Genomic DNA, 62,257 nt, shown 5'->3' with positions numbered 1-62,257 from the left:
AGATCTCGTATTATTAAATTGAAAAGAAATAATTAACACAAATAAATACAAAATTTGACATTGTAAAGAAAAGATTCGAAGAGTTTTCGAAAGTCGAGGTTCGATTTTGTAGGTGTTTTAGGGCAGGTCTCGACCAGGCCCAAAATTTCAACTTAAAAAATATCGAGGCTCCGTCCATATGTGGTAAAAGATTTGGACCAAGCCTCACCATTGGAGGGCTAGCTTGTGCGGGATTGTCAAGTCATTAGGTTCATGATGAGATCTTTTTTATCGATGCCAATTCATGTACAATAATTATATCAACATAGAAATTTCGTAACGAATATATTTGGGACACTTGTTAAACATTCAATTAAAGAAAGCATGCCATTTTAGATACTGTATTTCTCATGTTTATATAGAATCAATGTATTAAAAATAAAAACATATATTTAAAAGGTAGTTGCTCATTAACAAGAACCATACAAAAATTAATAAATAAAGATTGCACATTATCGCATTTTCTCTTACTATTATATTTTACTTGCCTACTTGATGTAATTGCACGCACATCTCGTGTTTAGGGGCTATGTAATCATTTGAAGCTCATTCATGTGTTTGTTTGTTTCTTTCTTCTATGATAATTTAAGCATTTGAAGAGACAAAGCCTTATCTCGTAACAAAGAAAAAAAATTTGAATATATTAATTATCCTATGAAAAAAGAATATTCAATCCATTATGCACGTTGCGTGTATAAAAAACTTAGAGATTCCTTGCAAGCATGCAAGTCCAAGTCTCGTCAATTATACACCAAGAAAAGAAAATCCCAAAAGCATATATGATGCCTCTACAGTAATGAAAATAAAATAAAGTAAAAAACCTCCCAGGAGAACTAATAATTTACTAATATTGTTATTAATATTAACAATACCTTCATTTACAGTAGTTACATTAAAGTAGGATTTTGTTCACAACATTCAAATAAAGAAAGTGTGCAATTTTCAAAGCATTGTATTTCTCGTGTTATTTAAATCGGTGTATTCAAAATGAAAACAAATATTTAGAAGGTTGCCACTCATTAAAAATACCTATAAAAAATAATAAATAAAAAGTACATATCATCGCATTTTCTCTTATTATCGTATTTTTTGTTTTCTCTACTTGATGTAATTACACGCACATCTCATATTATTAGAGGGGCTGTAATTACTGGAAGCTCATTCAATTTTTTTTCTTTTTTAATTATATAAATTGTCCTATAAAAAATACAATCCATGATCCACATTGGTGTACAAAAAACATAGAGATTACTTGCAAGCATGCAAGTCCGAGTTCCGTCAATTACATTCCAAGAAAAGAAAATCCCAAAAGCACATTATGCCTATACAGTAATTAAAATTATATAAAAAAAAATCCCATCACAACTATTTATTTATTCATTCATTATTATTGTTGTTGTTATTTATACTATTAAATTGACATTGACTACCAACCAAGATAATCATTGCGATCAAACTGATCCGAATGGGGGTTTGACCTGAAAAGACCCCATCAAATTTAGACAAGATCCGGTCAAATCTACATTGCTAAATATGGTCGGATCTCTCTACCCGCATTGAATGAGCATCCGCCATCTTTTCCATCGATCCATGGAGTTTTTAGTTAACCTAGGTTGGCACGAATATTATTCCATTCCTCCTCGGAACTTGGTCCGATTTATACTGAATTAAATTACATATCTGGTACATTGTATCATAAGATATTATTCTATGATTTACCCTTTTTTTAACTAGTGATTTTAGTCCAGATGTTTCATTCAAAAACTGGCTTTGCACGTCGATGTGGGTTTTGCGAAGATCAATGGTGATCGATTGTAATTAATTGATTCTTCCTTATCAGAATAAAAATAATTAATTGATTAATGCATCGAAGGGCCAATCTTACGTGTTTGCGTTGGGAAAACGCAGTTTGACGGTGATCGATTGCGAATATTGAAACTGTGAATTAAGAAAAAAAAGGGATTTTTTTTTGGGACATGTAATTTGTAACTCTCACCCTACACATTATTTGGTCACGAAAGTTTGTGTGTTCGAATAAATATGGTGCCTTTTGATCGGAGCAATCTTAAACATCATGCCCGTTTTCGTGTGGATGGATTTTTGCTAATGCATGTTCAAATTTCTAGTGTTATGAAAAATGATTCGGTTAAAAGCTCTTTTAACCGATTATTTCTTATATTTATATCACTAATTTACTTTGTGATAGTCAATCAAAGTCAAAATGAATCATAATTTTTTTCGAGAAATTACCAAAGAATTATATTGCGCTAATTAAGTTATAAACTTTTTGAATATTTGTCAATATAATATTTTGATCAATTTTCATTTGAAATCGATGATATGGACATTGGATATCTTGCATAGCACAATCGATGTTGATATGGATAATTTTTGAATTTGTTTATTTTTATTTTTCATTTTATTGTTAAGGGTTGGCAAGGGGCTACTAGCCATTGGGGAGGGCTTACAAGTCCTCGCTAGCTTTTGGGAAGGGTTGTGGCTCTCCTTGGCCATTGGGCAAAGCTTGGGGCCTTCACTGGCCACATGCAACAGCAATGAGCCCTCTTCGAACCTAGGGTGGGGGTTCATGGCCCTTGCCTAGCTTTGAGCGTGGGTTGTGAGCCCTCTTGCACAGTCGACAAGGCTTGCATCTTGTTACCCTTGACACAAAAATAAATAAATATATATTCATAAATTTTTTTAAAATTTTATGTCACCAACGAGCATGCCACATAGGATGATCGGTGTCCACGTTATTAATTTTCAGTTAAAATTGACTATATAGAATATATTGATAAATTATCAAAAGGTTTATGATTAAATTAGCCAAATTAAAATATTTAAAACAAAATTGATGAAAGTACAATTGTTTAAAGAATCTTTTTAATAGCTATCAGATTTTTTTCTTGAAATGCATGAAACTTGAGAACAGGATAGTTAAAGTCGTGCCTTATATTTTTGTCAGATTTTTTAAGTGGAATAGTTTTACGGAGATTTTTTTTATTATTTAAGACAAAAAAGGCATTTTGCTGTTTATGTCAAGCGCAAAGGGTCATTCTATCTAAAGATCCGTCGGTAAAAGTTGAATCAAATTGACATGGATGTACCTACAAAATAATAATCTAGGTATTATCGTTCTATAAATCCAACATACATGCCAACTCCAATCTCCATTTCATTGCTATCAATAGAAACATTCATCATTTCTTTCTAACATATATATAAATCACGGAAATTACTGATACGAACGTCGACCATCCTACGAGATTCAAACAGCTTTGGCATTGATGTAAACAATTTTAAATTTTTTAAATTTTTTTCTTCTAATTTCGATGAGGGTAGTGGCCCTCGCCCAAAGCCCTCGTCAGATCTAGACGAGGGTCGTGACCCTTGCCTATGATCAACGAGGTCACTGGCCCTCGTTTGTGGTCATGAGGGTCGGCCGGCTCTTCCCCATAACTGGCGTGGATCAACTAGCCTCATCACCAAAAAAAAAAAAAAATAAAAAAAATAAAAAATTATAAAATAAATTGAAAAATCTCAAAGTTTATAAATATTGTTTATGTTAGCACTAGTTGTATCATGTAAACGACCAATGTCCACATTGGTAATTTCCGACTAAAATTGGCAAAAGAATCACATTAGCAAATCGTCAAAAAGTTTAAGGACTCAATCGAAATAATTGAAATGTTTATACTGAATTGACATTAGTCAAAAGCTAATTTTTTTTTTTTAAACACAACTCACATGTATATCTTTACATGTGGTGTGTGGGTGTTGCTTGTTCTTTGTACTCCAAGCGTGCGGACGAAAAATGGAGTGAAAAAGGAAGATCGCAAATCCACCGTGTTCTTGAACCCGCCCTGTCTGTGAGAATCTCGCCAAACACATGTTTTCGCTCATGGTGCTGCGGTTGCCCTAGGTCCCCTTGTCCCCCATCCATGATCGTGCGTGGCCGATCGGACGATATAGTTCTTACATCGACGTCGCTGGGGGGACTACAGTGAGAAATCGATCCATAATTCAAGAGAGAGTACGCAGAAAAAAATGGTGGGGGCGAGAGGGAGAGAGCGAGAGCATGCAGCTTTTTGCCAAACGCATTTTCCATCTCTTTCTTCCTTTTTCTCCCTTTTCCTTCGTTCTTCTTCGGTTCCACTCGATTCAAGTCAGGGAGATGGATGGGACTTGTTAGGCAAAAGTGACCAAACGGCTTTCCTACGCCACGAAAGGGCCCCCCCTCCGAGAGGCCTGTGTCACCCACATTGGATTGCTCCAGGTCTTTATGAGCTGTCGAATTTGTGCTTTGGATATGTTTTTGTTTAATCTGCTTTTTTTTTTTTTTTTTTTAAGGATTTTCTTTTTGGTTAACCCTACTTTCCACCTTTCCTCCATGCCTAAAGAAATAATTGTTATGAGTAGTCAAAGCTTGTGGGTTTCCTCCGTGGAACAAAGAAAGGGAAAGAGGAGGGGAGTTAGAGGGTTACTTTGAATCGTCTCTTTTTAGGCTTTTTGTAAGTGGGAAAGAGAGTCAGCGACTATGATTAATAATATATCTTCAAAATACTTATTAGGTCTTCATAATGCTTGGCTGGAAGCTGTAGGATGATTCATTATGCGTGGTAACAAAATTCTATTATTGTTGGAGAGCTGATTGATTAAGGGATAATTATGCAAATGGTTTTTGAATTTTGACTTAATGTGTAATATCATTCTTGTGGTCACTAAACTTTAGAATAATGTGCACCGTCGTCCTTGAATTTTTTATTTGTTTAGTGTGATCTTTAGATTTTTGATAAATGTTCAATTCGGTTCCTAGACTATATGAAAACATTCATTGTTATCTTTCCACTTATTCAATTGAGAGACAACTTTAAACATTTTCATTTGGTGTATGGATTAAATTGAATACGTACCAAAAGTTCATGAACTATATTAAATAAATAAAAAGTTCAGGAATCACATTATACATTAAATTGAAGTTTAGGGATCACACTGAACAAATAAAAGTTTAGAGAGACTTGCACATTAGATTAAAATTCGGGAACCATTTGTGTCTTTTTTCCATTGAATAAATAATGCCGAATTAATGTTGATTGATATGATTGAAAATATCTATGCTAATGAAGATCTTTAAAACATTATGTACAATAGGAAGACTATGATTTATTGATTGGAAGTTCATTAAAATCAGGAAAAAAGCTCGTTTCATGTGTACATATTAAAAAATTGATCAAGTTTAATATAAATCAGTTCGTGTTTCAGTTTTCACAATTATCTTTACCTCCAATGCGTTTCTAATTTCCATTTAGAGGTTAATTTATCTTCTGTTAGATTTTAAACGGATTTAATTTGGCCGCGATGGATTGACCTGACCCACTTACTTGATTTATCATGACAAAGAGAAAAGGTGATTGCTTAGTTTTCATACAATGAGAGGAATTGTGCAGATGTAACATCTCGACATGATTCCACCCACGTAATGTTTGCATCAATCCAAGGTTTAATGAAGGGTCTTCATCTAACGTGCATTCTTTTCGGCTGTAAAAGAAGCAGAAGCTGATCATGATGGACAACCCATGTATACAAATAAAGTGACAAAAGAAGGAATTCACTTACCTTGCTCAAAATGGGAGGGGGAGAGGGGGGAGAGGCCTTTGGTGCATGAAAAAAGTGGAATGCCTCAAAACGTATTACTACTGACGCAAAGCACTTGAAAAATGATGCAAAACTGAAGATTGAAATTGGTGAGAGCTAGACCGTGACATCTGGTCCTTGGAAGGGCCTAGGAAGGACTCCGCGACTCGCTAGGCACGTGCAGCTCAGATCCCGGATAGCCCAGCAGTGCGCGCTCGACGTGTGCCAGTAAAGGTTGAGCACTAGCTTCATTATGATCAAGTTGATCACTAACTGTAAATATGAACTAGGCTTTCACTTGGCGGATTAACCGTATGTCTCTCTAAGTCATCTTGTAATAAAAACAGGTCGCACGCTTTGTAAAATGGGAGACATTCACCACTGTATGCTTGTTATTCACTACTATTCTAACTGTCCCGTTTTATATTGTGAAGGTTCGAGAAGTTCTGTTATCGCGATTCGTGAAACCTCTCGCTATGACATTTAATTACAGCCATTGATGATTCTGTAAGCTCTATATCAATGAAAACAATCAATAATTCTGCATATTTTTGGCTACCAAATACAGTTGTTGGCTATAGAGGCCACCTCCAAGGTAAGTCCAAAATCGGAATGATAGAGTGGGAATACGATGTCGGTCAAACTGAGTTTATGCAGATTCAAGTGGCGAATACCGAATCGTTTCAACCGAGGATCTTGATAAGTACAAACAGAACCATGTCTGCTAAAAAAACGTGTTCATTTTGGATGATTGGACTGTGAATAGAGGGAAACCCAGTACCCATATGCTGATATGGAGGCGGGTTGTGCCATGATAGCTCTTTCGACCATTTTTGACTTTAAACATCTTTAATGCAGGTTAGAGGCCCCTCCGTCAGGGCAATGTGTACTCTTGTTTGAGGGGATAATTGTTTAAAAAGTCCTAAACTTATTGCACTTTTTCCAATTCAATCATAAACCTTCCAATTTTGTCAATTTAGTTCTAAACCTTTTCATTTCTTGCAAATTTAGTTTATTCAGCCAATTTTGACCAAAATATCCTAACATGGCACTTTTACAATAATATTTAATAATATTTTCAATTTTTTTATGTTTATTTATTTATTTTTTATTTTTTGGGGTTCGGATTTAACCGACAAGGGTTGTCGGCCACAGGCGAGGGTTGGGCGACCCTCGCAAGCTTTGGGTGGGGATTGTGACACCCTCGCTAGATATGGCCAGGTGAGGGCTTGGCGGTCCTCGTCGGCCCTTGCCATTTCTAGGGGAGGGGCATGACACCCTCATCCAAGGTTGGCGAAGGTTGGCCGGCCCTCGCCTATGGTTGCTAGATGCGAAATCCCAAAAAAAAAGAAAAATCCCAAAAAAAAGAAAAGAAAAAATCATAAAAAATAAAATATTATTTAAAAGTATCACGTCGGATCGGCTGTCCACATTAGCTATTTTAGGCTAAAATTGGTCGGATGGAATCAATTGATAAGAAATGAAAATGTTTATAATTGAATTAGTAAAAAGTGAAAATGTTAGCAAAATTAAAATGTTTAGAATTGAATTAGTAAAAGTACAATAAGTCTAGGATTATTTGGACAATTTCTCCCTTGTTTTAGTCATATGATGCATTTGGTTCGACTTTGGAAATGAGTTTTGGGTTCAATCAAAATACTGAAATCTAAAGCCCTAGCTGTCTTATCATCTATATCTAAGGCACCTAATTTCTTTGGACCATTCACCATAGCTTTAAGGTCTGAGGCAGTCTACAATGAGGAAAAACGATTTTCGACGGTTTGAGAGCAATATGGAGATGCCGCCGGTCAGTTTTATTATTCTAGAACGATTGAAATCTTGGTATCATATGTAGTTTTAAGACAATAAATTATCTAGGCGCGCGGGGGAAGGTGACTTGTCTATTACAAGCTTACAGAACTACCTGGGGGTTTTCGATAACGTGCGGGCAAAGGTTACCGCCTTCACGGCGTCCTTTTCGATACTGCATTTTCGATCGAGTCATTTCAATTCATTTATCAATTAGTATGGTGGCGATTTTTACATATCAAAAGACGAAATTAGGCAAAAGATTCGTATCATGTGATGCCCCGGGAATGACTCCGGATGCTCGTGTGTTTCGACAACATGAATGCACGCATGCGTGATGATGGCATGACCTATGTGATGTGTAATGTAGTGTACCATAAGTGCAGAACCTTATGCACGGGATGCAATCAAATCTTCAATCTTTTGATTGATTCAATTAAATGCCAAACCTTTACCAGAAAGTGTAATCATAAACATTTTAAGTGGTGTGATTAAGTCCTAAACTTTTAGCGAAAATGCAATCAAATCCAAAATCAATATTGTGACGCATGCGCAATTTTCAAGTGCCAAAAAGGTAATTTTAGGTATTGTTCATCAAAAGCACCGATTGAACCTTTTTGTAAAAGATTTAAGACTTAATCGAACCGGTTAAGAGGTTTAATATTTTATTGCGTTCCATATATAAAATTTAAAATATCCGATTCAATTTCCGTAACGCGTTGAGCATAAGGAGGGTCACGCCTTCTAAGGAATTTTTAGGATTGACTCCGTAAAAGTCTGCTGATTACGAGGACTTGTCATGGGATAAATTACGTTATGTCTTGCTAATGATATGTCGTGTGATGAAGTATGTGGTGACGTGTCATATGATAATTTATTGTGTGACGATATGTCGTGTCTCGCGACAAGATAATATATGATGAGGACACATTATGTATGCAGCATGTCATGTGATGGCCCAACGTGCTAGGTGACAACGGAGCTGTGTGGACCTTGATGGGGCAATGCGAATTTGTGTTCAAATGACTATATCCTTTGATTCTAACCATGTCTCCAGGTTTTGAACCGACCGAGCCATTTTCTTATTCGGGCCTGCAAATTTTCTAGGAGGACCTGGCGATCCTTTTCAGCAGTTTTCCCATAAATATAGGGCCTGTAGAGTTGAAAATAGTTTTTATGAAATTAAGTATGGTTTCGAAGGTGCTTTTATTAAGAAACTTGAGCGTGCACCGGGCCCCCGGGTCTCATATCAATCGATTGGCGTTTACTTTTGACTCGAGCCCCGTCAACTTCAGGTTAGGTCCGGCCTTCGGTATGATTCTTTCGGCATAAACCCTAAGGCAGGCCTTTTACAAGGGTGGCTCATGCAAGAATTCATTCGTAGGACTATTTTATTTGTGATTTTGTACTTTTATTTAAGCTGGATGATGGTTTGTATAGATATGAAAATTCTATTTTTGATTCCAGCAATGATATCGACGTGTATTTTTAAGTATTTACATGAGTATGATAACGACCTTAACATTAATTCGAAAGAGGGCTTGAGATTTATTGGATCGTGGGGATGTTCCCGTTGTGCTTAAGGAGAGTTTCGCCTTCGAAGGTCCTCAAGGATTTCACTTTCAGGAGAGAGAGAGAGAGAGAGAGAGAGAGAGAGAGAGAGAGAGTATTGGGCTGATTGGGCCGGACAAGACAAACTTACGGATTTTGGAAATTAACTTGTCCAAGCCCAATTATTGTGTGGGCCCCCTAACGTTGGACCAGCCTGAAAGTGAAGTGGGCTTATTTCTCCATATCAACTCCATAACGTAATCCCGTTGCCTTGCAAACCCAACATAGTTTCAACCGAAAAATATAAAAATAAATAAACGATAAATAAAGACAAATTCTCTCTCAAATTATATTGAAAAATGACAAAATTCTATTGGCCTACATCACTTAAATGAAATCGTGGAATCGTTCAACAGACGGTTGGGTTGAATCGGTTTTAATTCAATTTGGGTTCACATTTAGATAGGAGACATTTTAAGTCATGAAATTGAGGATTGGGTCATCTCGGCCTTGTTTCGTTTCTAGTTACCTTGGTTTTTTTCAAGCGGAAGTTGGGATTCTTACAGGTTCCTGCTAATTTCAGTTTCTCTCAAATTTTCCTTAGTTACTAATTGCATATTGTGGTAATTGCTATCAACATATATAATACAAATACTTAATTTCAAATAATTATCATATATCAAATGTTTATATTATGAACTAACTGTTTGTGAGAATTGCAAGTAATGTTCATTCTTTTTGTTTCAAAGCAATGAACACCAACACACTCATTTGCTCACTAAAGCTTTCAGAATATTTCATATTCTTACAAAAATAAGAAGGGAAAATTCTAAACAAATACCCGAATTGTCTTCATTTTCTTAAAAAAGGGTTCAAAATAGATATTATTTTAAATAAGAACCTAAAGTAGTCATGTCAATTTCAAAGAAAAATTTGTGCTTGCTAGTTGGCAAATCTTCTAGTCAATAAAGGGCATCTCTGACCAAAGATAATTTTTTTTATTTCTTTTTTTGCCCTGTTCATCATCTTCTTTGCCTTGAAGATCGGATAAGGACTAACCATCATGTTATATAGACAAAAGAATGGATCAACTACTCAAAGTTGAATTCTTCACAAAGTCTAGGCAAAATGCAACAAAGAGAAATTTTCATTAACAAATTCAATATGCATCTTCTTGCTCCTCACTACATTTCTTGAACATAAAAATTATAATTTCTATTTGTGCACTTTTTTTTTTTTGCTTTTATTTTCTTCCTCGCTACATTTCTTTATCACCAAGTCTTCTCTTTTCCTTCATTTTAAAAAAAAAAATTATGGCTAGTGAGGGCCACCAAAGTTGTTGGCCACTGGGTGAGGGCCATAAAGCCCTCACTTGGCCTTACTTTGGGTGAGGTTGGCTTGGCCCAAATCAACCACTAGAGATTGTGGAGGAATCAATAAAGAAAGAGAGCAAACATGAATTGAGATTTTTAGATGGAGAAAGCATGACAACCTAAGAATTTGGGGCAAATTTTTTGTTCACATTAATGAGAGGGGGGAAAACATAGATATTCTAAGTAAGCTCATATTTGTAGATCGAAACTATTCATTCTTTAGAATCGTTATAAAGCTAAATCAACGGACTCACTACCCCTTTGGGACTTATGGTTTGGACCATTCTTAGAAATAAGAAGGATGCCAACTAATATCTCTTGATTTATGAATATAACGACTTAAAAAGACTATCTATTACATTCTCTTTAGCTCTGATACCATAAAATGATTATGATCGAAGTATTATATGAGAAAACAAGAAAGTATGGGAGATTGACAAATCTAATATTATGAAAAAACCTAAGGTTAAACTTAATCTAAACATCTACGTTGGTTTGATTTATTTATTATATGGAAAAACTCTAAAGACTTTATTATTATTTTTTTTTGGTAAGGAAAAAAAAGAAACTCTAAAGGCTTTATGTTTTTAATATAATCAAAGAAATCTGCGAGTTCTCCAAAGCTTTGTATGATACGGTATAATAACTCAAAAGTTAAAGTTATTATAGATATGAAATAAACTAAGTAAAGGAACGATGTATAAATGAAGATTAAGCTAAATAAAATCTCGAGCATTAATGCTTAAAATATATATATATATATATATATATATATATATATATATATCTATATATACCTCCTCTCCCTGTCCGCAAACCAAAAACTACCTTCAAACTCTCTCTCTTTCTCGCTCGCTCAGACCTTCTCCAAGCTCGAAGACAGTAGTAACAATGCAATCCCCATTTCTCCACCTCTGCAACGCCTCCTCCTTCTCCTCCTCCTCCGCTCGCGCCGTCCTCAATCCTCCGCCGCCGCCGCCGCCGCCACTAGGGTTTCGCCACTCTCACAGCCGCGGCCTCCTCCTCCCCCTCCTCCCTCCGCTTCCTCTCCCTCTCGGTCCCCCGCGGCCCCCCGGTCCCGTCCGCCTCGCCGCCCGGAGCGGCCACCGCGGGGGCCGAGGCGGAGGCGGCGGCGGCGGCGGGAGCAAGCAGCGGGTGAGCGTCAGGGGCAAGAAGGACAACGTGTGGAGCGTCGACAACGACGTCGCCCGGGCCGCCGCGGAGAAGGAGAGGGCGAGGCCGAGGGCGAGGCGGAGGAAGGGGAGGAGAGTGGTGAGAGGGAAGCGAGGGAGGGACGGGAAGGTCATGGCGTCCGGCGCCATGCTGATGGAGGTCGAGACGGTTCTTCAGACTCAGGTTTGGTTCGTTCCGTTTACCGTCTCGTGTCGGTTGCGTTTTTTCGTGTGGGATTCGAACTTGGATGGTTGGGAAAATTCTGTTGCTTCGTTCATTTTCTCCATTAATCTCTGTCGTCGTCGCTCTGTAATTCGACGTAAGTGATGAAGGTTATCGGACGATTCATATGTGGTCCGGAGGAAGGTGCTTTCGATTTCGACGTGTTTCGTTAGGCTTTGAATTATCGTTCTTAGGGAGTTCTGTGGAAATGACCTCAATCTAGTATTTAGAGAGTGAGCAGCTGCTCTGGTGAAAGGTTGAAAGCATAATTCAAAACGGTCCCTTAAAAGCAAGAGTAATTTGATTATAGCACGGATTGACTCTAATGTCATGTCATAGGGGAAGTTTATGCTTTACTGGCTTCGTGCTGCGCAGAAGTGTTCCAGTGTTGTATAGTAGCGTCGGAGTATTTCAAGTTTTGGTGCTTGCAGGTTTGTATTCTTGCTGAAAGTTTCTGGCTTCTTTGAATCTGTTTCACTAGAACAGTGACAAATAGTGTTTACCAAGAAGCTACGGCATGGTCCATTTACATTCTTAGCTCCTGTCCACCCTTTAAAAGTTGATGTTAACTCCAGTTACTAGTCTTGAGTATTGGCATAAGTTTGGGGTGATATTCTTGAGCAAATTATAATTTCTGGCAATGCTTTCTCCTCCATCAAAGTAACAATTCCCCACTTTCGTGGAGTTTAAATGGGGTTGTGCACCATTGACGGACTTCCCAAATCAATTCGAAAAGTTTCTGTGATCAAAGGAATCCAGAGTTAATTGTGACTTGCACTTGAGATAATTGATCATTTACTAATGCAGTTGCTGGAAGGATAATGATTTAATTCGAGCATACATCAGGAATGCTTCATGAGGATTGCTGTACAATCTGTAGGTTGCAGTCATGAAATAACGATTGCTATTTGCTTTGAGTTGCTTTTGTAAATGGGTTGGCATCCGCTTGGCGCCTCATCGTGAACTTCTCCTTGAAGTTTAATATAAAAAGCAAAGGATAGCAATTGGCTGGCTTTTGCAATGGATATGTATAGTGTCAACTATGCATGTTGTATGTTTAGTCATAGCTTGTAATGAAATTGGTGCAGTTTTTCCAGGATATACTTGTTGATGGACTGATTTCAAGTTATATTTGGCTCTCTATCTGTCTGTAATGAATTATATTCTATAGATCTCCAGCACATTTGAGATGTTGGAACAATTGGATATTAAGACTTGATTTCGTCTTTCTCTAGAAGGGGAAAGGGCTTTATATTGGCTCATCTCAATAAGAGAAGAAATGATTTCGAAAGTAGTGAAGAAGAAATGGCATTGGTTCCTATTGTTCACAATTTTGTTGCTGAAACTTCCAATTATATCCTGCATAATCGCCAAGTTTATATTTGAAGGAAGATGAAAATCTATTGCAAGTATTAATCTGTAAAGGCTTGGTAAATATATGTGGGGCCAAAACGATTAGAGATGGGTTGGGCACTTTTAGTACTGACTCAAGTCTAAAATCGTTGAAAGAATTGATTTTTCATCTAGATGAGTGTAAAATGATATATTATCTAAACACAATAAGAAAAGATGCCATGCATAGACGGCATGATATGAATTGATCATTTCTTTTTGATATTCTTGAGCTTAATGAACTCATGGAATTTTTTTTTTCTTTCAGGAACCGTAATAAGACCAGTATGGAATACATTTGCTAGTAGCGTGAGCGGGATATGGAAGGGAGTGGGAGCCGTATTTTCACCTATCACTGCAGAAATGGAACCCATAGACATCAGTAGTAAAAATCAGAACCTCTATGACTGCTACACACTTTCCTGTGTTCAGGCAATTCCAGCCTCACCTGGAGGATTAACATCTCAAATTCAGAGAAAAATAAACTGGGTAACTCTGAATCCCTATGGTGAAATATCATTGAACAATGGGGGCAATGTCAAAAGCAAAGAAGGGACTAAAGATGGAGATTCAAGTAAGGACCAAATTGATGAAAGTGCAGCAGATCGTAAGCTGCCAAAGTTTGATTCTTTCAACTTTGGAGCCAGTGATCTGATGGAAGAAGATGTCATGGGCTTTGAACCTGGTCTTGTTTTCTTTGAGGTATGGACTGCTTCATTCTCTCTTTTTGTCAGATCATGAGAAATTAATTGCATATAAGTAGAAGAGTGTCTGGCTAATACGTGAATAACTAAGCTGTCCAAGTTAACGTCCAATGATTCATTGATTGATGGAAGCTGGAAAGCCATAGTATGGGCATATGGGATATTCAGACATATATAATTGTTAAAAAAAATATCTACATAATCGTGGATAATATCCTGGATTAAACTAGTATGATTAGATCATTAAAGTATTTGCATTTTATCTATGGTAAAGAGGTACTTACGACTAGTTCTACTAGGTTGCATTTGGAAAGTAGCGGAAAACATCTTTGAATATATCATACGTGATAAGGACATCGAATTTTTACTCATCTGAATGGTTCTTTGAAGGATGGATCTTATTCCAGGGGCCCAGTTGATATTCCTGTCAGTGAAGTTGATGGTTCTAATTATTACTTAAGCCCCACTTTCAAGTTTGAGCAGGTAAACAGTCCAGATTTCAATAAAGTGGAACATTTTACGCATGAGTGTGGGTTTTCTGTTACATGCAACTTGTTAACTATATATTGGTTGTTTGCAAATTCTTATTCTGATTTCGAATTAAGTAGGATGCAGCATCATGCTTGTTTTTATCAGGATATGGAGACTGGAGGATGTCCTCCAATATCAGTCTGTCTTTAGGGCAACAAAACAATGTGTCTGTACTCCTTTTGTAACCAGAAGGTCAGAAAGGATTCCTGAACAAGAAGAAGGCTGCAAACATTAAGTTACTATTTGGTCTTCATATCATGACAATTGATCAGTAATTAATGTGTACTCTTGCATGAATAGAAGACATTGCAGTTTCTTTTCCCCTTAATCTGACTATTCCCTCCCGATTGTAAGATTATCTGCCCCTCATGCTGCAGTTATCTAAGAGACTTAATGCATCATATATGTAAAGATCCCAGCTAGGAAATTTTATAAGCACTTGCCTGAATATTATGTTTGGTTATCCTTTACTAACATAATCCCTCTTCCCAGCCACAACTAAAGAGGTTAATCACCCCCTATAACTTCATTGACCATGTCCCTAATCCATAGACGTGGGCATCAGTGTTTATTTTCAATGGCTAGAGAGCATAAGTTGGGATCTTTGTTTAGCTTTCATCCGCTAAGATGGACCTTGGTGGAGAATAAATTTATGATAGGTGTAGAAAAATCTATTCCCCAGTGTCATTATGAAAACAAAGAATTTGCAGCTATTTAAATTGCCTTCATGAACTGAGTTGATCACAGTCTCATTGTAATACATTGTTTCTTTCTTGCTGTTATTGCATTTCTCATTTTCATTTTTTGAGATGAGATCAAATAATTTTTTGGTACAAATACCTAGGCAGCTCTTGTGTGAGATTTGAGTTTTGTCAGAGTAAATGGAGCCAGCTCTTATTTTCAGATAAAATGGGAGATATGTAGTCATTGGTTGGTTATCCTACAATTGGAGCACATTGTTATACATGGATCAAAGAGATAAAATCAGGGAAGAAAAGGCAATTGCTTTTGTTGGTCAAAGAGTATGCATTGTCTTGATGATACTGTTCAGACTTGGCTTGTTTTGAGACTCAATGTGATAGAACAGAGAGTACTTAATGCTCACTGCTGGATTCATGATCTCTGATCATTGTCACTAATTTCCATTTTCATGTAATTGTGGTGTTGTCATGTTACCTTTAGTAGCTCCGAATGTTTTTACTCAGCCGCCCTAATAGTCCTAGTAAGTGCTGCTCTGACAGAATTCTCTTTACTTTATTAGAAAAAACACGAGGCCAAAGGAAAATGTTCTGGTAATTTCTTCACAAGGGTGCATCATCCGCAAAATGCTACTGCCAAAATCTCACATCTAAAGGGACTACTATGAACTTGTTTTATTTCTAGGAATGCATGGAGATAACAGTGGTTGTGGATAATTTGCGACTTATGATGACAATGTTATCCTTTCTGGGGTAATATTGTACATAATTGGTGCTTGAAGAATGCTTCTATCTAATTGTCATAGGCAGATAATAGTTAAGCTTCTTCTTCAGAACTCAGGAAAATGAAGAGGATTTCTTTTGGTTATTGCTTAATATCGGTGTCTTGTTTTCTTTGCTGAGTAAAATTGCGAAGTAGTCGTGTGAATTTTCTTTTCTACACCATTAATCTGTCCTTTCCATGTCTCAGTGTCTGGTTAAAGGTTGTCACAAAAGACTCCGGATAGTCCACACGATAGAATTCAACAATGGGGGTGCAGACATTCAGATAATGAGAGTTGCCGTTTATGAAGAAGAGTGGGTCAGTCCAGCGAATATTCGTGATGATAGGTAATGTAATTCATGTTGCATTAATATTGGATATGTTTTGATCCTTAGACCTGTTGTGTTTCCATCTTGTTGAGAATCCTGGTCCAAATTATATGATCTGATCCCATTATTCATAGCTGAAGAAACAATCCGGATCTTAAGTAGAACCTTAAGGTGGTACGATCATTAGAGACTCGTTTTAATTCTAGAGATAGGTGCAATTTTGCTGACTTCACTTCAAATTAAATTTATATTCAGACTTGAAACTTCTAGATTATGACATTTTGGTTTTCTACTCATGTTACTTTAATTCAAGTAATAGAGATGATATAGGTCTTTGTAGCAATATTTTGATTTTTTACTTGGCATAGGTACTTTAATTTTGTGCATAAGTTTCTGATTTTCCAGGTTCTTATAGTCTGATCCTTCAAGCACCTTGCCACTCGCAAGTAGGTTCCTGACTAGACCAAAATGAAAGTGGAGTTACAGTGATTCACTCTGCATATGGAAAAAATTTAGATGTCTAAACTACTAGAATTGAACTGGAGATCCCTACTAGAGATGTTCGACTCTCAACTTGTCTCAGGCAGCCTGCTCGGTAGTCAAAATGGAAAGTTAACTTTGTTTGTCTGGTAGGCACACAATTTGATTTTCATGTAGTGGATGGAGTCCTGAATAAGTACCCTTCTTACTATGTGAACTATTTTGTTGATAAAGAAATTTGGTGGAAGGGGTAGAACAATTATACTTGAGATTAAGATCTTTTTTTTTTTTTTTTTTTTTTTTTTTTTTTTTTGGCAATAGGTTTTATCCTTTTATTGTATTTATAAGCCAACAGTGACAATGGCAATATGGGGCATTAAAGAAGAGTAAAGTCTTGACTTGTAAAGATGGGATGAAGGTTTTTGTTGTCACTCTTTTGAAGTAATCATACGTTGTTACTTCTTCTACCATTTGAGAGGACAAGGAGTATTGTGCAGATTCTTTTCATCTACAGGCCTATAGTGTTAGGCAGCAAAAAATTATCTGGATGAATTTTGAGATGACAAGTGTGAATCATTTCTGCAATGACTTTGCTACTTCATGTCCTACATTTTGCAGTAAGTGGCGCTGCTTAATGTATAGTTTGTTTATGGTGTTATTCCCCAACATAGTGCTGCCTTTATTACAGTTCCCGAAAGTAAAAGAAATGAATGAAAGGTTATGCAGGATGCCTAACGGACTAGATGCCCTTATACCCAAAGCATGATGCTGGTCCTGGACAAATGAAGGTTTTAATCTTTTCATAATTTGGGAGTATTATCAGACATGTGACAGACTAAAATGTCGCTCCTTAAAGATTATGCCAGTGGTTGGTCTGTTAGCATTTATGAAAACAGTTCCCTGGATTGGCTACTTCTTGGTTGGATTATATGCTTATGAACCAATTATGCTGAAGAGGAGTCTTCAAGAGCCTACATGTGTTGTTTCTCGTTGTGTTTTCCTTCCAAACCCATGCTTGGCCAGCTGAGATGAGTTGAGGGTCTTTGGTTTTTCTCAAGTTTATCAAAATTATGCTTGTGATTTCAATATTTCCTGTGGAATCAACCTAAGTTTTTGCCTGTTGTCATGGGACAGCGATACGGCCTTTGATGTGAAGCCATTTTCACTGCGGAAAAGAACCCAGCCATCGGATCTCACTGGTTCCTGGAAGGTATTTGAAGTTAGTGCCACACCGATATATGGTGAGGAGACGGTCGCAGAAGAAGGCAATGGGATCCCATATGTCTACCTTTGCACCGAGACCTTAAAGAACAGGACCTTGCCTGAGAACTTAGTATACTTTGGGGAGGAAGAGATGCTTGACATGCAAGACGCGGCCATTCATTGGTTACCTGGTGGCGTTACTAGTTATGTTGACATTAGTAAGGACGGGATTCTTTGCCTCGGTGTAGGCTGGTACTCTGATGAAGGCATTAATCTCGTCATGGAGAGAGACTATGGTTTGGATGGGAAGCTGAAGGAAGTACGGTGGAAATCCGAGTTAAAGAGAAGGTGGTCTAATCCAAACGTAAATATGGACTGAGGATTTTTCTTTCGCCTTGCTGCTTTCTACATGAAGTCCCATCCCTTTTAAAAAGATTAACGTAGGTGTACAGAGTGCTTTCGGCATATTGAAGTTGGCGGTGGTCATCATGTTCTTCAGAGTTCACACCCAATAGGCAGCCGAAAATGTAAGTTGTAGGAAACAAAATAAGCTTTGGGCACTTAATCTCAGCGTGACAAAATCTCTTTTTCTCTGAATATAATGTCGAGTGAGTTTCAGGTGCCTGGAAGCACATGTTTCCTTCTACTCCATTGCATCTTTTCTTGCCTTCCGGCTCTGGAAACGCTGCAGCATTCATTTCGCAACTGTTGCACCCGAGTCTTCGCGTTATACAATTGCTCGACACCCACAATCACTAGTCTTTACACATGATAAACCGAGAGAAACGGTGAGTATTCAACGTCATATCATCGTCACTTGACAAATTACTATGTGACGATCTTACAACATTCAATGCAAGCTTGTTAGTTTGTTCTTCTGTTGCTTTATCATTGGGCTTGCAGCTCCCTTCCATTCAGTTGTGTTTCCCTTCCATTAAACTCATTCTAACCTCTCCTTTTTACTACCTCGTACCAACCAACAAGCGGTCCTCAATAACTTTTCGAAGGATATCTACTTTTCAAATACGACATTGACTGTGCATAGTGAAATAGATTCCGGGAAATAAGAGATTTTGGCAGCGTTGAAGGTAATTACATGCCCCCTGAGCTAAAAGGAAAAATAATTGGCTCAATTAAAATGAATAGACATTAGGAAAACTTTTCAAAAGAAATGGAGAATTAAATAAAATTAAGATAGATATTGCTCATGGAGCGTGCCGTGCCAGCCAGTCACTGGAGATGCTGTGGAGCACTATTACACATTTATTTTTACGTTCCAATAAGATACATCCATCGCATTTATTCTAGATCTAGACATGAGAAATAACCAATTTTATACGCTTAATTCTAAGATCTAAGAAATTAATCTCTCTTTTCTGTGAGCAGATCAACAATTTGCTTTTGATTAACTTATGAACTTTAATTAAAAGAAGAAAAAAAAAATCTAATTATGCGATACTCATGTTCTTGCTTCTTTTCTTTAATATTTGGCCCAGATGTTGTTAGTACAATTGCAAAAGAGAGTTGGAATATGATTTCCACTGTTTGATAGAGTGTGTAAATCAACCGAAAACCAAATCGAACCGAATTCGGTTTTCATTAAAAATTGAAATTTTTCGGTTTTTATTGGTTAACCGAACCGAACCGAACCAACAAATAAAAGTGGAGAAATCGAAGTTTAATAGAAAAAAACGAAAACCGAAAACCAAAGGTTAAAAATCAAAAACCGAACCAAATCGAAATTTCGGTTCGGTTCGAATATTTTTTTAACGGTTCGGTTTGGTTCGGTTTTCAAAAAAACGGAACCGAACCGCTTACACCCCTAGTTTGGAATAGAAAATTTACTAGTGATTTTTCTTTAGGGAGTAAATGATCTTTTCTCGGCACTTTGTCGCATTGCTTGATATCGATGCTTCGTTCAATAGTTGTGCGTTAGATTGATGTGTCTCCAATTCACGGGAATAACTATTTCAGCAAAGATCACCAAGAATTTAAGCCGGATTTTTTTGGGGAATTTTCACAAGAAGTTGGCGGGCTTGTTGGGACAAGCATCACGAATCTAGTTTGTTCTCCCAGCTCCAACCATTTGCGTTGGACAAACAGCAGAGAGCAAATAAATAATAAAAACTCCGTATATCTTGTCCTCACCAATAAATGGATAAGAGCAGAAGAAATCATGGAGCCCAACGAAATGGGATGATGAGAGACACCTGAAGAAACACAGAGACAGAGAGAATGGAAGGACGAAACATTTTTGTGTATTTAGAAAAAAATGATTTACGATTTTAGTTTGGAGAATCCATTTTTCATGTAACCAAACTAGAGTTTTATGCGGAGCGAAGTAACATTTTACTAGATTTAACTTATTTTCCCCTAAACAAACAAAGGAACAATATGATAGACAGCATTTTCCTATAAATTATTTTCCTTGAAACAAAGGCAATGTAAATGTGAAGTGACCATTTATCTTCCTCCATCGGACCTTAATTTTCATATATTATTGTTGTTATTGAATTCGTACTCGCTGTACATTAATGTCAATTACCAAAAGGCTAACATAACCAATACTATCCTATACTCACGCAACATATATAATTGAAAAGGGATAAATATTTACAAATTTCTTTTAGTCAATAAAATAATCTTGACATTCCAATAAATCCCGTAGCATCGTGCCAGCACTTTCTAGTACTAATATCATAGATTCCACAGCTAGAACTAGGAGCAGCTGTCACGAATCTTCAAAGACAGATTAAGAAACTATCTGCAGCTTTCGCAAGAGCAATCTTCTCCGATGAACACATAAGATTAGCTATGCAAATTTGATCAAGTACGAAAGTGATTTGCCCCAACACTGTGTGCCAAAGAAACAAAAATTAGCTCAAATAACCCTATACTGATCACTCGAAAACACATCCTTATGAAAACTGAATTGACACAACACGGTGCGCAGGCGCGCAAGCGAGAGAGAGAGAGAGAGAGAGAGAGAGAGAGGTGTCTGGCATTTCGAGTTAAAAGCATCTTTTAGTTACAAACCCAAAACTCAACAAGGAGATTCCACCAGTCAATACTCAAAGTGCACAATACCACAATATGCATGCTGCTCAATCAATGACAGACCACGAGGCTACCGCCAAAAGGATCAAACAATTGGGATTCAGATGCTTGGAAGACGTCCTCCTTAGATTGGCTTGATCTTGAAGTGGAGGGAGATGAGAGAGAACACAAAGCATTTCAAGTCCTGCACCACAAGTATTTATATTATTATCTTGAACTCCTAAATTTGAGTTAACCAAAAGCGTTTGGCAAGGAGTTGACCTAGCAGAAAACTCCTACTGCCTTACCATAGTTGATGGGATAATAGAACGTATGAATTTAAATGGAAACAGCAACATATAAATATATATAGATTCAAGAAGTGAAGACCCTGGCTTCAGCTTTCTATTCTCTAGCTCAAATACTTGCTCCTAGAAAGATGGATATTATTAAAGTAGCTTTAAAATGCCAAAGCCGTTTGTGTTTTAAGCAGCATTAAATAATTGGTGAAGAGGCCTTCATGCAGCAAGTTCTTCGTTCTCAGACTTTTTATCCAGGATAACTCCACTCAATACAAACCATTCCACATTCCATGTTAATAATACATGCTGGTGACAAGCCTGTTTCCTCCAGCATTTGAATATATTATCTGACTCCTCACTTGGCTACTACATGAAATTAAAACAGGAAACTTTAATGGATATTATTTTTCATATCAATGATTACAACCCACGAGGCACATTTAAATAAAGGTAATTTCTGTGTGAGAATATAAGCTGAAAGAGGACAGCTTCACACCAAATCAAAAGATTCCAGCCTTAAAAACATCGAATGAAACCAAATAACAAGTATCTGCGTACGACAGTATGTTAAACAGGCCTCTGATAAAATAAATAGCATTCTAACACGAAACAGTATCATGTACATATGTTAACTGTACATGGCCAAGAACTCCTATGGACACAAAAATAAAAATAAGGAGGGCAAGGAAAACATGTATATTCTGCCATAAAACTAGAATAGCAAATCAACATATTCATTGCAAAGGCAAGGGAACTACATATACACCAAAGGAGAAACATATGAAAGCATTACATATCAACCGCACACAGTAGTAAGGAGTGCCAAAAAAATGAAAGCAGAAGAAGAGAAACCTGAACAAGATAGTAGAATATCCGAAGCCCGTCAGGGTCCTTGCTTGTCTGCACGTCAACAAGGGAACCAATCTTTGAGGTAGTGAAGGAAATGTGCTCATTCCCCATTACAATCTCAAGTTCTTGCCGTCCCACACGGTCAGGTTCTGGCCAGTTACTATCATCTTCCTTCATAATCTGAAAGACAGTCAATTTTACCCAATTATACACCAAGAAGAAATGTGATATAAATACACTAAAGACAGAAGCAATGAGATACCACTAAACATTAGAAGAAAAAAAAAAAAATCCAGGAAACTGATCCATTCTGAAAGGACGAAATCTATAATACTATAAATGAATCCCAAAACTTAACCTCAAGGAATACCAATGGACTAAGAACTTTAGCTCACTAGTAAGATGAAAAATCAGCGCAAATTAATTTGAAGCATGTGAAGCCCTTAAATGATTGGTATCGCCAATGAAGTATTACCATGGTGCAAAGATGATCTGTGACAGAAAAAAAACTGGCATATGCATGGACAAGTACAATAAGCATACATAATAAATTCATAAAGTGGCAAAAGTCCATGGAGAACATATGCTTCAACACAAAAGCATGGAGAATTGGTCTCACAAATGAAAATTTTACCATGGCGCAAAGATCACCTCATAAAAACCAACAAGAAAAATCATTGTCTATGTCTTGTAGATGCTATTACCAGCTTTCTGCACTATTTTCTTCACCATTCTCTACTACCAGTATCACATGGGGAACCAAGAACATTGGCAGAATTGTCCCAACTTATTTGACCTTCTAAGCATTTCTCTCCATTTGTATTTGGACCATGGAACACAGAACTTCACAGAAAAAAAGAAGAAGGGCGACAAAGCCATATATTTCTTTCATTGAACAATTGTTTTCCTAATACATTCATATGCTTGTAAGTGACAAGTACTTTAGGATAAAGGCGATAGCTTTCTTCTTGAAAGACATATTTTCTTCTCAGAAAAAAGTCGGGCCAACACTCTTCAATGTTTTTTTAACTGCTGTGTGTGTGTGTGTGTGTAAGACACACAGTGAGCATCATGCTTTACAAAAGGCAAATGCTTCAGTCATTAATTGACATTTAGTAACACCAAGCATATGATTCTGATTGCCAAATCTCCAAATTTTAGGATACAGAGTATTCAATGGATGTCATCAGTTCCACTAGAGCTAGTATTTGGAGAAAAAAGGTACTGCAGTAATAAGAAACGAAATTTGAGAAATGGCATGACCCAGCAATGAATACTACCCTGAATCTAATGGAAATTTATGGCTGCTGACCCAATCAAACCTAAATCATCACTGGTCAGCATCCAGCAGCCAGGCCACAGAATTACCACTGACCAGAACCTTGGTTGAAAAAATAATTTAAATCCTCAAGATAATCCCAGAAAACAACATATCGTTTCTGGTTTATCATCCCAAAGGCTCTTCTTATCTCGTGTTCTATGTACCCAGAATTGGGGGGAAAAATCAATTCTACACTACAAAAACTCAAACACCAAGATACTTCCCCAACAATGTCCTATAACATGAGGAACCAACCATCCAAGATATCACATAATGTGCAAATGACAGTTCCTACAAAGAACAGGCCGAAGCTGTTCTCTCCCATAAATGTTCACCCAAAGAACTATTACAACCAGTTTCCAATAAGCAACACTAAAAAGGAACAAAAAGACAGGACCTCTAGCATTGGCGAGCTAACAAGTAACCAGAAAGAAGAAAGGAGAAATCCCATAAAACAGCATATCCAAATCATGCATAAAAATTCAATTTTTCCCCATTAAATCCAAAGCCCCACACCATAGGAGAACCCTAGCCGCCAACAAAATGGACGGCACAGAACCAACAAAGCGAACGAAACGGAACCAAAGCAACCTCCGCTTCAATCGCACAGCGCATCCGAGCAAGAATTCACGCGAGGACGAAGCAAATTCAACGGAGCCGCACCCAAAAAGAAACCCTAGAAAACCCAAACCAAAGAGCGAGAGGAAAGGGAAGAGAAACCTCGCTCTCGGAGATGATGCGGCGGCACTCGCGGAGGACGGCGGGGGTGAGCCAGACCTCCTTGCGGATCATGATGTCGTTCTTGTAGTTGGAGTTGTTGGCGTACCGCAGCTTCCCGTCGGGCCTGAACTCGAACTCCAGGAACTCGTGCCCGAACTTCCCCTTGTGGCCCACGTAGTACCGCACGTAGAACTCGGCGTTGTCCTCCTCGTACTGCGCCATTGTCCCTCTCTCCCTCTTCCTCTCCGGCAAACCCAGCTGCAGGTCTCTCTCCGTCCGGCAGGTGTTCGTGAAAATGTTGGGGGGAAAGAGAGAGAGAAGAGGAAGAAGAAGGAGAGCTAGGTTTCTATGGCGACCGCAGAGGCGGTGAGGAGCGCGTAACGGGCGTAACGGGCCCGGGTCGGTCTGGACCGGGCCGGGTCAAGTGGAAACCGACACAGTTGCCGGGCCGGGGCAAAAAAAAAAAAAAAAAAAAAAAATCTTTTACTAGACTTTCTTCCATAATAGCCGTTCAAAATCCGACATTGCAGATAAGCAAACAGATGAGGTGACGGTAGACACGTGTTGCCACGTCTACCAAGAGCATAAGCATGTCGGATTAGCTAGGAGTGATCATTTTCAATAGAGGTGAGCATAGATCTCGAGCAAAATCGGGAACTAGACCGAATTGACCTAAAAATTATTCTATTTCTCGGTTCTTCAACTCCTTGGTCTGGTTCTCCATTCTGAAAATTTTATAGCCAGTACAATATGGTTCGAATCCTAGCTCTTGAGTAGGAATCAAACCGAATTGGATCAGGAGAATTTGAAACATTATTTTTATGTTCTTCCATTAGACTTGCCTTGGTGCAAGTGGAAGATATGTACCCGTTAGAATACACCTGCAACATATATATGTATATATGGAGGAGAAATTTGGTATACTATGTACTTTGGAATCCTCAAATTAACTATTCACTACTATTTTACATGTGTTTCTAATGTACTCTTGAATTAACTCCTTTCATTACTCTACATGACAACGTAATATATAGTTTTTGTGAATGAAACTCTATCTATTTGAAGGTGTTTTTTGTTGTTGCTTTAATTTTTATTTTACTTGACTAAAAATGAAGCAAAAAAAAAAAAAAAAAAAAAAAAGGGACCAAAGAAAATGAAATAGAAGAAGAAGATGGAATTGGATGATTCCTAAGTAAACCCGGAATCGTAGATTTAGTTTCGGGGTGGATTTTAGGGTATACAGGGTAGATACTAGGTTCTAAAAGCTGGGAATCGATTCCGATAAAATAGATTCTAGATTTTAGATCCATTCACCTGTAGTTTTCAGGATGGGTCATTTCTAAATTTGGAACTCGAAATCTACCTTATTAGAACCAATTTTTAGTTTCTAAAACTTGGAACCTTCCCTATTTGTTTGGTATTGTTCCAAGGTCTACCAAGGAATTGTTTTTTTTTTTTTTTGCTTTATTTTCTAAAAAAATGAAAAAAGACGAATAGCATTTACAACAAAATAGTATGAGCTACAAAATGGCTCAAAGTAAAATATCATTACAAAACAAACAAAAATATAAAGCAATAGGGAAGTTAAGCTCATTTAAGAAAGCTAAATTATCTTCTTCCAATTTCATATCAAGTTTTAACCTATTCCCAAGTGGGTAGGTGAATGGATAGGTTTAGCATCTAGAATTTGGAATCTACCAACATATTACTAATTCCAAAAATTTGGAATTGGGAATAAATTTCCATGGACAATCGGTTTGATTCTCGAATAGAACTAGATTGATTGCACAACTCTAAGATTAGCAATGGCCACAACATTGTTAAGTCAAATTTCTAACGTTCAAGAGAGCGGAAGTCTAACGAAAGTGTTTCTAAGTCATTATTTCAAATTAGAAGTATTGATGAGATTGAAAAAAAAAGTTTGACATACTGATATCTCACTAAAAATAAGTTTTAGAATTTTTTGTGGGATAATCCTATAGCTCATGCTGTTGCCAAATTTCAAGGGTTTGCAGAATGTTACATGAGCTTTAAAGTTGCCATATCTCTATGTTTATGTCACTAGATTAGGCACATATATTTTAATCTTATAGCGATGAAAAGCCTTCATTGAGTTAAAACTCCAATAAAACTTGAGGATTTGATGCTACATCATTGATTGGATCAGATCTTTATGAATAATCATATCTTTTTCATAATGCAAACTCTTATTTAGGGGAAAATTGTCAAAAAAGTCATAAACCTATTATACTTTTGTCAATTCAATCCTAAACTTTTTAAATTTGCCAATTGAGTCTTAAAGATATCATGTTTTGCTGATTGAATCAATCCAGTCAATTTTGGCTGGTTGGCTCTCTAATGTAACATAGTCGGTGTTGACATGAACACAATTTAATAATATTTTAATTTTTAATTTTTTGATTTTTGATTTTTCTTTTCCTTTTCCTTCATGGGTTTAAAAAAATGAACCTATATCAACTAAAATTTGTCTAATTCTAAATCCAAAAATTGATAAAAATTATCTAATCAATCCTAAGCCCATTGTATGGATATCAATTCAGTCACAAACTTTCCAATTTTGTCAATTTGATTCTAAACCTTTGCGTGAAATTCTAATATAATCCTCCCAACAATTTTTGTTGGAAATCTTAAGATGACTAGGCCATAACTAGACCAACATGATAGTGGTTTTCAACGAAAATTAACCGGAAAGCCTACATTTAAATTTTGTACAAAGGCTTAGGACTAAATTGACAAAATCGAATTTTTAGAATTGAATTGGTATTTACACAATGGATTCATGACTGATTTGGTAGTTTTTCCCTAAAAATTCTAATGAAAACAAATCCTTATTTTTTACGACCTTTTGCATTGATTGAAAATATGTTATACTCGTTACATTTTGAGTGCCCCTTTTTAAATGGGTTACATGAGTTTTATATTAGCTTTTTTGGGCTAATTTCCAAGTGGAAAAATGATCCAAAATGTCCTAAATATATTGCACTTTTATCAATTCACTCATAATTTTTTTACTTTGGCTAATTGAGTCCTAAAACTTTTTACGCTTTGCCAATCGAGTTCATTCAATCAATTTTAGTTGGAAATTGTTAACATAGATGCCGGCTCTTTTACGTGGTATGACCGATACTAATGTGAATAATTTTTAATAATACTTGAATTTTTTTCGAATTTTTTATTCTTTTTTTTCCTCCCTTCTTCCTCTACCCGGAAACCACGTGGACTGGTTAGTTTGATCAAGTTCTTGGGAGTGTTGGTCTAGTTCTAGGCTCCTAAAAGTGGAATCCATGTCCGAGCAATCCGGTTTCTAGCTCCAAGGGGGAACTGGACCAGATCGATGGTTGGGTTCGGTCCTCAATTTTGATTTTGGGAATCGGATTGGACTAGGAATCTATCACCTCTAGTGCTTTTGTTGAGCTAAGTGCTTTTGTTGATTAGCTCAATCAATCACATCTATATCGTTGAACTAGGGTTAGCACTTAGTAGGTCTTTTCATTTCAACAACTCTCTTCCCTTCGCAAACCTCGCCTTAAAATCATCAAGTTAACATCTCTTTTACTATTTGGCCTAGATAAATCTCGAGCCAAATACCTTTCATCGAAGAAGATGTTTGTTTGGATCTATTGTTTGCATTGGGTCCCGTGTCATTTCGGAAAGAAGGTTACGGATTTTAATGCAACTACAATAAAGTAAAGGATAAACTTAAAGCAGTTGAAAGTAAATGCGAGAAGGGGATAAGTAAAAATAACCGAAACTGAGTATGTCGAGGTCAGTTGTAAAAATGTGTGATCTTCTACGATGATGTCTTGTTGGCCTTTTATAGTCTAGTATTGTGAATAATTGCCTTCTAGTGGTTATCACTTCAATTCCAAATATCTTGGAATCTTTGGGAGCGCACCTATGACTGCATTGTCCTACTTGCGAAGCCATCGGCATTACATGCTTGAGTAATTGTCTTTATTCTTACATTCCTATTCTCAGTGGTAATCAGTATCGATTCATCGGGACCTGTGATAGCAGCCTCTTCTGGACCCTTTTTTCAGCTCGCTTTATAAGTCTCGGGCTTATTGGGCCTTATTTTTCACCTTGGCCCACTAACTCATTTTCGGTATTGTTCTACCAATTTTGGATGCCGCAATGAAATATCTTTTACAAAGTGTTATATTTTGATTTTATTAAAAGAGACTTAGGTTTTGTGTTAGTATGAGACAGAGAGGATCAAATACGTATGGGAATATATATATATATATATATATATATATATATATATTATATAATTTCAAATCTAAAGGAGTCGCTTAACATGCTTAACATGAGCTCAAAACTAATGATAATCAATGTCGAAATCAATTCAACGGGTCGATCTAAACTCGCTTTAACAAAATAAAGAAAGCCCATTAAATTTAAAGTGGTTTATACAATATCGAAGATGATTTGACAACACTAGGTATTAAGAAAAGCGCTTGGAAAGCACTACTTTCAAATAAATTCAATGACACAATGTCGGAACTTAATCAACAACGCTAGATAGCTATAATGACACCTAGTAGACACTACTCCTAGGTGGATATGAGGACACAACATCGGAATTTAATTGACGATGCTAGAAAATGAGGATAACACCTAGTAGACATTGCTTCTAGATGAATATAAGGACACAACGTCGAAATCCAATCAACGATGCTGGATAGTATCAACAATACTTAGTAAACATTGCTTCTAGATGAGTATGAGGACATAATGTTGGAATCTAATCGGCAACACTGGACAATAGTAACAACACCTAGTAAACACTGCTCTTATATGAACATGAGGACACAATGTCGAATTTAATCGATGATGTTGGATGGCCGGTTAGCACTCAGCATTGCTCGGGATATAAACACTCACCGAAATTGAATCTACGATGGGAATCTTAAGTTACAGTTAAACTAGACTAAATAAAGATGAAAAGTAAGATAAAGTAGTTTTTGTGTTTTGTTCGAGGAGGGCTTTTCTGTTGGATTGCCTGTAGTATTTATAGGACAATTTGATAACCGTTGGTGGTCAGTTGCTTACTCCTCAAGAGTCACTCCACATTCTATAAGCGCATTATCCACATGCAGTTACTTTCTAACATTTTCGATGGTGTTCTCATGATTTGTCTTGCAAGTAATAACTATTCCTCTTGAGTTTGACACCCTTTTAAGTATTAACTGCCGAAATTTGCTGTAAATGTTATGTCTTCAACATCATCTCTTGACTTGGACACGTGACAATCAACTGCTTAATCATTAAATTATATATCTCTACTTGTAGGTTCATCGAAATCTAGCCCAAAGGTTCTTGAAATCCTTGGCCAATCTTCATTTTCATGAGCACCATGGGCTGGGCTGATATAAATCACAGCCCACATGTGACAGTGAGGATAATTTTAAAGGTTTCTATCCCTTGTGACCAGCACGTGATTGTAATTTTAAAGGTTTCTATCCCTTGTGACCAGCACGTGATTGTTGGGATATTTTTGGGTGTCAAAGGTGTTAACACTTACGCCCATAGGATTGCATTTTGATTCGATAATCAATCAAATAAAAGTAGCAAATCGAGTAGAGATTCTATAGGAATGGAAGAATACCATCGGAGGAGGAAGAGGAGGCAACAGCAGATTTCACCTCCAGAAGCGCGACTCTGATGAAGAATTCTAGCAATGCGAGACTGAGGGGGGATAAAAGAAAGAGAGCCCGTATGAAGAGGAGTGATATCGAATTGTAAGATTCTCGGCGCATAAAATTCCTGACAGTATCAAGGAAGAAAAAAGAAGGAAATCGCGAGGAATCGATAGATGGAGGCATTGAAAATTGAATTGAGGGCAACGAGGAATGTCGACCTTTTGGAGGGGCACGTGAGAGTGGTGAGGAGATTTATGGAGGGTCTCGCCTCAGTGCAATAATAGAATGAGAGTCAATTGTACAATAGTTTTCAAGCTACTTGAAATTGTTGTACAGTCCTTCGGTTCAAAATCAAATCGCACAAAAGTCCTTGAAGTTCAAACGTTCCTCAAACCTTTTCTCAGCCCTCCATGGCCATTCATAATAGGGATGAGAGATGGTCGGGTTCAATTCAGGAATTGACCTTTTCGGTTCGTTTCAAGGCCGGCTCTAGGGAGTATTAGGTAAGTTCATGGTTTTAGGAAAAACCAGGTTCGATTCCCAAGTCAAAGTTGAATCCACCCACTTTACCCAAGAACTGGCCAGACGTTGGTTCCAAAGTGTATGTTTTTAAAACCGGTCGAGATTGTTTTTTAAGAAAATTTTAGCTTTATTGACAATTATAAACTCAATAAACAGGAAAAAGAGAGAGAGAAAGAGAGAGAGAGAGAGAGAGAGAGAGAGAAAAAAAAAACAATGCAATCACTCATCTAGTTTACGCCAAGGGAATTGGGCACGTGGCAATCCCTGCCCCGTGGTGCCCTTGACCGGACGAAGCAAATTTTCCACATGAAAGAAGGCGGGGGGCGTCCGTCCGTGCCGTGTAGAAAGTACCCCGCCCCGTCTCATTTATATTTGGTAATAAAGTGTTTGTTAATATATATTAGTTACAAGTAATTTATCAAATAGGGATTAATTTATCATATAAATTTTTATAATATTTTACCCACTAACATATATATATATGTATGCCAAGAAAGGTTAATACAAATTAGTAGGGTCGCATTTAGGAGATTGTGATATTTCTAATAATTAGTTATAGAATATGAATAAGATTAAGTCAGCGCAATTCGTAAGGTCATGAAAATTCTAAAATAGTTATATATGTTGAATACATGGCCAATTTATTCAAATAAACATCGCTCAAGAATCAGAAATACCTCAATAGATAATCGAATCGAATCCGAGGGACCGTGCTTATTCCACATGCCATACGTTACATACAACAACAGACAAAAGAGAACTGAATTTTACAGCAAATTGCACTGGCTCTTCCCTAGCACACTAGTGCAATCACGGTCGCTACCACAGATGAGAGTCCAAGCATCACATTGCCAACGCCAAAAACACTAGTGGCTCCGTTGCCATTGGGTGGCGGTGGAGAGGTCGTTCCAGTAGTGGTGGAGGGCGGCGATGGTGAGGAGCCAGGGCTGGTGCTCGACGAGCCGACAGTGATTGCCAGCTTCATGCCGCTGCTGCAATGGCCACTGGTGGGGCAGATGAAGTACATCGGGCCGGCTGTGCTGAGGGGGATGGTGGTGCTCCCGCTGGTGTAGGATTTGATGGCGTTGCCGGTGTTGCAGTTATCATAGTCATCTTTGCTTACTTGGTCAACCGAGTGGAGCGTGGTATACGTAAACACTAGATCCACGTATCGGAAACAAAAGAAAAATACAATAAAAAAGGTTAACGAGCTTAGATTAGGGTAAAAAGGGAACATTATTGCTGATTATAATTGTGCTAGCATTGAAAGTAGATCACCAAGAACCGTCACATGGTCAATGATTTGTTGTACCTACGTCTAGGTAGACAACAAGATCTCTCATAAAAAATAATATGGAGTCAATTCAGACAGTCCACGCAGACACTATAAGAAAGGTGCAGCCCACGTTCAATAATTGCCTGAACATGAATATTTTAGCTCCAAGTGATTGGCTTGATGTTTCAATGAATTTTGGTAGATGTCACATCCACCAAATTAGCTATCTTGTCAATGTCATGAATAGGGCCAAAAGAAGAACATCAACCATGCCGACTAATGTTTTCCGGGCTCATTATACGGCTTAACGTAATCAATTTGAAAGGTTGAGCCACTACTGATTTCAATATTGATTGAAGGTGAGTGGAATGGATGTAGATATCTGTTGTGATGTGATAAAATAAATTATTGAAGCCGTCTATGTCAATGGAAAAAAGCAAATATACTTTCCCCATTAATGTCAAACTCTTGACAATTTTGTACTTTCAATAATCTAATCTCATCAATAAATTTTCAGGCACACACATTAATTTTAGAGAACTCTCCAGGGTTATGTAGTATAAACTTCTAACTAAATCCCCGTCACGAATGGTAGAGAATTGTCGTAAATTAAAGTCTGTATTGCTCAATGGATCATTCCTCGAATGAAGTGTCTCTTCTCAAGGCAAGTTTCGAAAATCACATCTAGAATTCATTTGTTGAGTAATACTATATATGAATGTCGCGTGATATAAATGAGTTTAAACGGAGAAATCAAAGACTTACAAACATCGGCCAAACGTCAAAACTAAAATGCCTAGAGAAAACAAAAAAAGATAAAGGAAGTGATCAATGCGATGTCAATTAAAAAGACATCTATGTGTATAGAGTGAGAGGAGTCGGGTTAGCATACCAAGAGAGTCACCAACATTGAAGGTCTGGGAAGCGGCCCAAGTCGCATAGTTGGTACCTTGGGTCCACCCAGAGGAATCCCCCACGGTGAGGGTCGCTCCGTGCACCTTCGCCGGAATCGCCAGCAGCAGAACGAGCAGCACGGGCACAAGAGAAGCCATTGTCATGTTGTCTCTTGACAAAGAGGGATGAGAGATGAGAGAGGTCAGAGGGGGAGAGGGAGGGAGAAAGGGAGATAGAGAGAGGCAGAATGTCTCAAAGGCAAGCTGTACATTATGCAATTTATAAGGTATCATGACCTGGTATAGAACAAACACATCAACTCATCCATTTTCTTATCCTTTCTCTACTTAACTTCGTCAAAGAAGAAAAAGAAACCCCAATTGCTTTTTTTTTTTTTTCTTAAATATATTATTTCTAACTTCAAAAGTGGACAGCAATTATTTAGAAAGAAGCTCCAAATTTTCTTCTGTCTTGTCTACCTAACTCTAGGAGACTCTCTCTCTCTCTCTCTCTCTCTCAAAAGCGTCTGACTTTAGAGATGGATTGGTTCACGTTCATCAGGTAATTGCTCCACCAGACGAGCGTCAACCAGCTTGGCAAGGACAACGGCCGATGCTCTGGGTTTTATTTATTGAAGCCTAAGCAGCCCCACGTCGATCGCCAGCTAAAAAGTAAGACAATCCAGCATGTGTTCATCATCGTTCACCTACTGCTTCATCAAGACAATCCAACATGGGTTCATCATCGTTCACCTACTGCTTCATCTCTCCATGTATTCGTATGCAGTCGGGAAAGAGGTGCTGGACGAACCGAGATCATTAAGAGAGAAAGCCGTGCGTATTTGCTAGAGTGATCTACAAAATTACACGCTCCGCTTCAGAATTTAATAAATACCCAATAAATTTGTGCCCATGTTCCGTCTGCGGGATCTTTGAACCACACAAGCTGATATCTTAAATTGATCTAACTGCGAATTGATCCATTTGATGAATGAATGTGATATGTTGGCATTGCTGTGCGAGACTTCTAGATCATCCACGTATTTTGAGTCAGGATGAACATATTGATTCAACTAATATTGTAAGACCTTGGACGTGTAGAAGAAGGTAAATGTACAAAAAAAATCCAAAATCTGTCGCATTGGTATCAATTTAGTCTTAAAATTTTTCAAAACTTGCCAATTGAATCTATTCGACTAATTTAGGCTCGAAATTACTAAGGTGGACATCAGCTGTGCGATATGACATGATTAGTGTTGACGTTGACTTTTTTATTATAATTTTTTGATAATTTTTTCTCTTTTTCTTCCATGGCCTATGCCGGTGAGGGTTGGCCTCACCACCATAAGCAAGGCTCGCCCTCACCCAGGCAAGGGCGAGCATCGACAAGGTGGACATCAGTCGTCCTAAACTTTTTGGTCTTAAGCTTTTTCAAAACTTCCCAATTGAGTCTATTCAACTAATTTAGGCTCAAAATTGCTAAGGTGGACACCGACCGTCCTATATGACATGACTGTTGAGAAAACTCCTACTAAGTTTTGAAGTTGACAAAACTTTATGATTCTTATTCTTGTTTTGAAGAGCAAAATGCATTTCAAGTTGCTTTTGAGGTTATATCAAAGACTTTTGCCAAAGTCTTTCATTCCTAGAAGTATTTCCTACTCTAACAAAATCCAAACTGAAATCATGTCCAAAACAGGGGAGAAATTAGATTCAGACTTATTGATCTTAAGACAAAGATTTATAATGAATTTATTAGGAACTTATTCTACAACGTCTAGTTCTCTGGCAAAAGATCTCACTTTCCTTTATAAATTCATTGATGGAATCAATTATAAATTGATGAAATCAAACTTGAAAACAAGTTCCTTTTTGGGAATCATCAACTTATGGAAACTTAGATTCTGATTATATGGGTGACCAGAATCAAAGGATTTTCCATCTCTACCTTCAAATGGCTACAAGATCTTTTAAATCGATTCTGTCTAATGGATTGATTGAAAGAAATTCCTCCGAAAAATGTCAATGGCCAGTGTAGTGTGGACAAGTATTTAAAGAGGTCATTCAGTCCATTTGAAGAATGGGACGTGAAAATTAGAATTCCAAAGTCCGATGCTTTTCTTGACTACTTGTTCTTCTTCGGTGCACCTTATATTTTGTGTTCAAGAGAGAAAATCACAAAAATAGTGACTTAGTGAGTTAGATGGATCTTCCACTAAGTGTTTGCACTCATAAATTATATTTTTCTGTTGATACTATAGTGAATTTCAGCTAAAAGCTATCAGCGTGGGAGAGTGGATATAAGCTTAAACTAAAGCCGAACCACTATAAATTTTGTGTTCCATCTTTTCTTCCCTTAACTTCCTTATTTAAGTTAGTTGCACTATTACGGGTCATTGTAAAAGTCTGAATATCTACAAAAATTTGGAGTTTCACGAAACTGATTCCGTTTTCTATCCAGACTTTACTTGCTACTTACTTAGTTCTAAATTTGGTTGTTAAAATTTCTTTTAAACACCTATTCACCTCCCTTTAGATGTTCGTACTAGCTTTATCAATTGATATTAGAGCCTTGTGCTCATCAATTGAAGTGTTTTTATTTATGAACTAAAGATCTTTTATGGCTAGTATCTTCTTAGCACCAGGACTCGTGGAAAAACAGAGCAACACTAGACCGCCTTATTTTGATGGAAAATAATACAATGTATGGAAAAACAAAATGAAGTCATTCCTAAAATCCAAAGATCCTCTAGAATTGGATGTTATGGAAAAAGGAATTAAGCCGAAGGAAGTTTCTGCATCTGACAATGGAAAAGAAGTCTTAGACAAAGATATTGAGAAAATCAATAAAGCAGAAATCACCAAGAGAGAGACTCTTGATGTAAATACCATTTATTCCTTATATTGTGCTTTATCCCCTGCTGAATATACTATAATTTATTCATGTGAAACAGCTAAAGAAATCTGGGATAGACTTCATATCACCTATGAAGGAATAGATCATGTAAATGAGACAAAAATAAATATTTTACTTGGTCAATATGAATCATTCAAGATGAAGCCTAGAGAATCTATTGAAGATATGTTCAGTTGATTTCAAAAATTATAAATGGTTTGGCATATTAAGGTTAGCCAATTTCCCCAATAAAGATCAACAAACTTCTGCGAGGATTTTCAAAGGACTAGAATCATGTGAAAACTTCAATCCATGAGACACAGAGGATTATGCCCCTCTCTATTGATGAACTGATAGGCACTCTTCAATCTTACAAAGTGGAACAAATCAATGACGAAGATGATCCAAAAGGTAAGAAGTCAATTGCACTTAAGTCTAACATTGATTATGATAATATAGATGCAGGCGATGACATGAACAACGAGGAGCTTGCTCTTTGATAAAGAAATTCAGGAAACTTAATAGGAAAAGAAGAAGACTCAACTGGAAAAAGCAAAACAAACAAAATTTCCAGAAAAGATCAATGGAAGACGATGAATCTAGCAATGATGTGATATGTTTTGAGTGCAAAAAGAAAGGACACATCAAGCTTAACTATCCCTTACTAAAAAAAGAAAAAAGTAAGTATGAAAAGTACAAGAAAGCTCTAAATGTAGAAACTAGAGTGACACAAAGTGTGAGGAAAGTGAAGAGGAGTTTGCAAATATCTATTTGATAGCTCACTCATATAAGATTTAGAATTAGAATTTGATTCAAATACAAACTTAGAGTCCAACAAGAAAATCGAGATAAGTCATTCAGAAATCCTTATTAAAGTGTCTAAATACATAAAAGAGTTTTGTTTAAATCTCAAATATTTTCTTAAAAGGATCTCCGAATTAAAAAAAAGGAAAATTCTAAACTCAGACAACATGATAATTCTTGGAAAGAAAAGTTTGGGAGTTTGAAAAACAATTTTAATGATTTAAAGGAAAGTTCTTATTTTCTTTCCAAAGAAAATGAAATTTTGAAAAAGGAAATTTCAGACATTATTACAAATTTTCAAAAGGCTCAAAAACTTTAAAAAATTCTTTTAGCTCAAATTCCTTATTATAATAAATCCGATTTGGGTCTAAATAGAGAAAGTGATATTTTGATTGATTTTCTTAAGATCAAGGAGAGACTTGAATAAAGACCTCCTAAACTTACTTACAAAAATCACTTTCAAAGAGCTTTTATAAAACCCATTGGTTGGAGTGCTCTTAAATGTTCTAAGTTAGATAGTTCAGAACATTTTGAGAATGGATGCCTTAAAGTTTGGAGACCTGTTAAGAAGGATTGGACAAAAACTATTTTTATAACTAACTTTTCAAACCAAACCAAGAAAATTTGGGTACTAAAGAAAGTTTGAGACTTCTTTTCTACTGTAGGTTACTATTAAAAAGAAAAGCAAATGGTACTTGGATATTGGTTGTTCTAGATATATCACTAGAAATTCAACTAGTTTTATAAAATTAAAAAAACAAAAAGAGGAAATGTTTCTTTTGTTGGGAACAACAAAGAAAAAATTGTTGGACATGGAATAATGAGGATTGGTAGCTTGATCATCCATAATGTTTCCCTAGTAAAAGGTTTAAACTACAACCTTCTAAGCATAAGCCAACCATGTGATACATGGTTCATAATTAATTTATAAGAAAATGTTTGTTTTGGAGTTAGTCAAGACTTCTCTCAAACTTTTATTAGTCGAAAACATGGCAACATTTACCTTATGGACATAGATTCATAGAGTTCTCAATGTCTTATCTCAATTTAAGAAAAAACAAATATTTGACATTGCAAGTTATGACATGTTAGCATGAAACAAATTGCCAAACTATCTTCTAAGAAGCTGATTCGTGGACTCCTAAAATAGTTTACTAGAAGTCTACATTGTGTACTTCATGTATCTTGGGAAAACAGGTCATAAGTTCATTTAAATCCATAAATCATGTTTTCACTAACCACGTCCTGCAGCTTCTTCGCATGAACATTTTCAGGCTAACTAAAACTCAAAGCATCGGTGGGAATAAATATTATTTGGTAGTTGTAGACGACTACTTAAGATTTACTTGGTTTTTTTCTTGGCAAATAAATCAAAAACTTTCTCATATTTTTCAAAGTTTGCTAAAAATGTTCAAAATGAGAAATGTTATATCATTTTGAGTATTAAGACTGATCATGGGGGAGAATTTGAAAATCAAAACTTAATAAATTTTTGTGATGAAATGGTTTTCAACATATTTTCTCCTCTCCTTACACTCCATAACAAAAATGGAGTTGTAGAAAAGAAAAATCGATCTTTACAAAAGATGGCCAGAACTTTGTTAATTGAAAGTAGGGTTACTTCTCACTTTTGGCTGAAGCATCCCACAGCTTATTATGTAATTAACAAAGTATTTATAAGACCCATCCTAGAGAAAACCCCCTATGAAGTTAACGAGGGAAAATGCCAAATATTTCTTATTTTCATGTGTTTGGTTGCAAATGCTTTAGTTTTGAAAAAAACAAATGATTGTCCGTGCAAGTTTGAAGAAAAATTGGATGAAAGAATATTTCTTGGATATTCCACTACAAGCAAAGTTTAGATAGTCTTTAATACGAATACACAGACTGTTGAAGAATCAATGAATATTAGGTTTCAAGAAGTTGACCAGAACCAACAAGATTAGACTTAACTTAAAGAGTTTGAGTTAATTTTAGACTTACTGAAGTCTAAGTCTCTTAAACAAACTCTGCCTTATGGTGAACAAAGTCAAGCTGAAGAGAAATCAAAAGATTTAAAGGAAATGAAGGCTCTGTAAATTCTTAAAGATAATGATAGATTCAACAATAATTGGAAGTACAAATCAAATCATCCTAAATATCTCATTATTGGCAATATAAAAGAAGGGATTTGTACCAGATCCAAGGTCAGAGGAGACTCGAGTGCTCTAACTCTCATTTCTAAAATAAAATGAAATGGAGTAGAAGAAGCCTTAATTGATGAAAGCTGGATAGAGGCAATGCAAGAAGAGCTTAGGCAATTCAAAATCAATGATGTTTGGGAGTTGGTTCCAAAACTAAAAGGAAAATCTATAATTGGAACAAAGTGGGTGTTTAGGAACAAGATGGATGAAAATGGTAAAGTGACTAGAAACAAGGCAAGACTTATAGCAAAATGATATACGCAAGAGGAAGGAATAAATTATGATGAGACATATGCACCGGTAGCCAAGTTAGAAGCTATAAGACTATTACTTGTATATGCATATTTCTATAATTTCAGGTTATTTCAAATGGACGTCAAAAGTACCTTCCTAAATGGTTTCATCTAAGAAGAAGTCTATGTGGAACAACCACTAAGATTCAAAGACTCTAGAAAAATAGACTTTGTCTACAGACTGAAGAAAGCTTTATACTGTCTGAAAAAAACACCTCGAGCTTGGTATAAGAGACTAAGTAAGTTTTTGGTAAGTAATGGTTTTAAGAAAGGTATGGTTGACACCCCCCTGTTTATCAAAAAGGAAGGAAAAGACTTTCTACTTGTTCAAATATATGTAGACGATATCATTTTTTGTTCTTTTAATGAACTTCCGTGTAAGAAATTTTCAAAGTCTATATAGGAAGAATTCGAAATGAGTATGATTGATGAGTTAACATTCTTTCTGGGTTTACAAATTAGACAATCGAAGGAAGGAACCTTCATCCATCAAGAGATAAATGTCAAACATGTCATCAAGAAGTTTGGAATGGAAAACTGTAAGAAGACTGAAACTCGTATGTCAAGTTCTTCCAAAAAGAAAGTAAAAAAGGAAAGATAGAAGCATGATCGGTTCTCTTTTCTATCTTACTACTTCATGACCTGATGTTTTATTTAGTGTGTGTATATGTGCTAGATTCCAAGCTGATGCTAGGAGATCACATTTCAGTGCTGCTAAACGTATTATCAAGGATATTACAAAAAATCCAAAGTTAGGTCTATGGTATCTAAAATTATGAAACTTTACCCTAATTGGATACTCAGACGCTGATTTAGCTTATTATAAATTTGACAAGAAAAGCACATCTGGTACATGCCGACTCTTTAGACAAATACTAGTGTCTTAGTTCTCTAAGAAGTAGAATACTGTGACACTCGCAATGGTAGAAGCAATTGCTATTCTCAAATTTGTAGGATCAGACAACAACTAAGAGACTTTGGAATAGAAGAACCTTGCACTGAAATCAGATGTGACAACACAAGCACGATCAATCCAACCAATAATCACATTCTTCATTTAAGAGCAAAACATATCAAAATTTGTCACCACTTCATAAGAGACTATGTACAAAATGGTGAAATCAATGTTCAATTCATTGATTCGAAGAATCAACTGGCAAACATTTTCACCAAGCCACCGGAGAAATGATCACTTGAATTCATTAGTGAAAAATTGAATATTACCCATATATTTGGTTAAAGTCTATTCAAAGTAGACACATTCGATTAATTTTTTGGAAGAGACATCATTTTAAAAGCTCTTACAGACTTATGTAGTTATATTTCAAATTTTGACGCGTAAGTTTCTTTCATTCTCGAATAGGTATAAATATTTTATTTGAATTTTTATTTGTCTTTTATATTTTTAGAAATTGTTATCTTTTATTGCTAATTTTTCGGAGTCAATATTTCAAAATTATTTATAGTTATTCTTTTGTAAACTTTCAAAATGGAAGTTATTTTTCTTTTCTTGTGCCCGTTTGGTTGCCTTGGTTCAATTACTTTAAATAAGCCTTCAATTTTTTCTTTTTTATCACCACAACCTTCACAAATCCTAATCTCTCAAACCCTTGTTTCTCTCGTTCTCGATTCACTCTCTATTTCTCTGCAAATCTCATAATCATACACTTGTAATCATGTTCTCAAAATCCTTCAAGTTTATCTCAATGTCTTCTCAGTAGAAGTCCTCTCAGATTGCCAATCGTGGGCCTCGTTTCGTGCCTAATAGTTAGACGTGTTTCAATCTCACTAGGGAGCTCGAATCAACTATTTGTGGAGGAGGTCACTCAAGATACAACTCCTCTCTCGATAAGAAAACCCGAAATTCTTCTTAAGTACTATGAGTTTGTGAAAAAGGGAAGCTGTTTCGGTAAAAAAAAACACAATAAGGTTTATACACAGATGCTAAATAGGAGAGTCATCAACCCTTGAACGGTAGACTTTGATTTTCTAGATTCGATCAAAGTACATTTGAGAGAAATTTTCCAAACTTCAAATGGAAAAATTTTGTGTGAAGTCGTATGATGCCTATCCTGAATTGATTGCCTTTTTTTATTCCAACTTTTCTGTTTTGGATCCCACTCACATTCAATTTAATGTATGTGAGAAAGTCTTTGATGTTGATGTTGATCTATTGGCTGATATTCTAGGAGTGGAACGAAGTGGATTCATGTCTATAAATGTCTCGAATGATGAGGTTATTAAGTTTCTGATGAAGTACAAAATTCCTAGAGGAAGTATTACTTATTCCAGGCTATCCGCTTCTAACATTTTGCTCCACAAGATTATTATCAACTGCATCAGACCTAAGGCTCCAAGACTGACGTTTCAAAATTTGAAGCTAAATAATGTGGGCTATCAGCAACGAAGTTGCTTTCTCCTTTCTCACACCATCCTACTGCATATGTGTAGAATAGTAATGAAGGAGAAAGGTCAACTTCCTTACGCAGCCTTGGTAACTAGACTCTTTCAATACTTTTAGATTTAACCTCTTTCTAGTTTTTGCTCTAGAACCATCCTTTTTATATAAAATGGACTTAAAATGATCTCCAAAATAAGATTAAAGGATCTTTTTGGTGCTCCGAAACTTATAAAAAAAGGAATATGCTAGTATGGCTAAAACATGATCCGTGGCTGAGAAAAAGAGGAAAGGAAAAAGTGTCGGCTCACGCACTCCAAAAAGGAAAAGACCTCTCCTTCTGCTACGAGATGAGGATGAGAAAGATGATGAAGATGAGACTATTTCTGACATTATGAAAAATATTGTCATGAGACTCTGTTGGAGGAATAACCGATTATGAAGAAGAGGTAGAAGAAAGTGATAAAGATCTAGAAGAAGAAAGTGATGGAGAAGACATTGGAGAAAATGAAGGTGAGGAGGATGACCTAGATGAAGAAGAGGAAGATGCAAATTGGAATAAGGAACATGAACATTCTGATAAGGAAGGAGATGATGAAAGGGAACTTGATGAAAGTGATGCTAGAAAAAGAACGAGGGAAATTGTCAACAAATTATTGCCTAGGGTACTGGAAAAGAAGGAATTCCATAAGGTGAAGATATTCTTCTTCAAACTGAAGTTATTAAGACAGGGGGAGTAGGTGAGAAAAACTCTCATTCAAGACTTGACTACAAAACCAACCATAAGTGATGGTGTCAGTCGATCTCCACCAGATGCAGAGGACATTTATACATCTCATTTCCCTGAAGTATCTCCTAGCGTTGATGACAGACAAGTTAATATTCAAGGGAAGCAAGATACCTTCAATGTTCAAATCAATCTTTTTTCAGTTTTGGATACCTATCCAGTTCAACTTGCAGAAACTAGTGCCCAAACCAAGCCAGACTCAAACTATCCTCGGATAGTTGAGCTCCTTCTAGAAATTAAGGCACAACAATATAGGATGGAGGTTGAAATCCAAAAATTGCATGCTGCTCTCGGTACTACCTTCGAATCTCTCAATGGTAAGATATAGTCTCTTGATGACAAAGTTCAAATTATTAATCAGCAACCACTCAGAATTTGGCTAAGATTGAGACTGTCTTTAATTAGTGCCTGACAAAACTTGAGAAGATCATGGAGAATTTGAAGGATTTCCATCTTGTTCGTGTTCCAAGAAACCCCTTATCATTTTCTAAACAACATCTTTGTTTTTTTGTGCTTGTTTGCTTTTCTCCTTTTTGCTATTCACAGAAAGGGGGGAGACTTTTGTAGATTTAGTTTGCACATTGTGTTTTTTGTGCTTTGTTGGTGTGTTTTTGTTGGTGTTATGTGCTTTTTGTGCAGACTTTAGCAGATGTTTATCTATATAATGCTTTTTTAATATCTGCTTACTCGTAAACTCTCTATCTTGTGTTGCTAAAGTATTGTTGTACAAGATAACATAGACATTATGCTTAAATCTACATAAAAGTTTTGTCACTATCAAAAAGGGGAAGATTATTAAGAAAACTCCTATCAAGTTTTGATGTTGACAAAACTTTTGGTTCTTACTCTTATTAGAATGCATTTAAAGTTATATCTGAGAATACCAAAAACTTTTGCCAAATTCTATTCATTTATAGAAGTATTTTCCACTCTGACAAAATCCCAATTGAAATCGTGTACGAACGAGAAAGAAATCAGATTCAGATTTATTGATTTTGCAACTTATTAGGAATTTATTCTATAACGTCTAGTTCTCTGGTGAAAGATTCCACTTTTCTTTTATAAATTCATTAATAGAATCAATCACAAATTGATGAAATCAATATTGAAGACAAATTCTTTTTTGGGAAGTATCTACTTATGGAAACTTAGATTCTGATTGTATGAGTAATCAAAATTAATGGATTCTCCATCTCTACCTTCAAACGGTTACAAGATCTTTTTAATCAATTCTATCCAACATATTGATTGGAAAAATTCATCTGGAAAATGTCAACGGCTAGTATAGTGTGAAGGAGTATTTAAAAAAGTCATTTAATCCATTTGAAGAGTGGGACGTGAAAATTAGAATTCCAAAGTTTGATGCTTTCCTTGACTACTTGTTCTTCTTTGGTGCACCTTGTATGTTGTGTTCAAGAGAAAAAATCACAAAAAGAGTGACTTAGTGAGTTAGAGGGATCTTCTACTAAGTATTTACATTTATAAATTTTATTTCTCTATTGATACTATAGTGAATTCCGGTCAAAATGCTATTAACGTGGGAGAGTGGACGTAGGTTTGAACTAAAGTCGAACCACTATAAATTTTATGTGCCATCTTTTCTTCTCTTAACTCTTTTACTTAAGTCGGTTGCACTATTACAGGTCATTGTGAAAGTCTAAATATCTACTAGAAATCTGGAGTTTCACGAAACTGATTCTATTTCCTCTCCAAACTTTACTTGCTACTTTGTTCCGAATTTAGTTGTTAAAATTTATTGTAAATACCTATTCACTCATATCTAGGTGTTCGTATTAGCTTTATTAATGACTAGTGCCGACGTTGACTTTTTATTATAATTTTTTTGATAATTTCTTTCTTTCGTTTTCTTCCATGGCCTATGCTGAAGAGGGTTGGCCTTGCTGCCGTAAGCAAGGCTTGCCCTCACCCAGGCAAGGGCAAGCATTAACAAGGCTACTCTCACTAGATTTGGCAAGACTGACCCTCACCTAGGCCAATGTGGCCTCATTGAGCATCGCCTAGGCAAGGTTTGGCATTGCTAGCGCTCACCCTAAAAAATGACCTTCACTTAGGCGTGACCAACCCTTGTCAGCCACCAACACAAACCATGAAAGCAAAAGAAAGAAAAAAAATTATAAAATTATAAAATTATAAAAAAAAAAAATCTACATCGATCGATCGTGTCACAGAGGACAACCAATGTCTATATCAGTAATTTCTGGCTTAAATTGGTCATTTGACTTAATTGTCAAAACATGAAAAAATATTTAGAACTGAATTGGTTAAATTAAAAGGTTTATTATTGAATTTGTATCAATATAATAGATTTATAACTTTTTGGCACTTTTTCTCTGAATGAAACTTTTTTACAGTTAATAGAATCGACGACATGCAATGTCAATGTCACAAGTACTTTGACCAAAAATAAATAAAAAACTAGTACATCCAGCGTCGAGAACAAAAATCTTATCGAAACACGGGTTCTAATGTGCACCGATAGCTTCGTCCATTTGAAATCGCGCATAACCTGACTCTCGACCGTTCGCGAATCAATCATTCGCAGGGCAGCACTTCCCAATCGAAGGTATAATTCGAATACTTTACGCAATCTGTCATTGTCGCCGGGCTACTACGTCCGCCCTACTCACGCCTCTCTTTGACAAAACCTACGTCCTTGCGCGTGAAGAACATAAAATCAAAACTAGAAAGTAGAAACCCTTGATAGAAAAGCCGACGTTATCTTTGACCACCTACTACGCACAAGATAAAATAATCAACGAATCATGCTGGGATTAGGTTTAGCACGATCTTGCATTTTCTCTTCCTCAAATTTATTGAACATTATAAACAGTAACATTAAAAAAATGCATTAGTTATCAGATGATAGCGATTGTCTCATGTTTGACCATGTGAAGGGGTTTGGTGGATTTGTTGAAAGCATGCTTTCTTATTTTCGTGTTCTTTGTCGTTTGAATATGATTGTAAATTGAAGATCAATGAATTTTGGGCAATATCCTCGAAGTAATGATCAGACATGAACGCATTTTCAACTCTCTCTCTCTCTCTCTCTCAACTAACCTTAGTGGAAAAATACGATGACCTAGAAATTTGAGTGTGAGCGCACCTAATAGAATAGAAGATTCCCTGCAGGCTCATCACTTACCCAGCTTCTGTAGTATTGTTCAAAAAGATGATCGATATAACTCTGTTCATGTTTCGGAAAATCAATGTTTGAGAAATATTTTCACGAAAAACGATTGCTTGTGTAATTGCAAAAATGAAGTAGCGAAAAATATTCTCATTGCTCAAGAAAATGTGTAGATATGAGTTGTTGTTGATTTACAAAAATATTTTTCGTCAATTAATTATTTTAAGCGATACAAGCCGTCAAATAATTAACAAACTATTTTCTAAATCATTCATATTTCATAAAAACAAACATACGTTTCAAACTTGTCTCCTACCATCTTCCAGATACAGATTTAATATATAGTTTGTTCCTATACCCCACATAATTTCCAAACTTTCAAAATTATAATCTTTATCTCCACCTAATCGGCCGAACGAGGCTTATCTAGTGACGTGGTTGACGAAAAGTCATTGATTGAACAAACAAAAGGCATTTGCTTGGAACTAGAAAGTACACGCTTTCTCCTTCGGCAACAACATGATAACAACTAAAATGAAAACAAATAACTGCGTACATGTGCGAGCAAGAAATTTGCCGGTCGGCCATATGGATTACAATATAATTTGTTGCATTTTCGGAGCACTTTCAACATCCAACTAAACCCCATGAGGTGCGCAATCTCCCCGTTCCGCACTTACAGGGAAAATTATCGTAGACGTGCAGATCTGTTCTTCAGGATGCCGTTCCGAAAGAATGCGCAAATATATGAAGATTCGAATCTTGTGATATTGGCTAAACACTCTGAGCGAAACGATCTACATTGATGGATCTTGAGTTACAAATTAGGATTAACATCGAGAGCTATAATATGAGTTGGCCAAATATATGAGAAGCATTGAGTGAACCTAAGACACAATATTTATTGGCTATTTAGACAATATGATCTAGATAAAGAGACGCAATATTGACTCCATATACTTGATGCATTGTGAATTTGTGATTATACCTTTCGGGTATAATTCAATAGTAAATTCTTCAATTTTACTAAGAAACTAACTTTTTTTATAACCAGAGGGTGTAAGGTGTAGGACTCTGAAACTGGATGATATGAAGGGTAAGATTTGAAATTAAAAAGGATTGCTGGGTCAAAGCTTGACGTGATTTTGATAAAACATTTTGGGGATATAAAGTAACCGTTGGAATGTCATGCTATGCAGTCACGGGAAAGACCCGCGAAAGAAAGCTCATAAGAATCGAGATCCTCTACCTCGATCAATGCATTCATTTGATATCTCGTCGTCCAAACAATTTGCTTGTGTCTCCTCAGATGTCTCGTTCATTCGAACAACTATTCCGTGAGAACAAGGGTAGTTGTGAAGTTCATGGATGATCTACAGGCGGTCGAGATTTGTTAAGACACCGACGAAGACATCGAGTCGGGCCGAGGACCCGTGTCCGCCAAACAGTGGTTCGAAGTCATCATCACTGAAAGACAAGTGAAATGGGCTAAGTAGAAAGAGCTTGGGACTGAGTCTTGCATAGTTGTTGCCTTTGGAAGAAAGAAGTCCAGCAAGAGGGCCTTGTATGCTCAATGGACTGGGGGCCCAAGGCCTTCACTAAATTAAAGAAAAAGGGCATTATCAGGTCCATACATTAATTTCACCATCGCTAACCCTTCTCTCTCTTCAACATTTCAGTTGAGAGCTCCATGTTGTTACGTAGATATCGTATGTGACGAGGATAACAACATGGGTACCTTTCTATTTATTTTGCCAAATACGACGTGGGTTACATTAACCTGACATTTGGTCGCAATTCTATTAATTTCAATGTAATATTGCTGGAAAAAAGATACTAATGATATCATAATTTTTGTAAGACACTCACTTTGATATCACGTGACAAAGTGAAGAAGAAATCATACTTTTCTAGCATGGTATGTTGGTGTTGTTCTTGTCTCCTAGACCTTCTACTCCTTTGCTCGATGCGTTTTCCAAGACTTCTCCTGAGTTATGAATACTACTACAATGGCCGTACTCTTTCTAATTCTTCAGTGGCCTTATCCGCTTCTTCCTTTAACCTTCAGTACTCCCTCTTGGCTTCGCTTACTTGCAGCGCTAGCTCCAGGACTGCAAGATAAAGCCCCGATTTAACGCTATTTGTTCTAATTTCAACTGCCTCCGTGGCCGAGACTTTCGACCTAGTTCTGGGGGGGCTTGGGATTAGAACAACACTAGCTCAACCTATGCTTTGATCTTTTATTCCTTCATCTCGTTCAATCCATCCCATGAGGAGAGATTTGAGATGGCAACTCCTATGTCCTAGCATTCCCTTCACGATTTTCAACTGATTTAGTTCCATCTTTAATCACTTTGATTTATTCGTTTTGGGGAAGAGCGCACCTTTGTCGAGACGATCGCAAGCCGCTTCTCTAGCTCCTACTTTCCATTGCAAATTTCAGTGGCGAGTTCCCATTACTTGCAAAATTTGTATTTGCAACTAAATACAGGGGTTAGGGTTCCAATTGCAACCCAACCACATCCTTCTAAACGCTATCTGATGGCTTTGTTTCTCTGGGGAGCCATTTCAGATGATTTTATCCAATAAAAGTAAAGCGGGATCTTAGGCGAGGAAAATCTTCGATTTAATCACTTAGCTAAGGGGTCGCTAGAGTAGCCGTACTTCAAAATGAATGCCACACAGAAAGTGTAGCATCATTAGTGTCCTTCTACCTTCCAAAAGCAACCGCAACATTCCATGAATCCAACTCGTGACATCTCAAAAACTTACTTCGACTCAAAAGTTACTGACAACTGAAAAAAAAAAAAAAAAAAATCTGCGAGACGTTATATTCAGGGAAAAGTCAGCAAGATCTAAGGGGCGAAAACGAGTGCGGAAAATGCCAAGACGACCTTCCTCGAAACGTACCCTCGAAAATGAATTTGGATCTCAACATTTCTCACGCCAGAAAGCGGCGAAGGCGTTGTCCTCGTGAGCTAGTTCTCTTCATCTCGCCACTACCCGTTGCCATCACTCCCCAAAAGAGTTCTCTGTGGTCGGTCAAAGCCCAATTCCGATCTTGACCCAAGAAGAAAACAAAGAGGAAAAGAGTTCAATAAATCCACGTGGTTTCCCTCCGTCGCCATTCACACAGCATCACTGCTCACCAACTTTTCGAATCACCCCTAGAGTTTGGCCAAGACAATGTATCTGAACTTCGGACGAGCCTCAATTTAAACCATATTTAACTTCAGTTTAATGCGTTTTTCGCTGGATATTGCTCTTTCATGACTTGCTGACAAGATTGCTATGACCACCTCCTCGCGGCAATCGCATGATTGTTAGATGCTGTCTAATAAAATATTTAAGTATTAACTCATACTAACATCTAACCGTTTAAGTTTTTAGAATAATTGGAAATTGTGCCACAAAATCTACATAATATCATAGGCAAGGCGTGATCTTGTATCCGAGAATCGATGGCGAGATGTCCTCCTATAGAGGAATTAAGGATTCTACATACCAAGTCACGACTCACTCTTGTTGTTTTCACCATTTTAGGTGTGTGATGGCTGAACCAACTCCGCCGCCTATCCGTCCTAGCCTTCCCATTGATATGGTTATTACCATGACGGATGTAGTTGACCTAGAAAAAGATACCAAAAGTACACCACCACCATATGGGTCTAAGAAGGGGTAGACACCTTGGTTTCCCTCATGTACAAGGCTTGGCACCTCATTTTTTATGAGGACATCATAGTCCCATCCATGGCTTCATCCATTCGGTAGATCCCACGGGAGCATCATAGAAGAGGGGCCTAGGATTGGGCCATTTTTGGAGAAGCTCGATAGAGGAGCTAGGCTACCCTAACCTTTTGATCGACTACGTGTGGTAATGAAAATGAATAGCCCAGGACTAGGATGAACATGTAATTATAACAATTTTTTATATGAATGTATATGTTTGTTTTGTTGCTTGGCTTGTATATGTTATGCTCGGCTTTTATGTTTGTTTGTGTACGAGGATTGTTTATGATCTACTTCCGCATGTATTTAATCAAAGATTAAAAGATTTTGGAACGTTCGATGTGCCTGGGACGTTGATGCTAACCCACTAGGTTACTCTCTTGTACCAAGGGTTAGAGCAAGGGCGTGACATTTACTAGGTACACGGTTCAAAGTGCAAGCTGCTGCATTGATTGCATCACTCCATAAGTATTTGAGCAAATTAGATTTGCCCATTATACTCCTTTTCATCTCCATTAGTGTGTGGTTATGCCTTTCAACTACACTATTCTGTTTAGGACTCCTAGGTATTGTATATTGAGCACAATACGTCAATCATGTAAATATTTAGCAAACGGTCACATTTGTTATCTAGTCTTAGTATATCATCCATAATACTCACTACTACGATCAAATCTGACAATCTTGATTACTTTTACCAATTGCTTATCAACTTTAGTGCAAAACACTCTAAACATGTCAAGAGCATCAGCTTTCTCCTTAATCAAGTAAACATAACAATAAGAGAAATCATTAATGAAGATGATGAAGTACTTATTTCCACATAAGGTGGTTGAGTATGGCTCACTAATATCTCTATGAATTATCTCCAACAGATTTTTTACTACAAGTAGCCCCTTTTCTTCTTGGTTTTAGTCAACTTTCCTCTCACACAATTAATACAAGTCTCAGTGTCATCTGAGTCAAGAGAAGGAAGAATATCAACCTTGATGAGTTGCTCTACCCTTTCCTTAGATATATGCCTTAATCGTTTATGCCATAGTAACGAAGATTTCTCTTAGATCAAGGATCCTTTGGATACATTATTCTCAACATTGTAGGAAAAATATGGTCCATCAGGAGATAAAGATAAGTGATATAATCCATCAGACAAAACACAATTCCCAATTATTCTAGAATCATAAATCAAAACCACTCTTTAATTTGCAAAATTAAAATAGTATTCAGCTTTGTCGAACAAAGAAGGAGAGATCGAGTTTCTTCTAAATCCAAAAACATAAAAAGCATTATTCAGAATAACCTGAAAACCAAAGTCTAAATTCAAAACAATATGTCTATATGTTCCACATCAACTCCGATATTGTTTTCAACTTTAAGTTTTGACTCCGTCAAACTTGAATTTCTTAGATTTGTAAAACCTTGTAAGGTAGTAGTCATATGAATAGTGGCACCACAATCAAGCCACCAAGAATTCAAAGGAACATCAATTAGATTTCATTCAAGACAAACCAACAACTCACCTTGGTCACTTTCTTTCTTGGCTTTTAGCCAAACTTTAAACTTGTAGCAATCGACTCTATTCTAACCTTTCTTCTTGCAGTCGAAACAATTAAAATCTTTTTTTTTTTTTTTTTTGGTAAATGTAAGGTATGTATTAACTTTAACCCAAAAAGGACCTATACAATAGGTAGGAGACTCAACACCAATAACAAGAACTTGCACTCATGGGGACATCGGGAAATGTCAACAAGAGTGCAAGGGTGTCATGGTAACCAAACGAAAGAATAAGGGGAAAACAACCTCGGCAAAAGAGGAAACAAGCAAAAATGCCAAACCAAAGCTCAAGCAGAGAAAATAAATGGGCTAAGGCTCCAGCTCTGTTGCCTCCTCCTATTGGTTGGGGTATTCGGCACTTGTTGGAAAGTCATAACCGTGTCCCTGACAACCTTTTGAAGGTGTTTCTTCAAAGCCAGCAGAAAAAATTCGTGATCATGGAAAATGATATCGTTTCTTTCCTTCCAAATAATATTGCATAAGGCTCCAAAGGCGAATCGAGCCAGAGTGTGGTAGAAGGACTTTCCATAAAGGTACTTAATGGCCCAGTTAAGGTTTTCCATCCATGAACTATTACGCCAAGTAAGGTTACATCTAGTAGTCCAAAAAATAGCAAGAGTACTAGTAAAACGACACCCAAAGAATAGGTGATCAACAGAATCAGGTTGATAGGCACAAAAAGCACACTTAGCCTCCGAAATTCTGCCATAAGAAATTAACAATACCTGTGTGGGCAGTCTTTTCCTAGTGATTAGCCATAGATGAAACTGGAAACGGGGGATTAGTGCTCGGTCCCCAATAAACGAGGCCCAAGGCGAGGACCGCCCCTTTGGCTGAATGATGTTCCAAGCCAAGGCAGCATAAAAGACCCTAGATGGGTGACCCAGCTACCAGAACCGGTCAACTCAATGGTTAAGTATAGGTAGAGGCTCATGCCAAGCCACAACCGTATTGACAACTCTAGACGGTGGACTAAAGTAGGAGAGGAAATCAACAACTGGTGCATGCCGCGGCATAACTGAATGATAAATGTACCGATCGGAGAAAATCAAATTCAAAAGGCCTCCGGGATGCCAATTATCGAACCAAAATGAAATTGATCAACCATTTCCCACATGCCAACTGAAAAGTTGGTGAAATTCCTGTCGGAGGTCAAGCATCTTCTTCCATGACCAAGAGCAAAAGATTGGTTTAACAGCCATCCAAATGTCCTTTTTCTTCAGAAGGGTAGAGTGAATCCGTTTGCATCCATTTGCACCACAAGGACTCTTTATTATTGAATAAATTTCATAGGTGTTTTAGCATGGTTGCCTTATTACATTCACGCAATCTACCAATACCTATGCCTCATTCATCCTTCAGAAGGCACACATCGTTTCAAGCAACTTTGGCACCTCCAATACCGAGCTCTGGGCCTTTCCAGAGAAATTGCCTAAGGACCTACTTAATAGAATCTAGAATCGACCTAGGCAGGATAAAGACATTTGCCCAATAGACTAGGATCGAGTGAAGCATTGACCTAATCAGCTGCAGGCGTCCCGCAAATGAAAGGAATCATTGCATCCATGATTGCGCCCTCGACGTGATTACATTCACCAAGGAAGCATAGTTAGCCTTTCGTAACCTTGATGCAATGATAGGCACTCCCAAATACCGAAACGACAATGAACCTTCTCGAAAGTGAAGGAAATCCTTAAAGTGGTTACAGGAATCGGGCATGACTCCAGAAAAGAAGATCTCACTCTTGTTCATATTCGGGCTTAGGCCAGACCAAAGGGAGAACCTAGTGATGCCATCCTTAAGCAAAGCTAGGGAAGGTATAATTGCCTCAGCAAAGAGAACATCAACAACAAAGAATAGATGGGTCAGCTGAGTTGGTTTGCACCTCCAAAAAAACTTGAATCCAAGCTGCTTAGTTTGTAGATTAAGAATACTTGTAAACACCTCCATCACCAGAGTGAATAGGTAGGGTGACATGGGATCCCCTTGTCAAATTCCTCTTCCACTAGGAAAATATCCGTGGAGTTCTCCATTAAGAGAAATAGAGAATTTAGGCATCTGAATGCAAATCATAATGAGCTTAATCAAGTACGAGGGAAATCCAAAAGCTTGGAGGGCTAATTCCATGAAGTCCCAGTTGACTGTATCATAGGCCTTCCGAAAATCTACCTTAATAACACATTTAGGCATATATGGGTGCAGGTGAAAGCCTGAGAATAGCTCATGAGCTAGTAGGATATTGTCACTGATGCGACGTCCTTTAATGAAAGCATTCTATGGAGGACTGACAATGGATAGCAGAATAGATGCTAATCGATTCGCCAGAATCTTTGTAGTGCATTTTTAAACGGTATTGCAGCAAGCAATGGGTCTATAATCATTAACAGAGGTCGCATTAGGACATTTTGGTACCAACATGAGGATAGTGTTATTGATCTCCCGAAGGAATTTACTCAAATTAAAGAACTCGTTGACTGCCAAGTTCACCGAGGGGCCAACTATGTCCCAACTATGCTTGAAGAACTCAACTCTAAAACCATCAAGACCAGGGGCCTTTCCAAATGCTAGAGAGAACATCGAAACACTTGAAATCTTTATCACCATGTTTCCCATTATTTCCTTTTCTCTTGAAATATTGGTATTTCTTAGGAGCATAAGCATTTGACCCTTTGGACTTCCATTTTCCTTTAGAGAAACTTGACTTGGCATTTGGAATCAAGTGGGCAAATTCATTCTTCCCTTCTTTAACTTTTCTTCCCTTGCCACACATTTGGTAATTAAGGCATTGATGCTTCGAGACTCATCTTGAGTATTATAAGCAGTATTAATCTAGTTAAATTCAACTGGCGGAATATTTAGGGCATGATATACAACATAATCTTCAAAAAGGGTAATGTTATGGGCCTTAAGTCTATATTGAATATCGACCATCTTCAGTATAAATTCTCTACCATAGCAGCATCATATTTCATGATCGATAAGTCACTCATTAAGTTCCTAACCTCAGCCTTGTTTGAGACTTATATTTTTCTCCCACTGCTTCAAGGAGCTCTCTCGCATTCTTTATCTTCTAGCAACCCACTAATTAAATGCTTAGCAATGGACCTCTTTATAGCAATAAGACTCAATCGGTTGGATTTTTCCTAATTAGCATAATGGGTCTTTTTGATCTACAGTACTTTTATCATTGGGCTAGGGAGTTTCATCCTCATGTAGATTCAAGTCCATATCCACAATTTTTGGAGCAAACTCTATGTCTTGTTTCCATCTCTTGAAGTTTGATCCAATTAACATTTCAACAGTGACATTGTCATTCATAGCAAAGGTAACTATTTACCACACTTAATACAATAAAATCAATTATGGGTAATGAGTAATTCAACAAAATAATTAGCACATTATACACTCTGCCTTGCACCATTATTTTTCATAACATGAAATTTCTAAAACGATAATAAGAAGAATTACACATAGCTATTAAGGATCTATCCCTTTTGGGCAGACAAATTGTCACGCTCCGAACCTCGAGTGCGTGCCCATCCCTCGATGATCGATAAAATTTGCAACGTCCCATGACGCGTCGCCAACCCATTTATTTTAATGCACATGCAAAAGCGTAAGAACTAATCCCCTGACAATTACATACATGGGATAGACAAGCAGGACAACAAATTTCAACTCAAGCACATTATTAAAAAAAAAAAAAAAAAACCACACTCAAGTTTACAAACAGAGGCCAACTCTAGGGTCTAAGTATATGAGGTTTATCTCCGAAAAGAACTTTTGAGTCACCCATGCTCCTGACGCTTTCGCCTCAAGCTCCGGGTTCTTCACACTAGAGACCTGAAAAGTTAAGCTTACGACGGGGTGAGACAATATCTCAATAAATTCACTTTCTAAACCCATACTAGGAAGGAAATACACCTAGAGGCAATCTATGTACACAATACAGAAGATTTACCTCATCTCAATTCCCTCCTGCATGTTAGCACAATTCATATATCACATAAGTGTAGTAACAACACTCAAGCATTTAGAACGTCTTTTTTCAATCTTAATCAATCAATCAATCAATCAATCTCTCACATGAGTCCCGATTATAAAGTCAAATCGTTATGACATGTCTCATACCGTGTCACATAATTTCGTCCCATAATCAAGCGTGGACAATTCATATCGGTAGTTCCATCCACGGCCGATATTTACTCTCAATATTCAAGTTTCCAATCCAACCTCAACATCCCCTCTCAATATTCTGGCTCAATATTCAATACTAGGCTTGAGGTTCTAGAGGTGCCCTCTCCCCACGAGGTTCCGACATCGCGTGGCACTTAGTCCCTAACCATAATTAGTCATAGTACGAGGTATTAGAGGTGGCTCTCACAAATTCACACTATCGTGTAGCACTTAGTTCTCGACTATACTAAGTAATAACTTAAGGTACTAGAAGTGGCTCCCATGAAGTCATGCTGTCATGTAGCACTTAGTTCTTGACTATAAAAAGCACTAGTGCAAGGTTTTAGATGTAACTTATACGAAGTTTCGTTATCGTGTAGCACTTAGTTCTTAACTATAAAAAGCACTAGTGTAAGGTTCTAGAAGTAACTCACACGAAATCTCGTTATCGTATAGCACTTAGTTCTTAACTATGCATGATAGTACTACAAGGCTTCTAGAGGTGGCTCCTATGTGACTCAATTCACCATGTAGCATTTAGACTTGATTACAATAAGTAACGATACAAGTACTAGAGGTAGCTCACACGAGGTTCCATGATTGTGTAGCACTTAGTTCTTTACCGACTCACAACCCATCGGGTTCTCTCAACACAACATATGTCATCTCAACTTTCAATAGTCATCTTGCCATGATTATGAACCATCACATGATCGCTCAATCACAGCCAAGGGTATTGTGCTCTGCACTCAAATGCCTTAATTAAGATAATGAACCTGGCCTATTTTCTTCATACTAAAAACATTCGATAAAATAATTGTGTGTGGGGTACATGGTCAGTTTGAGCCAAAAATACTATATCTTCCTTTTTAAAAATCCCATTATTAATTATAGTGACTAAAAATATTTTTGGCATTAAAAACTGACGTCCCGGTATTTTCCGATTAAATACCGAATTTACACAATTTTGGGATAATTACCCAAAATCACAATCACCAATCAATTTGTACTAAACATTCAATTAAATAAACCAAGCACACCATTGCAATCAATACAAAATTTTGGTCACTGGCTATCTCGGTATAAATTTTGAAAAATAATAAATAATTAAATAAATACAACAAATAATTAAATAAATACAAAAAATAATTAAATAAATACAATTAATTAAAAAATAGCAACTTAGGCCGAAAATGCTAAATTGAACACCGAAACGAGCTTAGAAAATTCCCAAACCAATCTAGATAAATAACACGATTTATCTAGTCCCTAATTAAGCTGTTCATCCACCTAACATGCATAAACGAATAATTAAATCGCTAATCCGTTCCAACCAACCACATAAACCTTAATTAGCCTAATTTAAACACTCATTAAGCATCATTAACTCCCTAAGCAAAGTTTAGTGAGTAAACTCATCGGTTTAACGCGAAAACTGGTTCGTGGTGATGGCGGCACGATGGCGGTCAAACTCGAGCTTACGGTGGTGCCAACGAGAGCTCGGGAGGGCCCAAAAAGGCCCGGCAAGCCTCAGCTAAAGACTAAAAATTGGTTCTGCCCCTGCTCGATTTTGGAGCTGTTGGTCAGCTCGGCTTGGGTTGGTCTTGGCGGCCACGGGTGGTGGTGTGAGCCGTGACTAGAATGGTCAAATGGACTGGGTTGAGTTGCGGGCTACTGGGCTCAAAATGGACACTGGATCAAAATGGTTGAAGTGGCGAAGTTTAGGGGAGCTGCTTCGGTTATGTGGCAGTGAGCTGGGGAAGACTGGGCTGACAGTTGACTCGGTGAGATGGAGCAAGGAAAAATGAAAGGTGGCATCAATTGGTGGCAAAGAAGAATTAGTGGAGGTGGCTTCGGTGCAGGGGAAAGCACGAGCTGCAGGCGGTGGAAGTCTACGATTATGGGCGTGCAGAGAAGCACTTGGTCATTGTTGGGTGGGAGCTTGTGGGATGGTGCGGGCAGCATTGATTCGGTGGGGAAGCAGCAAGTGTCTCTGCTAGGAAAGATGGAGTTGATGGGCTGTTGACTGGAGGGGTGAGCTGGCGGATGAAGGGGAATTGATGGAGAGATAGAGGATGTGCAGGAGCTAGAGTCCTCGACAAAATAGAAAATGAAAAGGAAGGGATGAGGGAGAGGGAGAGAGAGATAAGGATGAGCCCCAAAAGTCAAAAGGATAAAAAGAAATGGAAGAAGATAGCAGAGGATGGTCGGATTAGGGGGACATGCGAGAGAGAGAGAGAGAGAGAGAGAGAAAAAGTGAAAGAGGGGGTGAAAGTCAAGATAGTCACCAATAGTGATTTTCCACCATTTTCTCACCCAAAATAACCCTTTTTGATACCAAAAGACCACCCCCTTCAGCAGCATATGAATTCCATTAAATTTCCTCTCAATCTTCCACAAAATACTTCAATTTGATGGCCCACACTCACTCAGCCATACGAATTCCATGCATTCCCTTCACCAATTAGCTCACTTTAGAGGCCAAAAATCCACTCAATTTGGCATCTCTGAAATTTCTTTCTTTTCCGAATCGTCCGAATTGATTTTTCGTAAAAATCCCGAGCTCACCAAAAATTCTTTGAAGATGAGTTGATGTTCTTAAAATAAATCGTGACATGACAAAACTTTCAATTTCTAAAATCGGGTTTAAATTCGCGGTTAATTTCAATCTGACGCGATTTTAGAGTGACATAACCTATCGGGTAGCTTTTAGGAATTTTTAGTGCAATTGACCCATAGTCAATTATTTTCGAACCACATTGTACATCTTCGGCACATTGATGATTCTCGGTTATCGTGAAAATTTTGAGATTTCAAATACAGGTACAAGGTACCCAAAACGACAGAAAAATCGGTTTAGTATTGATCGACAAGAATTTTGCAATCAAGTGGAATCACCCACACTTTGATCGCATATCTCAGTCGAATCAACCTATTTCTGATCTCTGATCGATTTTGACAGTTCTATAATGACTCTTGCAGATTAGCACGGTCGAGCAGTCAATTCCTAATCAAATTCTCAAGTCTATTGCGTTAAAATCTTTAACGGCTTTACTTGATAGGCTAGTTATCTCGTGAGTGGCCAACTTAGAAAAAAGAACTATAGGCACATCAATGAAAAACCCAACTTATCCACTCGAAAACAGAACCTGAAAATTAGGATGTCACACAAATTCTTTAAATTATACATCTTCATTACATCAATATACAGAGACGATAAGGAGAATTATGTATAATTATGAAGGCTTCATTAGCTTTGGACAAACAAAATCTTTAAATTATGTATGTCCATTATCTCAATAAAGAGGGGAATTGCACATAACTCTCCAAATTTATCCCTTTTGGGCAAACAAACCTTTTGTGTCATGCATCCCCATCAATCATGTCTATTATATCAATATAGGAGGAATTATGTATAAATTTAAAAAAATTATCCCCTTTGGACAAATAAATCTTTTGAATTATACATCCACATCTTTTAGATTTGGAATTTATCTTCATGCAATTTTCAAATTAATATACACAATAACCCTCTTTGGGTGGGTGATTGTATATTTTTGTCAAAAATGAACTTCAACAACAATTTGTAAATAATGTTCCATTTAATTATGCCCAAGATTCATCAAATAATATGAAGCACTTTACGACATGTGCTTCCCAGGATCACAAATGGATCATATTGCATTTATCAAACAAAAATTTTTGCCACAATTTTATGTGCCTTCTATAATTAAGCATCTAAGATTACCTAGTTAAACTAAAGCAATAGAGTATAGATGATCTATACTATACTAGATAAAGTAAATACTACCATCCTATCTCTCATACGCTATAATAAATTTCCATAAATTAAAAATTAGAAAAATAGGTATAAAATTATTATTATTTATTGAATTAAATATGGATAGCAATAAAAATTCCAAATAAGTATTTAAATATGCTAAAATTAAAATTAATCATACCCAAAAAATTGAAATTAAAAATTAGGCATATTAATAAAAATTGTTGAAACAAAACAGTCCTTGGACCCATGGATTTTAATGCTAACATCATTATGCATTGATTGGAGTGAATTAATTGAAGAATAAAAATAACAAACTAAATCGTTCAAACCCAAGCTTCAAAATTTCGAGTGTAACATCCATGGTTGAAATTGGGTTTTCTCAATTTTGAGCCAAAAAAAATTCAATTTAATGCAACTAAAATATTCTAATGCAACTAAAATATTCTAAAACATATATATATACCCATATAACCCATATAACGATTTCTAGCATACATCATTCAATAGAAGGTAATTTGAAAATTTTAGAACCTTTTCAAATTATGAAACCTAGAACTTCAAATTCAAAATTTTCATTCTATATTCAATGAAACTATACAAATCTCAACATTTAGAACAAAAAGCCCTTAGGTTTCACACTCGATTGATTAAAAAAAAAATTTCACATGAAATAATAATGACAATATTCTGGTTTTAAAAGAATTTCAAATTTGTTCATATAAAAAAAAACATAATTTTGGGTTTTAAAATCATATATGACCTGCTTTGATACCACATATTGATATTAAAATCATAAACATTAGATTAATCAACATAAACAACCAAATAAACAAGAACAAATCTGTTCCATATATGAATATAAAACACCACAAAAGATAGCATAGCAGAATTAGATCATACATGTTTTAGCTATTACTTTATTCAAAGGAAATAGATTAGTTTGATTGGGAATCAACGATCCATTGAAATGCCAGATCTTCTTCTCTATGACCTATTTCAATATAGCAACTTTCAATGGAAATAGAACAACTAATAAGTATAACTTATCATTTTATAAGCTAGAGAGGGGACTAGCAAACCTTAATCACTTAATATGCCAACTGAGCTCCTCTCATCATGAACTTCAGTTAAACACAATTGCATACAATTTGTTGCTCAACTAGGCTCATTATTGATAAATGCCAAAAATCAATTCAACTAGATCACAAAAGGGTTTTACATATATTGAAATATCTATTAAACAGATCATTTTAAATAGAAAACCATTTAATTAATGTAAGTGCATATTAAGGAGATTTCCAACATCCCAACCTCTATGGATGGAGGCACTCATGAGGTTCCTGCATGGCCTCAATGGACTCAAGCACAGGTGCTAAGGACTTGGGCATGGCACTAGGGAAAATATTTTCCATTAACTTGTCTTTTTAAGCAATTAAAATGCCAAAAAAAGAGGAAAATGTCTTCCGCGAACCAAATGGAGTCTTAGTTCTTTAAAAAAAATAAAATAAAAATTCCAATGCATCCTATCTAGATGTGAGATGTGGGATATTCCATATTCAAAAAAATTTAGAGATATCTAAATTATGGATGGCCAAACACTATATAAGGTGGAGGGAGATCACATGAATATAAAGAGCATATAGAACATGTTGTCAAGTGATGTAGGACAATATTTTGTCATCATCTTTCACATGCAAGCCAATTTAGGAGTGACAAATGGAATTTGACCACAACACATGGAATTTGATTAATGGGGAACACACATATGCAAAAGAGATAGCATTGATTTCAATAACATATTATGAAATCCAAGATAATAATATCATAAAATCTTATATGGTATCAAAACTGTATGTTCTAGGCTCAAATCTTTCTAGGCCCCGTTTTGTCTCCCTAATGATATATTTTCATGTTTCAAGCTTAAGCCAAAGTCTAGCTTAGCATAAGGGGGAGTGTTAGAATATTTAAATATTAAACCATACTTTCACATAACAGCTTAAGTTTTTAGAGTAGTTGGTAGATGTCCTGCAAAATCTACCAACTATAAAAACTTAAGTTGGTAGATGTGAAAAATCTCATATGATATCAAAGCAAATTCAAATTTTTCATGCCTTTATTTTCCTCTCAAATTATATATTTTCACTTTTTAGAGCTAAAGTTGAGCCCATGTGTGAGGGGGTGTTAAAATATTTAAATATTAAATCACGTTTTCATTTAACAATTTAAGTCTTTGGCACAGTTGGCACATAATATCAAAGTAGGAGATCTTGAGTTCGAATATTCAAATATGTCGGTCCACCAAACTCAGCTTTTACAATTCCAGGACTTAATTTGTAGCTGAACTGAATCTCCATAGCCTTTTCTCGCACTTATCCAAAATTGAAACAAATGAATATTAAGTTTACGACAGGATGGCGCAAGAGACCTGACATCACACTTGAATCAGAATTATAGGGAGAGTGGTTGCCGGCGGCCTATGTATTAAGGGGGATTATTATGTATTCTGAAAACCGGTCCTTCGTGGATATGGTGGCCTGAGGATCAAAGCCAGAGAAAATCACGCCTTTAGCCGTAAACACTGTAAGTAAACACTGCAAATTTGTAAATTAGTATGTGTTATGTCATTTTGCGTAGGAGTTGAGATAAAAGGCTCGTAATTAAGATTAGTTATACCAGAGGATCGTTCTGCTGGTAAACCATAGAAAGCCCCGTGTAGCAAGCGGACGCTCTGTATAAGCTGAGACGCTATTGGCTTCTTCTGGCACCTATGTGCACTTGTAGATTAGGCAGATCTCGCATGAAATCCACTTCGTCCAATAGTCAAGCTAACTCGTTAAAATTGATATGAATTAATGCTTTTGACGGGAAAAGAGAGAGAAAGAAGAAGAAGTAAAGCTAACATATTAATGAATTTAACTGAAGATCAAATTTAAATAAAGATTTCACTTGTTTAAGTAATCAAATAATACATATACATTTTCAAGTCTTGATGCATTGACTTATATCACGATAAATGTAATAAATATTTGGAAAATTTGAACATATAACTTATTAAATACCGGCAATTCACTAGCTTTTCAAAAGACGTGACCTTCTTGATAGAGCCAATCCGGTTGTATATGAAGAAATTGTGCTAACGAAGCACAACAATTAGATGGATGATTGAGAGGAAAAGGGAGGCGAACAACAATTAAGAAAATGAGAAATGAATGAACTACCTGAATGTGGATTTATTGTATCTTGCTTTGACCCCATCTGTCATGCCAATCGTAACACTGTGAGACATGTCTATCCAACTTTAACGGTCACTACCCTCAATTCCAATTTTCCAGTCAAATCTATACACCCACGCCTCACTCAACATGGAGAACCCATCCAGGTATGTCAAATCCACATGAGCTTAATGCATCACAACATTAGAGCATGCGACACTCACTTATGGTACTCGTCGAATTCAACGGTTGCGACGGATCTGGTTTGTTATAAATGAGGAGGTGTCGCTCATCATCAGAGTCCACTTCAACCCAATATGATTGGAAATATGAAAAATATGGAGGTGTCTGCCTCATTATAGGAGTCCACTCGAATGCCATAGGATTGAAAAACATGAAAAACATGCAATGACAACCGGAGGTGGAGTACATTATCTCCAGTGGGTATAATGCCCTCACTTGTGAATGAAACGTCGCGTTTCATATCTCCATGTTTCTTCAGTGGGTGGGCTCTCGGCACTTAAAAGGGTCGAGCACAAGTGATGCAACCTCATGCCCGATTCATTTTCATTTCTCAAAAACCGAAAATTAAAAGAGAGAGAGAGAAGAAAGAATTTCCACATTTGAAGAATCAAATTTTTCTTCTTTTGCCGACTCTTTCCTATTGATTTCCATGACGTACAGATTATGTGGAATTATCTTTGGGGAGCCAGAGGGTATATTATTTTGAAATCACTGATCCATCATTTGCCCTTTTACTTTGAAAAAGTAAACGCACCAAACTACCAAATGACGAGCACGTTCCTT

General features: G+C 36.8%; 3 protein-coding genes across 3 annotated transcripts; 1 reads left to right on the top strand and 2 right to left on the bottom strand.

The window, feature by feature from the left end:
- Window positions 1-11,200: 11,200 nt before the first annotated feature.
- On the top strand, window positions 11,201-18,547 carry LOC104441363 (hypothetical protein; the record flags this gene model as incomplete). The annotated part of the gene is made up of 5 exons (XM_010054491.3): window positions 11,201-11,762; window positions 13,462-13,895; window positions 14,288-14,380; window positions 16,097-16,236; window positions 17,833-18,547. Coding segments are annotated over 5 exons (1,677 nt in total), but the record flags the coding sequence as incomplete, so codon positions are not given.
- A 2,330-nt stretch (window positions 18,548-20,877) lies between these two features.
- LOC104441364 (protein mago nashi homolog) lies at window positions 20,878-24,473 on the bottom strand. Its single transcript, XM_010054493.3, has 3 exons — window positions 24,130-24,473; window positions 22,092-22,268; window positions 20,878-21,142 (listed from the first exon to the last, which is right to left on the bottom strand). Exons 1-3 carry the CDS (start codon window positions 24,349-24,351, stop codon window positions 21,083-21,085), a joined length of 459 nt encoding a protein of 152 aa, XP_010052795.1. The 5' UTR covers window positions 24,352-24,473; the 3' UTR covers window positions 20,878-21,082.
- Window positions 24,474-30,957: 6,484 nt separating this feature from the next.
- On the bottom strand, window positions 30,958-32,758 carry LOC104441365 (mavicyanin). Its single transcript, XM_010054494.3, has 2 exons — window positions 32,486-32,758; window positions 30,958-31,475 (listed from the first exon to the last, which is right to left on the bottom strand). The coding sequence occupies exons 1-2, from the start codon at window positions 32,649-32,651 to the stop codon at window positions 31,111-31,113; spliced, it is 531 nt and encodes a 176-aa protein (XP_010052796.2). The 5' UTR covers window positions 32,652-32,758; the 3' UTR covers window positions 30,958-31,110.
- Between the last annotated feature and the right edge of the window lie 29,499 nt (window positions 32,759-62,257).

The sequence above is a fragment of the Eucalyptus grandis genome, chromosome 5 (assembly GCF_016545825.1).
Source record: "Eucalyptus grandis isolate ANBG69807.140 chromosome 5, ASM1654582v1, whole genome shotgun sequence".
Taxonomy (NCBI): domain Eukaryota; kingdom Viridiplantae; phylum Streptophyta; class Magnoliopsida; order Myrtales; family Myrtaceae; genus Eucalyptus; species Eucalyptus grandis.
This window is presented reverse-complemented; position numbering and strand designations above follow the sequence as displayed.

What these genes read in the sequence shown, in the direction of transcription:
- LOC104441364 (XM_010054493.3), bottom strand. Translation starts at nt 24,351, where the DNA reads ATGGCGCAGTACGAGGAGGACAACGCCGAGTTCTACGTGCGGTACTAC. An exon ending in GCATCATCTCCGAGAGCGAG is followed by an intron (nt 22,269 to 24,129) that starts GTTTCTCTTCCC and finishes ACTGTCTTTCAG; the next exon opens with ATTATGAAGGAAGATGATAG. An exon ending in TATTCTACTATCTTGTTCAG is followed by an intron (nt 21,143 to 22,091) that starts GTTTCTCTTCTT and finishes CTTGTGGTGCAG; the next exon opens with GACTTGAAATGCTTTGTGTT.
- LOC104441365 (XM_010054494.3), bottom strand. Translation starts at nt 32,651, where the DNA reads ATGACAATGGCTTCTCTTGTGCCCGTGCTGCTCGTTCTGCTGCTGGCG. An exon ending in CAATGTTGGTGACTCTCTTG is followed by an intron (nt 31,476 to 32,485) that starts GTATGCTAACCC and finishes ACGTGGATCTAG; the next exon opens with TGTTTACGTATACCACGCTC.